Source organism: Arachis stenosperma, chromosome 10 (assembly GCF_014773155.1).
Source record: "Arachis stenosperma cultivar V10309 chromosome 10, arast.V10309.gnm1.PFL2, whole genome shotgun sequence".
NCBI classification, from domain to species: domain Eukaryota; kingdom Viridiplantae; phylum Streptophyta; class Magnoliopsida; order Fabales; family Fabaceae; genus Arachis; species Arachis stenosperma.
In genome coordinates this window covers 131,267,329-131,337,884 of record NC_080386.1, presented here as the reverse complement: position 1 = coordinate 131,337,884, position 70,556 = coordinate 131,267,329, and the positions used below count along the sequence as shown (strand labels likewise).

The 70,556-nt window shown below is 35.6% G+C and overlaps 8 protein-coding genes across 9 annotated transcripts; 4 read left to right on the top strand and 4 right to left on the bottom strand.

Moving 5' to 3' along the window:
• Positions 1-20,523: 20,523 nt before the first annotated feature.
• Positions 20,524-22,871, bottom strand: LOC130956071 (protein VAPYRIN-like). Its single transcript, XM_057883095.1, has one exon. It carries the CDS (start codon positions 22,806-22,808, stop codon positions 21,189-21,191), a length of 1,620 nt encoding a protein of 539 aa, XP_057739078.1. The 5' UTR covers positions 22,809-22,871; the 3' UTR covers positions 20,524-21,188.
• A 7,094-nt stretch (positions 22,872-29,965) lies between these two features.
• Positions 29,966-30,495, bottom strand: LOC130957764 (protein SRC1-like). The gene has a single exon (XM_057884610.1). It carries the CDS (start codon positions 30,305-30,307, stop codon positions 29,966-29,968), a length of 342 nt encoding a protein of 113 aa, XP_057740593.1. The 5' UTR covers positions 30,308-30,495.
• Positions 30,496-31,904: 1,409 nt separating this feature from the next.
• On the top strand, positions 31,905-38,304 carry LOC130956553 (FH protein interacting protein FIP2). The gene is made up of 11 exons (XM_057883601.1): positions 31,905-32,124; positions 32,307-32,416; positions 32,513-32,647; positions 33,225-33,380; positions 33,817-33,900; positions 34,275-34,321; positions 34,403-34,476; positions 35,392-35,450; positions 36,136-36,195; positions 36,988-37,068; positions 37,823-38,304. Exons 1-11 carry the CDS (start codon positions 32,076-32,078, stop codon positions 37,874-37,876), a joined length of 909 nt encoding a protein of 302 aa, XP_057739584.1. The 5' UTR covers positions 31,905-32,075; the 3' UTR covers positions 37,877-38,304.
• A 1,277-nt stretch (positions 38,305-39,581) lies between these two features.
• Positions 39,582-42,788, top strand: LOC130956329 (zinc finger CCCH domain-containing protein 48-like). Of its 2 annotated transcripts, none has more exons than XM_057883367.1 (7): positions 39,582-40,653; positions 40,814-40,999; positions 41,108-41,209; positions 41,339-41,488; positions 41,825-42,004; positions 42,131-42,228; positions 42,330-42,788. In XM_057883367.1, the coding sequence occupies exons 1-7, from the start codon at positions 40,240-40,242 to the stop codon at positions 42,472-42,474; spliced, it is 1,275 nt and encodes a 424-aa protein (XP_057739350.1). In that variant the 5' UTR covers positions 39,582-40,239; the 3' UTR covers positions 42,475-42,788. The 2 variants fall into 2 exon arrangements, with proteins under 2 accessions (XP_057739350.1, XP_057739349.1); XM_057883366.1 differs by having other exon boundaries at positions 41,078-41,209.
• A 1,976-nt stretch (positions 42,789-44,764) lies between these two features.
• Positions 44,765-46,321, bottom strand: LOC130955916 (uncharacterized). Its single transcript, XM_057882917.1, has one exon. It carries the CDS (start codon positions 46,191-46,193, stop codon positions 45,042-45,044), a length of 1,152 nt encoding a protein of 383 aa, XP_057738900.1. The 5' UTR covers positions 46,194-46,321; the 3' UTR covers positions 44,765-45,041.
• A 4,932-nt stretch (positions 46,322-51,253) lies between these two features.
• Positions 51,254-52,552, top strand: LOC130958137 (uncharacterized). The gene has a single exon (XM_057885066.1). The coding sequence runs from the start codon at positions 51,330-51,332 to the stop codon at positions 52,419-52,421; it is 1,092 nt and encodes a 363-aa protein (XP_057741049.1). The 5' UTR covers positions 51,254-51,329; the 3' UTR covers positions 52,422-52,552.
• A 1,858-nt stretch (positions 52,553-54,410) lies between these two features.
• LOC130955080 (protein RRP6-like 2) lies at positions 54,411-62,817 on the top strand. Its single transcript, XM_057881856.1, has 15 exons — positions 54,411-55,258; positions 56,195-56,350; positions 56,991-57,149; positions 57,230-57,313; positions 57,650-57,729; positions 58,071-58,121; positions 58,773-58,881; positions 59,531-59,613; positions 59,800-59,845; positions 60,479-60,566; positions 60,669-60,835; positions 61,390-61,455; positions 61,537-61,674; positions 61,766-61,864; positions 62,051-62,817. The coding sequence occupies exons 1-15, from the start codon at positions 54,542-54,544 to the stop codon at positions 62,711-62,713; spliced, it is 2,706 nt and encodes a 901-aa protein (XP_057737839.1). The 5' UTR covers positions 54,411-54,541; the 3' UTR covers positions 62,714-62,817.
• Positions 62,818-64,471: 1,654 nt separating this feature from the next.
• Positions 64,472-67,755, bottom strand: LOC130956440 (uncharacterized). The gene is made up of 6 exons (XM_057883484.1): positions 67,295-67,755; positions 66,871-67,195; positions 66,535-66,602; positions 66,370-66,431; positions 66,175-66,278; positions 64,472-65,206 (listed from the first exon to the last, which is right to left on the bottom strand). Exons 1-6 carry the CDS (start codon positions 67,551-67,553, stop codon positions 65,161-65,163), a joined length of 864 nt encoding a protein of 287 aa, XP_057739467.1. The 5' UTR covers positions 67,554-67,755; the 3' UTR covers positions 64,472-65,160.
• Between the last annotated feature and the right edge of the window lie 2,801 nt (positions 67,756-70,556).

Sequence of the window (70,556 nt, the reverse complement as noted above, 5' to 3'; positions counted from 1 at the left end):
AAACCTTGTCTGTGGTAGTCTGAGTAGGATTCAATGATGGAATGACTGTGACGTGCTTCAAACCTGTAACCTACTGGGCGTCAGTGACAGACGCAAAAGAGTGATTCTATTCCGGTAGGGGAGGGAACCAAACCGGTGATTGGCAGCACTGTGACAGAGTGTGTGCATTAGCTTTCATTGCGCGGATGGGAGGTAGCTGCTGACAACAGTGAGACCCTACACGAGCTTGCCATGGAAGGAGACTTGCGTGTTTGATGAAGAAGACAGTAGGAAAGCAGAGATTCAGAAGATGGAGCATCTCCAAACCTCAACCTATTCTCCATTACTGCAAAACAAGTAACCAGTTCATGTTCTTTTGCTTTTCACAATCAATCCTGATAATTTCTGATCTCCTGACTAAGATTTACAAGATAACCATAGCTTGATTCAAGCCGACAATCTCTGTGGGATCGACCCTTGCTCACGCAAGGTATTACTTGGACGACCCAGTGCACTTGCTGGTTAGTTGTGCGGGATTGCAAAAGTGTTATTGCAATTTCGTGCACCAAGTTTTTGGCGCCGTTGCCGGGGATTGTTCGAGTTTGGACAACTAACGGTTTATTTTGTTGCTTAGATTAGGACTGTTTTCTTTTTGTTGGTTTAGAGTCTTTTAGTTGAGTCTAGTTTCATATTCTAAGTTTGGTGTCAATTGCATGCTTTTTGTTTTTCTTCTTTTAATTTTCGAATTTTTCTTGTTCTTAGTCCCTTTTTGATTCATAAAAGTTCTAAGTTTGGTGTTCTCTTTGTGTTTTCCCTTTAAAATTTTCGAAAAAAAAATAGTGTTTGATTTTCTAAAATTTTAAGTTTGGTGTCTTTTTGTGTTTTTCTCTTTCCTCTTTTTAGGAATCAAATCTTTTTCATAAAAATTTTTCAATCATATCTTCTTAATTGCTGTTTTCAAAATCTTTTTTTTTCACTAATTGATTCAGTTCTCAATTTGCTTTGATCTTATTTTATTTTTAATTGTCAAATTTTATTTTATTTTTCTTTTATCTTATTTTATTTTATTTTAAATTTCTTTTTTTTCCGGTTATTTCAAAAAAAAAAATAAATAAATAAAAATAAACAAAATTTATCTCTTTGCAATTATTCTCATTTCCCTTTTGTCCATCATGGACTTAAGTGGAATTAATCAGTCCAAGAGGACTCTGGGGTCTTATGCCAACCCCAGTACAGCTGCATATGGGAGTAGCATCTGTGTACCTCCCATCAAAGCAAGCAGCTTTGAGCTAAACCCTCAACTCATTATCATAGTGCAGCAAAATTGCCAGTATTCCGGTCTTCCAGAGGAAGAATCTACTGAGTTTCTGGCACAGTTCTTACAAATTGCTGACACAATACATGATAAAGAGGTAGATCAGGATGTCTACAGACTGTTACTGTTTCCATTTGCTGTAAAAGATCAAGCAAAAAGGTGGTTGAATAACCAACCTACAGCAAGCATAAAGACATGGAAACAGTTATCAGAAAAATTCCTGAATCATTTTTACCCTCCAAAAAGGATGACACAGCTAAGGCTGGACATCCAAGGCTTTAAACAAGAGGATAATGAATCCCTTTATAATGCCTGGGAGAGGTATAGAGGTATGCTAAGAAAATGTCCCTCTGAAATGTTTTCAGAGTGGGTACAGTTAGACATTTTCTACTATGGGCTTACAGAAAAAGCTCAGATGTCTTTAGACCACTCAGCTGGTGGATCTATACACATGAGAAAGACAATTGAAGAAGCTCAAGAGCTCATAGACACTGTTGCTAGAAACCAATACTTGTATTCTAGCAATGAGTTCGTTCCAAAGGAGGAGGTCATGGCAGTAGTCAATGATCCTGATCCTCAAGAACAGATGAATGAGCTTAATCAACAATTGCTCCTGATGACAGAACAGTTAGCAGAATTTAAAGAAATGCTCCATGATACTAAGGTTGCTAACAAGAGCATAGAACTGCAGTTGAATCAAGCAAAACAGCAAATGTCTAAACAAATAACAGAAGAATGTCAAGCAGTTCAACTGAGGAGTGGGAAAACACTGAATGCCACTGCTCAAAAGAGCAAGAAGTCAATTAAGGAACAGTTGACAGAGGATGACCAAGCCACTGTTCAAAATCCCTCTGAGGACAGTAAGAGCCCAGAGAGGAATATTATTGGCGTTCAAACGCCAGAAAGGGAAGGAAAGTTGGCGTTAAACGCCCATTCCTTGCCCAATACTGGCGTTCAAACGCCAGAACAGGGAGGAAAGCTGGCGTTAAACGCCCATTCCCTGCCCAGTTCTGGCGTTCAAACGCCAGAAAAGGGGGAGAAGTTGGCGTTTAACGCCCAAACTTCATCCACTCCTGGCGTTCAAACGCCCAAGGAGAATCAGGCACCTGAGAGTTCTGATAATTATCCCCCTAACAAGGCCTCTTCAACCATTTCTGTAAGAAATAAACCTGCAGCATCTAAGGTTGAAGAATATCAAGCCAAGATGCCTTATCCTCAGAAACTCCGCAAAGCGGAACAGGATAAGCAATTTGCCCGCTTTGCAGACTATCTAAGGACTCTTGAAATAAAGATTCCGTTTGCAGAGGCACTTGAGCAAATACCCTCTTATGCTAAGTTCATGAAAGAGATCTTAAGCCATAAGAAGAATTGGAGAGAAACTGAAAAAGTGTTTCTCACTGAAGAATGCAGTGCAGTCATTTTGAAAAGCTTACCAGAAAAGCTTCAAGATCCTGGAAGCTTTATGATACCCTGCACATTAGAAGGCGCCTGCACCAAGATAGCCCTATGTGATCTTGGAGCAAGCATCAATCTAATACCTGCATCCACTATCAGAAAGCTTGGGTTGACTGGAGAAGTCAAACCAACCAGGATATGCCTCCAACTTGCTGATGGTTCCATTAAACACCCATCAGGCATAATAGAGGACATGATTGTCAAGGTTGGGCCATTTGCCTTTCCAACTGACTTTGTGGTGCTGGAAATGGAGGAGCACAAAAGTGCAACTCTCATTCTAGGAAGACCTTTCCTAGCAACTGGACGAACTCTCATTGATGTACATAAAGGGGAAGTAACCCTGAGAGTCAATGAGGATGAGTTCAAGTTGAATGCTGTGAAAGCTATGCAGCATCCAGACACTCCAGAAGACTGCATGGACGTTGACATTATTGATTCTCTGGTAGAAGAGATCAATATGGCTGAAAGCCTAGAATTAGAGCTTGAGGACATCTTCAAAGATGCTCAACCTGATCAAGAAGAACTAGAGGAAGTAAAGGAATTTTCGAAAATTCCTCAGGAGGAGGATAAGCCTCCCAAGCCTGAACTCAAACCATTACCATCATCCTTGAAATACGCATTTCTGGGAGAGGGTGACACTTTTCCAGTGATTATAAGCTCTGCTTTAAATTCACAGGAAGAGGAAGCACTGATTCAAGTGCTAAGGACACACAAGACAGCTCTTGGGTGGTCCATAAGTGATCTTAAGGGCATTAGCCCAGCTAGATGCATGCACAAGATCCTGTTGGAGGATAATGCCAAACCAGTGGTTCAACCACAGAGGAGGCTAAATCCAGCCATGAAGGAGGTGGTGCAGAAAGAGGTCACTAAATTACTAGAGGCTGGGATCATTTATCCTATTTCTGATAGCCCCTGGGTGAGCCCTGTCCATGTTGTTCCCAAAAAGGGAGGCATGACAGTGGTTCATAATGAAAAAAATGAACTGGTTCCCACAAGGACAGTCACAGGGTGGCGCATGTGTATTGACTACAGAAGGCTCAATACAGCCACCAGAAAGGATCATTTTCCTTTACCATTCATAGACCAAATGCTAGAAAGACTAGCTGGCCATGATTATTACTGCTTTTTGGATGGCTATTCAGGCTACAACCAAATTGCAGTAGACCCTCAGGACCAAGAGAAAACAGCATTCACCTGCCCTTCAGGCGTGTTTGCCTATAGGAGAATGCCTTTTGGTCTGTGCAATGCACCTGCAACCTTTCAGAGGTGCATGCTCTCTATCTTTTCAGATATGGTAGAGAAATTTCTGGAAGTCTTCATGGATGACTTTTCAGTATATGGAGACTCATTCAGCTCCTGTCTTAACCACCTATCACTTGTCCTGAAAAGATGCCAAGAGACTAACCTGGTTTTAAACTGGGAGAAATGTCACTTTATGGTGACTGAAGGAATTGTCCTTGGGCACAAAATTTCAAGCAAGGGAATAGAGGTGGATAAGGCAAAGGTAGAGGTAATTGAAAAATTACCACCACCTGCCAATGTAAAGGCAATCAGAAGCTTTCTGGGACATGCAGGATTTTACAAAAGGTTTATCAAGGATTTTTCGAAAATTGCCAAACCTCTGAGTAATCTGCTAGCTGCTGACACTCCATTTATCTTTGATAATGAGTGTCTGCAGGCATTTGAGACCCTGAAAGCTAAGCTGGTCACAGCACCAGTCATCTCTGCACCAGATTGGGCATTACCATTTGAATTAATGTGTGATGCCAGTGATCATGCCATTGGTGCAGTGTTGGGACAGAGGCATAATAAACTTCTGCATGTCATTTACTATGCCAGCCGTGTTCTAAATGATGCACAGAAGAATTACACAACCACAGAAAAAGAATTACTTGCAGTGGTTTATGCCATTGACAAGTTTAGATCCTACCTAGTAGGATCCAAAGTGATTGTGTACACTGACCATGCTGCTCTTAAATACTTGCTCACAAAGCAGGATTCAAAACCCAGGCTTATCAGATGGGTGTTGCTTCTGCAAGAGTTTGATATAGAAATAAGAGACAGAAAAGGGACAGAGAATCAGGTAGCTGATCATCTGTCCAGAATAGAGCCAGTAGTTGGGGCGTCCCTCCCTTCTACTGAGATTTCTGAGACTTTCCCAGATGAGCAACTCTTTGCCATTCAGGAAGCTCCATGGTTTGCAGACATTGCAAACTATAAAGCTGTGAGGTTCATACCCAAAGAGTACAGTTACATGCAGAAAAAGAAATTAATTTCAGATGCCAAGTACTACCTTTGGGATGAACCATATCTCTTTAAGAGATGTGCTGACGGAGTGATCCGCAGGTGTGTACCCAGAGAAGAAGCACAGAGGATCCTATGGCACTGCCATGGATCACAGTATGGAGGACATTTTGGAAGTGAGCGAACAGCCACTAAAGTCCTCCAATGTGGCTTCTACTGGCCTACTCTCTATAAAGATTCCCGAGAGTTTGTGCGTAACTGTGACAGTTGCCAAAGAGCTGGCAACCTGCCTCATGGATATGCCATGCCTCAACAAGGGATATTAGAGATAGAGCTGTTTGATGTATGGGGAATTGACTTCATGGGGCCATTCCCACCATCATACTCAAACACTTACATTCTGGTGGCAGTGGACTATGTATCTAAGTGGGTAGAAGCAATTGCTACACCCACTAATGATACTAAGACCGTACTGAAATTCCTCCAAAAGAACATTTTCAGCAGATTTGGCGTTCCCAGAGTGCTAATCAGTGATGGGGGCACTCATTTCTGCAATAAACAACTATACTCTGCTATGGTCAGATATGGAATTAGCCACAAAGTGGCAACTCCGTATCATCCACAGACAAATGGGCAAGCAGAGGTCTCTAACAGAGAACTAAAAAGAATCCTAGAACGGACTGTAATGGCCCGAAGAAAGGATTGGGCAAAGAGCTTGGATGATGCTCTGTGGGCATACAGAACAGCATTCAAGACTCCTATAGGTACCTCCCCATACCAATTGGTGTATGGGAAGGCCTGTCATTTGCCTGTGGAACTGGAACATAAAGCCTATTGGGCAACCAGATTCCTAAACATGGATGCACAGTTAGCTGGTGAGAAAAGACTGCTCCAGCTAAATGAGCTAGAGGAGTTCAGACTCAATGCCTTTGAAAATGCAAAAATCTATAAGGAGAAGGCAAAGAAGTGGCATGACAAGAGATTGTCAACCAGAGTCTTTGAGCCAGGACAAAAAGTTCTGCTCTTCAACTCCAGGCTCAAACTGTTTCCAGGAAAACTCAAATCCCGGTGGAGGGGTCCGTATGTGATTACAGGAGTATCACCATATGGATATGTTGAGCTTCAGGATACTGATTCTGACAGAAAGTTCATTGTAAATGGACAGAGAATCAAGCACTATCTTGAAGGAAATTTTGAGCAGGAATGCTCAAAACTGAGGCTTGAGTGATTCTCAGTGAAAGTCCAGCTAAAGACAGTAAAGAAGCGCTTGCTGGGAGGCAACCCAGTCATTAGAAAGTTGTATGAATTGTTCTTACAGAGGCAAGTATCAAAAATGAAGGAATTCACAGAGTTACAGAAGGATTCAGCTCAAAAAGCAGAGAAAATGAGCTTACTGGCGAAAAAACGCCAGTAAGGTGCATTTTGGGCGTTAAACGCCAGAATGGGTACCATTCTGGGCGTTTAACGCCAGGCGTTCAGAAAAACGCCCAGTGAGGAAGGTTTTCTGGCGTTTAACGCCAGCCAGGGTACCTGGCTGGGCGTTAAACGCCCAAAAAGGGTGCCAAGTGGGCGTTAAACGCCAGAATGGGTGCCATTCTGGGCGTTTAACGCCAGAAAGGTGGGGGGACCACATTTTTGTTTTTAACTCAAATTTTTTCAAACTTTCCTCTTTTTACCCATAATCTTCTGCATAAATGCACTTCAACCTTTCATCATTTACTTTCAAATCTTCACAAATCAAAACCATTCTTCAAATCTATTTCAAAATAATCTCAAATCTTCTTCAAAAACTCACCCTTTTCTCAAATTTTTTCAAAATCTTTTCAAATTTCCTTTCAAATCTCTCTTTTGTTTTCGAAATTCTCCTTCCCCCACTCTATAAATGAACGTTCCTCACCCCTCCTTCCTCACACCATTCGAATTTCCTCTCTCTCTCTCTCTCTCTCTTCTCTTCTTTCTTTTCTTTTTGCTTGAGGACAAGCAAAACCTCTAAGTTTGGTGTGCTTTTCCGTGATCACTAAGCTAAGATCTATCAAGATCATGGCTCCCAAGGGAAAACAAACCAACTCAAGAGGAAAGAAAGAGACTAATCCAAAGAATCTTTAGAATGAAGAGAAGTTCTTAACCAAAGAACATGAAGACCATTATCACAAAATAATGGGTCTGAGGTCAGTGATCCCGGAAGTTAAATTTGATCTGAAAGAAGATGAATATCCGGAGATCCAAGAGCAAATTCGAAACAGAGGTTGGGAAGTTCTGACCAATCCTGAGACAAAGGTTGGAAGGAACATGGTTCAGGAATTCTACTCAAATCTGTGGCTAACAGATAAGCAAAGAATGACTGGAACCGCTTACCATACCCACAGAACCATGGTCAGAGGGAAAGTTATGTACTTCCATCTGGACAAAATAAGAGAAATCTTCAAACTACCTCAACTACAAGATGATCCTGATTCCTTCAATAGGAGGATGGTGAGAGTAGATAAAGGTTTGGATCAAGTTCTAGAGGACATCTGCCTCCCTGGGACTAAGTGGATAACCAATTCAAAGGGTGTCCCAAACCAACTCAAGAGGGGAGACCTCAAGCCAATTGCAAGAGGTTGGCTAGACTTTATTGGGCGTTCCATATTGCCCACTAGCAACCGTTCTGAGGTCACCATCAAGAGAGCAGTGATGATTCACTGCATTATGCTTGGAAAAGAAGTGGAGGTTCATCATGTGATTGCTTGTGAGATCTACACCATTGCAAATAAGAATTCCACTGAGGCCAAACTGGCTTACCCAAGCTTGATTTCCTTGCTCTGTAAAGAGGCTGAGGTGAAGATGGGAGTAGATGAGTTCATACCCATTGAACACCCAATCACCAAGAAGTCAATGGAAGGACAAGTGCAAGACAACTCCATCAAGAGGAGGGCGCAGGAATTCCTCCCTGAATTCCCAAGAATTGATTACTGGTCCAGCCTAGAAGCATCTATTAACAAGCTGCAAGAGACTATGAAGCAACTGAAGGAAGAACAGCAGAATCAGAATTGCATGCTCTGCAAATTGCTGAAGGAACAAGAGAAGCAGGGGCGTGAAATACAAGAGATGAAACGCCAAAAGCTCTCCTCTCAAGCTGAGGGAGCATCCACTTCTCAAAATCAAGGTTGTTGAGTCCTAATCCTGTGAAAACCTCTATCATTAGGAGCCTCTGTTTTTCGTTTTTTTTTTTTATTTTCCTTTAATTTTCGTTTTTCTAGTCTCATTCTATATCTATATTTGAGTCTTGTTCTTAGTTCATAACTAATAAAATTTAAGTTTATGCCTTAAAGCTATGAATGTCCTATGAATCCATCACCTCTCTTAAAAGAAAAATGCTTTAATCACAAAAGAACAAGAAGTACAGGATTTCGAAATTTATCTCTGAAACTAGTTGAATTAGCTTGATGTGGTGACAATACTTTTTGTTTTCTGAATGAATGCTTGAACAGTGCATATGTCTTTTGAATTTGTTGTTTTAAGAATGTTAAAATTGTTGGCTCTTGAAAGAATGATGAGAAAGAGAACTGTTATTGAGGATCTGAAAAATCATCAAATTGATTCTTGAAGCAAGAAAAAAAACAGTGAAAAAAAAAAAGAATTTTCGAAAAAAAAAAAAGAGAAAAAGAAAGAAAAAGAAGGAAATAAAGTTGTTCCAAGGCAACAAGAGTGTGCTTAAGAACCCTGGACACCTCTAATTGGGGACTTTAGCAAAGCTGAGTCACAATCTAAAAAGGTTCACCCAATTATGTGTCTGTGGCATGTATGTATCCGGTGGTAATACTGGAAGACAGAGTGCTTTGGGCCACAGCCAAGACTCATACACTGGCTATGTTCAAGAATCAATATACTTAACTAGGAGAATCAATAACACTATCTGAGCTCTGAGTTCTCATAGATGCCAATCATTCTGAACTTCAAAGGATAGGGTGAGATGCCAAAACTGTTCGGAGGCAAAAAGCTACTAGTCCCGCTCATCTAATTGGAGCTATGTTTCTTTGATATTTTGGAGTCTATAGTATATTCTCTTCTTTTTATCCTATTTTGATTTTCAGTTGCTTGGGGACAAGCAACAATTTAAGTTTGGTGTTGTGATGAGCGGATAATTTGTATGCTTTTTGGCATTGTTTTTAGTATGTTTTTAGTATCTTTTAGTTAGTTTTTAGTATATTTTTATTAGTTTTTAATTAAAATTCACTTTTCTGGACTCTACTATGAGTTTGTGTGTTTTTTTGTGATTTCAGGTATTTTCTGACTGAAATTGAGGGTCCTGAGCAAAAATCTGATCCAAAGACCAAAATGGACTGCAGATGCTGTTGGATTCTGACCTCCCTGCACTCGAAGCGAATTTTCTGGAGCTACAGAAGCCCAATTGGCGCGCTCTCAACGGCATTGGAAAGTAGACATCCTGGGATTTCCAGCAATATATAATAGTCCATACTTTGCCCAAGATTTGATGGCCCAAACCGGCGCTCAAAGTCACCTACAGAAATTCCAGCGTTAAACGCCGGAACTGGCATAAAATTTGGAGTTAAACGCCCAAACTGGCATGAAAGCTGGCGTTTAACTCCAGAAAAGGTCTCTACACGAAATTCCTTCATTGCTCAGCCCAAGCACACACCAAGTGGGCCCGGAAGTGGATTTTTCTGTCATTTACTCATTTCTGTAAACCTTAGGACACTAGTTTACTACATATAGGACCTTTTGACTTTGTAATCAGTACCTTATGCAACCTTATGACCCCATAACATTTTGTACACGTTTCTTTCCACAGTATGAGCCTCTAAACCCCATGGTTGGGGGTGAGGAGCTCTGCTGTGTCTTGATGGATTAATGCAATTACTACTGTTTCTTATTCAATCATGCTTGCTTCCATTCTAAGATAACACTTGTTCTTAATCCGGATGAATGAGATGATCCGTGACAATCATCATCATTCTCAACCATGAACACGTGCCTGACAACCACCTCTGTTCTATCTTAGATTGAGTAGTTATCTCTTGGGTTCTTTAATCGGAATCTTCGTGGTATAGGCAGGACCTGATGGCAGCATTCAAGAGAATCCGGAAGGTCTAAACCTTGTCTGTGGTAGTCTGAGTAGGATTCAATGATGGAATGACTGTGACGTGCTTCAAACCTGTAACCTACTGGGCGTCAGTGACAGACGCAAAAGAGTGATTCTATTCCGGTAGGGGAGGGAACCAAACCGGTGATTGGCAGCACTGTGACAGAGTGTGTGCATTAGCTTTCATTGCGCGGATGGGAGGTAGCTGCTGACAACAGTGAGACCCTACACGAGCTTGCCATGGAAGGAGACTTGCGTGTTTGATGAAGAAGACAGTAGGAAAGCAGAGATTCAGAAGATGGAGCATCTCCAAACCTCAACCTATTCTCCATTACTGCAAAACAAGTAACCAGTTCATGTTCTTTTGCTTTTCACAATCAATCCTGATAATTTCTGATCTCCTGACTAAGATTTACAAGATAACCATAGCTTGATTCAAGCCGACAATCTCCGTGGGATCGACCCTTGCTCACGCAAGGTATTACTTGGACGACCCAGTGCACTTGCTGGTTAGTTGTGCGGGATTGCAAAAGTGTTATTGCAATTTCGTGCACCACTCACCAAATCCTCTCGCAAAAGACATCTCAAAAGAGTCTACCAGGTCGGGGAAGAGTCACCCGACCTTCCTACAATTTCATTCACAAAAGAAGATGGGCAAGGAATAATCCCTGGACACGATGATCCAGTGGTAATAACTATGATCCTATCAAATGCCCATCTCCACAGAACCCTAGTAAACCAAGGAAGCTCGGCGGACATTCTCTTCAAACCTGCTTTCGACAAGCTAGGGTTAGATGAGAAAGAATTAAGGGCTTACCCCGACACCCTGTATGGATTAGGGGACACGCCAATAAAACCACTGGGATTTTTGCCCCTCCACACCACTTTTGGAAAAGGGGAAAAATCAAAGACTCTGAGTATAGACTTCATAGTCATCGATGTGGGGTCAGCTTATAATGCTCTAATCGGCAGAGCCACCCTCAATCGACTCGGAGCAGTGGTATCTACCCCTCACCTCTGCATGAAATTTCCGACCTCAGCAGGAATAGCAACGGTAAGGGGAGATCAAAAGCTAGCAAGAAAGTGTTACAATGAAAGCCTAAACCTAAGAGGAAAGGGCAGAGAAGTTAACACAATAGAACTCGGCGGTGCAGAGGCCAAAGAAGAGCTGCGACCACAACCGGGAGGAAAAACCGAGGAGATACAGGTTGGTGAAGAAGAAGGGAAAAACACTCACATAGGAGCCAACCTAGGGGAAACTCTAAAACAAGGGTTGACTAAGCTCCTAAGAGATAATTCCGATCTCTTCGCCTGGAAGGCCTCCGACATGCCTGGGATTGACCCCGAGCTCATGTCCCACAAGCTCTCGGTTTACCCAGGATCCCGACCTGTACAACAAAGAAGACGCAAGCTCGGCCCAGAACGAGCCCTAATAGTAGAAGAGCAAGTACAGGCGCTCCTGGAAGCCGGCTTTATTAGAGAGGTCAAGTACCCAACATGGCTAGCCAATGTAGTGCTAGTCAAAAAACAGAATGGTAAATGGAGAATGTGCGTCGACTATACCGACCTAAATAAGGCATGTCCTAAGGACCCTTATCCCCTACCAAGTATTGATACCCTAGTGGACTCCAGCTCGGGGTACCAATACTTATCATTTATGGACGCCTACTCGGGATATAATCAAATCCCGATGTATGAGCCCGACCAGGAGAAAACGTCATTCATCACACCCCGAGCTAACTATTGCTATGTGGTCATGCCATTCGGATTAAAGAATGCAGGAGCCACATATCAAAGGTTGATGAATAAAGTGTTTTCCCCCCACCTGGGGACCCTGATGGAGGTATACGTCGACGACATGCTAGTAAAAACCAAGAAAGAGGTCGACCTCTTATCCGACCTCTCACAAGTCTTTGACACCATAAGGCTGCATGGGATGAGACTAAATCCGGCAAAATGCGCCTTCGCGGTGGAGGCAGGAAAATTTCTAGGATTTATGCTAACACAAAGAGGGATTGAGACCAATCCCGACAAATGTAGAGCCATCCTAGAAATGGAAAGCCCGACCTGTTTGAGAGAAGTCCAACAGCTCAATGGCCGACTTGCGGCCCTCTCCAGATTCTTAGCAGGATCGGCACTAAAATCCCTTCCACTATTCTCCTTATTAAGAAAGGGATGCCAATTCGAATGGACTCCGAAATGCGAGGAGGCGTTCCAAGAGTTCAAAAAGTTTCTAAGCCAACCTCCTATCTTAACCCGACCAGTACCAGGGAAAGACCTCGTTTTGTACTTATCCGTAGCAAACAGGGCTGTCTCGTCAGCCCTGATAGAAGAAGACGAGGTCGGACAGCACCCGGTCTATTTCGTCAGTAAGGTACTACAAGGCCCTGAACTAAGGTACCACAAACTTGAAAAGTTTGCCTACTCCTTAGTGATAGCCTCACGAAGGCTACGACCTTACTTTCAGGCTCACACAATAAGAGTCCGCACAAACCAACCCATGAAGCAAATCCTCCAAAAGACGGATGTTGCAGGGAGAATGGTTCAATGGGCAATAGAGCTCTCCGAATTCGATCTGAAATATGAAACTCGGACAGCAATTAAAGCTCAATGTCTCGCCGACTTCGTAGCAGAATACGCAGGGGACCAAGAGGAAAAGCCGACTACATGGGAACTCTATGTAGACGGATCCTCCAACAAAACGGGAAGCGGCGCAGGCATAATATTGGTAGATGAAAGAGGAACCCAGATTGAGGTTTCTCTAAAATTTGAATTCCCAGCCTCAAATAATCAGGCAGAATATGAAGCCTTGATTGCTGGGCTAAAATTAGCAGCAGAAGTCGGTGCTACAAAGGTGATGATATACAGCGACTCGCAAGTGGTGACCTCCCAAATAAGTGGAGAGTATCAGGCAAAGGACCCAAACATGAAGAGGTACTTGGAAAAAACTTTGGAGCACCTTGGGCGCTTTGTAGAAACCGAGGTAAAACACATAACTCGGGATCTGAACAGCAGAGCAGATGCCCTATCCAAGTTAGCAAGCACCAAACCAGGAGGGAACAATAGAAGCCTGATTCAAGAAACCCTCCAAGAACCCTCGGTAGCAAAAACGGAAGATAAGCAAGAGGTACTTGAAGTAGTCGGTTTAGACCTCGGATGGATGAATCCCTTAGTCGAATACTTGAAATTCGACATCCTCCCTAAGGAGGAAAAGGAAGCCAAAAGAATCCGAAGGGAAGCACAGCATTACACTTTGGTGAAAAATGTCCTTTACAGAAGAGGGATATCGACACCATTGTTAAAATGCGTACCGACCTCAAGAACCACTGAGGTGTTGGAGGAAGTACATAGCGGGATCTGCGGAAATCATCTCAGAGCAAGGTCTCTAGCCAGAAAAGTCATCCGAGCCGGATTCTACTGGCCGACCTTGCAGAAAGATGCCACAGAATTTGTGAAAAAATGTCAACCGTGTCAGATGCATGCAAATTTCCACGTGGCTCCACCAGAAGAGCTCATTAGTATCACTTCTCTATGGCCTTTTGCAAAATGGGGAATGGACTTGTTAGGTCCTTTTCCCCAAGCACCAGGACAAGTCAAATACTTAATCGTGGGAATAGATTACTTCACAAAGTGGATAGAAGCAGAACCGTTGGCCACCATCACCGCTCAAAGAAGTCGGAGATTCCTCTACAAAAATATCATCACAAGATACGGGATACCTTACTCCATCACTACGGATAATGGAACCCAATTCACCGATGCTACCTTCAGAAGCTTAGTAGCCAGTATGAAAATCAAGCATCAGTTTACCTCGGTAGAGCACCCACAAGCCAATGGGCAAGCTGAGGCAGCTAACAAAGTCATACTGGCATGACTAAAGAAGAGATTGCAAGAAGCAAAGGGAGCTTGGGCTGAAGAGCTCCCTCAAGTACTATGGGCCTACAGAACAACACCCCAATCCGCCACGGAAGAAACACCTTTCCGACTAGTCTACGGTGTAGAAGCCATGATTCCGATAGAAATCAATGAGCAAAGCCCAAGGGTAATTCTCCACGACGAGGTCGGAAATGTACGGGGACACAAAGAGGACCTCGACTTGCTCCCCGAAGTCCAAGAAAATGCCCAGATAAGAGAAGCTGCGTTGAAGCAAAGGATGACTACAAGGTACAACAAAAAAGTCATCCGAAGAACATTTGCTCCAGATGATTTGGTCTTAATCAGAAACGACATTGGAGTCAACAAATCGGGAGAAGGAAAACTCGCCGCAAATTGGAAGGGACCATACAAAGTCAATGAAGTCTTAGGAAAAGGTTATTATAAAGTAACCGACCTGAGTGGCACTGAGCTACCAAGGTCGTGGCATGCTTGTAATATGAAAAGGTACTACAGTTAAAAGCGAACTCTACTCCCTGATGTACTCTTTTCCCAACTTCATAATTTTTTCCCAAAAAGGGTTTTTTCTGGAGAAGGGTTTTTAACGAGGCATCATAGTAGAGACTAAGGAAAAATAGGCTATCAAGACCCTTAGTAGCAAAAGAAGGTACCTCCCCAATTAATAAAAATCTTTTTCATTCATAATATCTCTTATAATATCCTTCTTTATTTTTCTAAGTCTTTCTACGAAACGCGCCGACTTAAGCTCGACAAAACATGAACCGACCTAGATGGTCGTCAGGATAAAACGACGAGGCACAAGTCGGTGTAAAGAGGTTATAGGAGTCGATCGTAAAAACTCGAAAACAAATCCGACTCATAAGTCGGAACAATATTCCGAGTAGGAAAGCTCGGAAACACTTCGATCCCTAAATCGGAGCGTAGAACCGAATAGAAGAAAAAACGCATCGCAAAAATAACATAAGTTATAGGAACTCGCTAAAACAAAAGTTGAGTATGAGAAATAGCAAAAAGAGATATGAAAACCTAGGAAGAAGTTTAAAGGATGCCCCAAAAAATCCTTAAACGAAAAACTCCGAAAGACAAACAAGTCAAAAGGTTTTCAAGAAAAAGTCAAAGGGAATTCAGAAAATTAGAAAAGCATACACGCACAAGGTAACTTAAACCCTTATCCAAAAAAGGGTATTTATTTTGTTAATCTAAAGCCCTTATTCAAAAAGGGCACTCGCCAAAATATTTTGTTAACGGCCTTAAAAGGCCAAAAGAAATTGTTCAGACTACACAACCAAGAACAAACATAAATAAAGAGTTTAAAAAATGGGGGGCCCACAGGCCGGACCTCCAAAATAGCCAAAGATCATTTTTTCAAGGCAGACGGGTCACCACTACCAGAATCGGGAGGAGCACCAGAAGCATCCATGGGAGATGAAGGGATCGGAAGAACATCTGAAGAACTCGGAGCGTCTTTAGATCGTGGAGGGGACTCAATAATCCTCTGCCCACGAGTCTTCAATTCCGACTCGGAAATAACTACAGGGGCAGGAGGATCAACGATGGCACCATCAATAACGACCTTGTCAGGATGTAAGGGAGAAAGATCCAAGTCGGGAGCAATGACCCTGACTTGCTCCAAGAAAATCCTCCAAGACTCCTCGGCGCCATCAGCAATTGAGTCCTCCAACTCATCGTATGCCTTCCGAGAGTTCAACAGATCGTTCTTCACAGACACAAGGTCCTTGAATAAGCTTTGATAACTGGCCTGCGCCGTTTTTCTCAGCTCCACCTCCATGTTGTACTGGGCCTGCAAAGCCTTCCCCTTCTCCCGAAAGGTATCTCTCTCCTCCCTCAGCTTGGCAATTTCTTTCTTCAATTCTCCCTCATGCTCCTGATATGAGCGAAGCCTCCCCTCCAGCTCCTCGACCTTCGAGGTCGTCCCTAAAGAGCTGAGGGGAGCCTTCTCAAAAATATCCAAGAGCTTACCACATACCCCCGCCGCCTTGAGACTTTCCTCGACCATAGTGGTAAGGTGACCCCGAACAGACATATCATCCATGCCTATACGAACATGGGGATAGATATTCTTCCGGACAAACTCAAGGGCATCCGCCCTAGCCTCAGAAGCACCAGACTCTAAAGTCTTGCGCTTCTTCGGATCGGGGGAAGGTCGGACGACGGGGAGCGGCTGAGGGGGAGCTGAAGAAGAAATTACAATAGGCTTGGAAGAAGTCCCAATGTTGCGAGGGGGAGGAGGAGGAGAGATAACCCTGGCGCCACCAGACCGAGCGCAAGATTTAGCTTTAGCCTCCTGGACCCTCTGAAAAGATTCTTGAACGTTTGTCTTTGCCATTTCTGGAAAAAGAAAAACAACAGTTAAAGAATCTTACAAGTCGGAATGATCAGTTAACAAGTCGGAAACTTAGCAGATCAGAAAAAACTACCTAGCTGTGATTGAACAAAGGTCGGAGACCCTTGGAGAAATTTTTTAGTATCCAAATAGGGGGCCCTCCCCCAGACTTCTCGGAGGAACCCCACGACAGCAGCCTCTACCTCATCCAGGTCATCCAGACCATATTTCTCACAAGGGGAGGCCTCCAGCCAGTATAAAGGAAAGCGAGGAAAAGAATTATCATCCAGAAAAAAGGGGTGATGACCCTCTACAGCTTGCACTTTGAAAAAGAAATTTTTAAAGTCATGAAATGATTCATCAAAAAGGGTAAAAATCCTCCGACCTTGTATGGCTCGAAAGGAAACCCATTGTTGTTTATTATTCAACCCACTAAAAGGCTTGGTCATATGAAAAAGATGGAAAAAGATTTTCAGAGAAGTCGGGAAATCCAGAGCATGGCTAATAAATTGGTAAATTTTCAAGAAACCCCAGGAGTTGGGGTGAAGTTGGGTAGGTGCAACCCGACAATGCTGCAAAACCGACATCTCAAAATCTGAATAGGGCAGAAAGACGCCCAGACGGGTGATCATGCACTCATACATAAAGAAGAAAGGGGGAACCGTTTCGTTGGCTCTCCCATGACAGACTCGGTCCTCTGAACCAGGAATAAGTAACTCATATTTAGGCTCATCCTCATCCGAAGTACAGAGCCGATGGTGGGTGCGAAGGTGAGTAATAAACTCCGCATCTACCAACGGCTCCTCCCCCAGAACAGTAACGTCAACCCAATATACGGAGGCCATTTTCTTTCTCTAAGAAAAACGAAGAAACCTACAAAGGAAAAAAAAAGAAAAGGGAAAGAAAAAATCAAAAAACGAAGGTCCCTAAAAGAGGAGGAAAAAGAACCAGTCGCAAGTCTACAAGCCTATTTCTCTACAAAGCGAAGTCATATGAAAAGTGCAAAAAAGGAGAAAGAAACTAACCTCTCTTTGAATGAAGATAGGAAGAAGCAAAAGTCTCCGGAGCACAAGAATGTAGTACGAGTAAACACGACACGTACAAAGAAAGAAGAAGTTTGAAAGATTGCAGAAACGGAAAATGGAAAGAGAGGGAAAGTATTTATAAACATGCTAAGGGGCATAATGGTAAAAGCGGAGCAGTCATTAATGAGGTTGCACCGTTACCAAAGCCCTCAATCCCTAAATGCTTCCCCAACGGACATGACGCTTGAATTGACGTAACTGTCAGAAACAAAAGGTCGCGAAAATCACGTCGGTTTCAAAACCCGTGAAAGTCGGCTACGAACCCGAGTTAAATACTTGAACCCAAGCCTTAAAAAGATCTTGGGCTCAAGTAGGGACACTGTTCATACCCCGGCCCAATGTTAAGGGCCCAGGTCCAACTAAAAGGCCTAATCCAATAAATTAAGCCAACCTAAGCACCGACCTTCCCGCGAGAAGTCGGTGTTTACTACGACTTGCTCTAAAGAAGTCGAACAAGAGATTAGCTGGCAGATAGGCACTCATTCAAATGAGTAACCGCCCCTAAAATTCCTCTAACCGCTTCATAAAGCCATATCTTAACCTCCCTAAGATAATGGGACGGTTAATATCCTAAAGATACGGCACTACTCCAACGGTGGTTATTGGCTCACCACTATAAGTACACTGACACTCCTCAGGTATCTCTAAGCCCAATACTCTCTAGACCTGCTCACACCCTTGCTAACTTAGGCATCGGAGTGTCTTTGCAGGTACCACCCCCCATTCACTCACGCACACACGTCGGAAGGAGGCTCCAGCGTGCAAACCAGCTCGGAGGCTACCATCCTTAGGCGATTGGGCTAACTAGCGCTATCCATTCAATCCATCTCCGGTTACCCACCGTAACATAATCTACTATATAGTATCGTATTAAGACGCATATTGGAATCAAATTCTTGTAACTATCATCTCTATTTTACATTTCTTTAAAAACAATGTCTCTGTTTTTATAATTATTATTTGCAGAACAAAATAAATTAATTCAAGGTCTTCAGATATATAAGTGATGTCTCAAGGTCAACCATCTTTTTTTTACTGATGAATCCATCTTATTCTATAAGATTAATCCTGAAACATGTTTAAATATCCTGTATTTATTGATCTCTTATAAAAATATCAATAGCCAGAGAATAAATCTTAATAAATCTACTGTATTCTTTAGTTATAACACTCCCTCCACTACTCGCACACTACTGGCTAACTCTATGAATATTAATCATATTGGGACTCAAGATAAATATCTTGGTTTGCGTTCTACAGTCTCTAAATAGAAAAAGATTTCTTTTAGTATGATCAAAGAAAAGGTTCATAAAAGAATCCAAGGGTGGAAGCGCAATCTTCTATCGTCAAGTGGTAGATACATATTGCTTAAAGCAGTGGGAAAAGTTATTCCTATTTATACATTGTCTTGCTTCAAGTTGCCTGATGGTTTAATTTTGGAAATTCACTCTCTACTTTCTCAGTTCTGGTGGGGACAAAAAGGTTCTGAAAGGTGAGTGGCATGGATTAACTGGGACACTATGACTCGCCCACGAAGAGAAGGAGGCCTTGGATTTAAAGATCTCAAAATCTAAAATCTGGCGCTTTTAGGCAAACAGTTTTGGCGACTCGTAACACAGCCTACTCCCCTATTATCCAAAATCCTAAGAGGTAAATACTTTAGCAATGGTAATTCTATAACGGCAGAAATTGGAGTCTTACCTTTTTGGGGATGGAGGAGCATACTGGAAGATCCGAAAGATTGTTGAAAAATGTCTTAATTGAACTGTGGGTACTGGAGAGAATATCCAAACCTTTGAGGATCCTTAACTGCCTCCTCCGTATTTTAATAATTTATAACATGCCAAATAGACAGGCTATTTCTGAGTTGGTTCCAAGAGTTAAAGATCTAATTAATGAAGATAGGAATTAGAATCAGAATCTCATTCAAGAATTATTTTTTCAAGACATTGCAAACAGGATTTTGTCAGTTAAAATTCAACAGAGTATGGACAAATTGCAATAGAATTTAAACAAATCCAAGCAATATGATACAGTTTCAGATTAAAGAATTGGCTATTTATTTTACCATCCACCTCTGGAGTTTTGCCATAATTATATGCAGCAGAAAAAGCCGTGGATTGATCTATGGAAGTTGAACTTGCTTTACAAAATTAAGCTATTTATCTGAAAAGCTCTCCATGGCCGGCTTCCGGTGCTTACTCAGATTCGTCACCGCATTCCATCTATATCACCAATATGCTTCTGCTGTCATGAATCAACAGAAACAGTTACTCATTGTTTGATCAATTGCTCTATAATTAAAGATGTATAGTCCTAAAGTTATTTTCGTGACTGTCTTCCCCCCTCAGAGTCCTAACGACTTTTGGACATGGTGGACTGTATCAATAGAGATGCTTAACCCGTTGAAGAATGCTGACAGTAATTCTCAATTGCTTGTCATCATTTACTGGAACTGCTGGAAAGCTCACAACCAGTTGATTTTTTAAGGTTTTACTTCAATGACGTCTGCTATTCTAGCAAGCTCTGTCAAGTTGCTATGTGAAATCCAAAGAACTCCTAGTTTAGGTCATCATCTCCACGAGGCAAACTCTTAGTTGCATTCAATTTGATTTATCATTCTTTTTTCTTTAAGATTTTTCTTCGTTTTTCGATCACATACCGTTGGATGAATACATTTAGTGTAGTGTTTTTGGAAAATTTCCACCTTTTATTATGTTGTCCTGCTTTTAGACATTTTTGTATTTAATTTTTTAATAATTAATGAAATATAACCTACTAATTTTAGAGAAAAACAAAACAAAACAACCACCATACACGTAGTAAACTAAAAGCAGCCAAAAAAAATAATCATCAATATAAAATATAAAATAAAATATAAAATATATTTTAAAATAAGTTAAATTACACATGTATAAATATATAAACTAATTTTAATAACTGATTTTGATTTTAAAGTATAAATAATATTTTTGTTTACTTGATAGTAAGTAAATAACAAACTAACTATTTCTTATAATTATTAACAAGTTCTTAACAGAATAAGAGAATGCAACATACGATATCACTATCCAGAGCTCCAGATAGCTTCTTGATTTTTTGCAATATTAACATCAATGTTTGATACCTATGCCATTGTAGACGAATAATGGATCGTGCAAGCTCCGAATGCAAAAATCTTCTCAAAAGTATTGTACCTCACCGATATCCTCGGCTAACAATCTCACACCTGAAAACAAGTCAACCTCATCATGCGCACCAAGAATCTCGCACTTAACTGACGTTGATCCTCGATAACAAACCCAAAAAGTCGGAACGTTAATCAAACATCCACTGCTACTCAATCTATTTAAACAGACGAGATAACCTCGTCTAGGGTAAGCTACACCACGCACATAATTGCTAAGAAAGCAATACACCACGACAAAATCCTGCTTATCTCTCACTTTATTCTCTCTTGTTAGTATTTGCGTTATTGAGTGCTAACTTGGGCGTCGGAGTCCTTTTTGCAGGTTCCACGCCGAGGTTTCCAAGTCCCAAAGAGAATACTTCCGAATCACGAGTGGAGCTGGTAGCCGACCTCACCTCGAAAAGCTTCTTCTCACAAGGAACAAGTATGAAAAACAATTAACATCAGAAACAACATTCTTAACAAATCTACAGTTCCCATTCAACAACTTAAGAATTACACCAGCCAAAAGCCTCAAATCATCTCCAATAATAATTCTTCTCGTTATAATCAATTTCAAAACGAGCTTATAGCTATAGCTAGCTAGCTTTAGAGTTTAATTAGAGCACAGCCAAAGGCGTTGAAGAACGATCAAAGTTATTATTATTACCCCGTACCACTCTGCTCCTAGAGATCTTTTTCTTCTTCATCATCAAACTTCCATCTTCCATGTTTTTCCCAAAAGGAATTACAGCAGGCGCTGCTATCTGATTCAAATTGTTATCTCTCGTAGCGCCTCCATTAACAAGAATCCTTGTGATCCCTACATAGTGTAACGACTCCGCTATTTGCAGAGCAGTTACACCTTTGCTGGTTCTTCCTTCCACGTCAGCACCTTTCTTCACCAGAAACTCCGTGACGTCAGCATGACCCGACTCAGCAGCGCAATGCAACGCAGTGTAACCGTCTTCGTCCTTCGCATCAACATCGATCCCTTTTTCCACCAAAACACGAACCGCATCCATTCTCCCTTTAAACGATGCTCTGTGAAGTGCTGTCCATCCGTGTTGATCTCTTCCATTGATCGATGCGCCACTTTCTAGAAGCTTCTGGATTGTTCTAACCTCGCCTTTTCTCGCGGCAACGCACAAGTTATCACCCAACCGAAGCGCGTCGAAGAGACGCGCGTGTCCGTTCTCGGCTGCCACGTCATACGCGGTCTTGCCCTGTAGATTTCTCACGTCTTTGTTCGCGCCTTTTTGCAGCAAGAGCTTCACCATGTGATCGTCACCGGTTGATGCTGCCATGTGCAAAGGAGTGTCACCTTCCCGCGTGTTTCTAACGTCCGTTCTTGCGCCGTTTGCCAGAAGGAGCCTAGCGCAATCCCTTCTTCGCTCTTCCACGGCGAGATGTAACGCCGTGTTGCCATCTCTTGTGAGTGCGTCCACCTTCGCACCTTTGAGAAGGAGGAGCCTTAGAACCTCCACGTGTCCCGCTCTAGCTGCGTAATGAATCGGTCCGAACACAGATGATTCGGATCGTTCTGGGTTGGCCTTGTGGGCCAGTAGAAGCTCTACAATCAAGGCCTCGCCCGAAGAGGACGCCGCCTCGAGTGGGGTCGACCCAGAACGATTCGAAGCTTCTATGTCGGGCTCGAATTCAAGAAGCAGCTGAACAAGATCAGCTCGCCTTTGCGAAATCGTGAGGTGAAGCAACGATTGTCCTTGTGAATCAACGGAATCCACAGGCTTCCATGAGGGGTCACTTTTTTCTAGTACCTCTCTGATTTCGTCCATTGAACCATCGGAAACAAGCTGAGCCAGGATCTGAGACCCAACGAACATGATATTGATTCCACTGTCTACAAAGACTTGCTTCTTCTTGGTGGTGAACCAGTCAGTGGGAACAGCGTCGTACATGGAGGAAGGTTCTTTGATGGTTGCGCCGGGGACGACGACGCTGTGGAGAAGGAAGGAATCATCTGTGTGAGGGAAAGAATGTGGAAGATTGGAACCCGGAGGAAGGTAGTAGAAAATGTCAACAGTTACGGTGCCTAACGGTGATATGACACCGGTTTGTGGCTTGACGGCGTAACGAGTCCTAATGAGTGGCTGAAGCCTGAAAGCCACTGGCATAGTGTACATGACGTTTCTCAAGGTGATCCTGCCTTGACATTTTTGACCTGGTTCAACTCTTATTGGGACTATGTTTGAGGGGTCTAATCTTATTAATCTATCCATCTCTACTTACTTGGAAGAGTGTTGAGAAAAATGAAAGGAAGTGAAGAAGGTGAAGTTTGAAGGGGGTATTATTAGAGATTGGGGGATGCAGAAGGGGCCGGCTATGTTTTAAGAATGTGCCAAGTGGTGGGTGAAAAGATCAATGATGACTTGTTCTATTCGGCGTCTTAACTGTCAATAACTCAATGCAGTTATATACTTCCTTGGCTTCTCTCTAAACAATATTATATGGAAATGCTAAGTAAACAATTACTATCTTGAACAACAACATGAATCATTATTAATTACATTATACTATAATTTAATGTTATTAATTAAATTTAAGATCAATTTATTCTTTTAATTCTATTAATTCACATTATTCAAATATTATTCAAAAATATTATTAATTATCTATAATTTTTCATACTATATAAGCTTTGGGGTACCTTTAAGCAGTCAACATTGGAGCCAATATTTAAGTATGAAAAAACCTTTCAAACTTTTATTTGAAATTTAATTAAAATAAATATTCTAAATCTAAATTCAACAAAATTTTATTTTATATTAGATTTATTTTACAATTTATTATAATATTAACTGAAATTAATTATTATAATATTATTTTTTTAAAATTACTCTTATAAAATATTTTTTATTTCTACTACTTAATTGAGAGACTTAACAAATTAAAGTAACAGCTAGATTGCACATATTTTTTTTATATATCAACAACATAGTAGACATAACAAAACCTATATATCAATTATTCTAGAATCCGTCTTATATCAACAAGAAAAAAATAAAGAAATATGATTAGATAAAGAGTTAAAGACATAATAATAATTGAATGATAAAAAAGGTCAAATTTAGCTAAATTATTAATATACATATTTGTATTACTAAATTTTTAAATAGAATTTTGATCCATAATAAGTTAGTTTTTAGTTTGATAGGCTAAAAAATACCATAGACAATTAAAAAAAAACTCTCGTTCAAACATCTTAATACTTTAAAATTCTCATCTTTGATTATGTATATAGATTAAAAAATCATTAATTAATATTTTGTGTTTATTTTCTTTGTCATTTCTTATGTTCGCTAATCGAATTAATTATTGTTGCTTATATTTTATAAAAACAATTATTTGTTACTAAAAAAATTTAAATATAGAATAATTACCGTATTTAACTATTTGGAATGGAGAAGTGTACAAGTCGAAGGATTATTGTAATTCAATATGTCTATTTCCTTCTGCTGCGCGTCACTTTCAGTGTTTTGGTTTATGACTATTTTACAAAGAAAGAGCCAAATTTTGTTGTTGAATTAGACATAATTTATGAGGAGCCGTTAATTTTGGTGATAATAATAACATTATTAAAAATGGGACTATGATGAAGTGTGAAAATTCAGATTCTTTTGAGATGCTTGCCTTTTCTCTCATTGTTTTCTATGAATCATTCATTCCTTAACTAGTACGAATAGGTACATCAGGTGGATATAATCATATAATATTTGGTTTGGCAATGTGGAAAAACATTCCACTGCGACCAACAAGAAGCATTAACGTTTTGTGTTGCCAAGTCTGAGTACGCAAGAAACATGATTCGTTTACTTGGCCAAACCATAGTGTGGACATAAACAAATGGATACTCTTATTTCCTTTTTGCCTAGCACTGTTAGTTTTTTTATTTTGTGTTTGATTTGATGCGCCAAGTACACTGAAATGTGAAATTTGTTAGTTATAATTATTGGCACAACCAACTTGGGATAGTCGAATAGTCAGCTCACTCATTCGTTTAAATAAGTGTCGAGAGTTTGAATATCGTCTTGTGCATGCAACAATCTATTAGTGAGTGATAAATCTTTAGATGAAACTTAGATCCACAACGGATTAGTCTTTATTCTGTCGGATTGAGAGATATTTAGAATATATATAAAGAGATAATTTTAAAATTTAAAATTTTCTATTTATTTTAATGTTCTTAATGAGATTATTTCTTTGCTTAATGATAATTCAAAAGATATTTTTTTTAGGATGAAAATAATAAATATAGAAAGTCTAGAGGCAAGCATTTTTATTGAAATCTGGTCAACACTTAATCATTAAAAGAAAAATGAGTAATCATACACATTAGATATCATCTCACACCATTAAAAATATTGATAATGATTAATTGATGACTATACATCACAAAATTCTGTTGAGACTAGCACTTGTCAAATAAATATACTAAAAAAAACTAATTCAAACATGCAAAAATATTAGGCAGAACACGCATAGCCATTTGCCTCAAGTGCAAGATGAGGATCAGTTCTTACTTTGGTCTTTGGCATTAGTAGTAGAAGACAAGTAGAATGAAGAACATTTAAATAACTAATACGGTTTAAATAATAATAATAATTGTGTATGAAACGTTCAAGACTACATGTGGAATCACCTGAATTCAGCTATTATGCATTAGTGCATAGTTGAAATTAAGAGTCCCCTTTATGGCATTTGAGCTTACTTTAGGAGAATAGCATGTGGCAGAATATAACAAATAATCATTTATATTTCTTCTTTTATTAGCTAAGTTTATAGAACAAATCAAATAGTTCAATAGTATATACTATGAGATTTTATGACTTAGAGATTTAGATTACGATTCTTGTTGAACAAAAAACATATTTTAGCATAAGGTAAATAATATATATATATATATATATATATATATATATATATATATATATATATATATATATATATATTGAGTTAAAAAATTAACTAAATTAATTAGTGATGACAAATATTATTTAATTGGACAAAATAAATAATTAAATGTTGATCGTTTATAATTATATGAAGCTAATTATTTATTGTTGCAATATAGCAGCCCAAACGAAATGGAAAATGAAACAAGGCTGATGGGTTGACAACTAAAACGAAGCCCAAAAGAAAACAAATAAAGGATCCAACGGGTCAAGCAAATCAAACCCGATCCAAGTCAGTATCCATAGATCCAAGTTGATCCCACAAAACTTCTCATACAAGATTGAAGTCTTCATTCCCTCTCACTTACTTTTACCAAAGCAACGTTATTCTCTTCTCTGTCCCAGTCAAATTACTGAACTTAGAAAAAGTAAAAAAAAGAGCTTAGTCCCTAAGCTAGTCATGAAAGAAGAAAGAAAGAGAAGGTTAAACAAAGAAGGGTGAGGTCTAATCAACCATATCAAGAAAAGATCAGAAAGCTCAAGGTAATCCATTTCCACTTACATGCAACACACTTTATTCTCTTCATCTTCAACCCTTTGTATCTTCGTTTTGAGCTATATGGAAAAGATGATTTCTGTTCTTCTTTGCTGTATATCCACGGTCTCAAACATGTCTTGGGGATCAAGTTGATTTTCAAGGGCTCAGATCAAGTTGACCATTAGAAGACTCGTGTGGTTGCTGCTTTATGACTTTCGGTCAAAGTGAAGAAATCAGAAGCAAAGTTTTTAATCTAAGGTTTAAGGAGAAAAAGTTAATCTATGGGTTGGTGAAGCTCAAGGATCAAGGTGTTGACCTTGGAAGAAGAACCCAGTAACATGCAAGTAGTTAAAAGAAGACTTTCTGCTCATTCAGAAGCAAGGAGAGAAAACCAGAGTTTGTGAGATGTGTTCTGAAGAGAAGTTCCTCTACTTGGATAATGCTTTCTTTTAAAGAAGCATTCGGCCAATACTGAAGAACTCAATTTGAGGTTTGCGAATTTGGTTATGCACATAGCTAAGAGGCTGTTGATGAAGTCAATCTCCTTCATGTTTTACAGATTGTGATGTACTTTTCTATGTTTATCTTTCTGTAATTTCTTGTGAGAAAAAGCATTGTGAAAAAGTTCAAGTAAAAGCCATGAGTGAAAAAAGGTTGAGTGATACACTTGAGATAAAAGCTTAGAGTTATTTTTCTGATTTCTTCAGGTTGGTTAAGTGTCTTGTATCTTGTACCTGTAAGGTATCCCTTTCTTGGTTGGGTTAGCACTAAGAGTAAATAGTTAGGTGTTAGCATAGCCAATGTCAAGTTAGGTTAGAAGTTGAGTGTGAAATTTGTGTATGTAATACTTTTAACTATAGTGAAAATTTTTCCATTGTTGTGGAAGAGACTGGACGTAAGTTGCATAGCACAAGGCAATCGAATCAGGATATATGCTGGTGTTAGCTTTTCTCTTCTCTGCTGTGTTCTGTTTTTTGATATTCATGAGACAAAAATAAATTGTCTCATAAATTTTTGCTGCTGAATACAAACAGAATTAGAATTAAAAGTTTGATTTAAAAGGTCATAACAGCAACTTAAAAGAAAGGCATAGATTCAACCCCTCTTCTCTAAACTTACCACAACTTTCAATATATATAAAAGAATTTACGTAAGCCTAACAAAATTATACAAATTCTAACAAAGAAACTCGAATACTTGAATTAATAATAATAATAATAATAATAATAATAATAATAAGAGAGAGCATAATCGTCCCTTAAATATAAATAAAAATTCTTTGTGTATATTAAAGTTAGCTACTATATATTTATGTATAAATAATTAAATATATATATAATTTAATTTATTTTTAATACATATTTTATATTTTAATATATATATATATATATATATATATATATATATATTTTGATATCTGATTTTAATGATAGTTTACACCTAATATGATTAAAATATAAAATAAGAGTTTTAGTGATCGCCCCTTAAATACAAAATAGGACTAAAACTTTAATGAATAAATTCTATATAAAATTTTACATGTTAAGTTTATTTAAAATTTCTTTTATCTTACTTTAATCTCGAACCAAATTTGCTATAAATTTTCAACAACAAACGGATGCTCATCTAGCTCTAGGCTTATATAACCTTTTAATTTATGAGAGTAGACAACAATAACATAACTAAAATGAAACAAATTATAACTCCAAATTAGTAATTAATTTGAGGTTATCAATATTTTATAGTGTTTTAACAATTTTGCCAAATGTCAACAAAATTAAAATAAAATCATCGTTAGGTTACCTTTTAAATTTTGCAAAAATTTTAAAGAAAACAAATATAGAATAATATTATATATATATATATATATATATATATATATATATATACTTTTAATATTTCTTAATTTGACGGATCAAATACTAATTTGTTACTAGATGTTAGCGAATAAATTGTTGTGGCTATAAGGAAAAATTTGAATTTCAATATTTGTTTAAATTCGCACGAGTTAACTAGTTAAATAATACGTATTTTAAATGTTTATAATATGAAGAGTTTAAATATTATTTAGAAGTTATTAGTTTATATTATTTAGAATCTTTTGATACTAAATGATAAAAAAAAAGAGACAAAAATTGAAAAAAAATAGAAAAAATAAATTGTAATTGAAATAGAAAAAAAAAATGTTAGAATTGAATAACCACTCTACTTTTTATCTAATTTCTTGGTGCAACAAGAATAGACTCTTCAACCTAACTTGTTAATACTATAGTTTGGTAATTGAATCGAGAGGACTTGTCATCAACTTAAATGTTTTAACACTTCTAATCACTCAATACTATTATTACAATAGTTATGAGGTATTTATAATTTCTCATTAGATTAAAAGTTAAAATAAAAAAAAACTTATACCTATAAATAAAAAGTTCAATCTAATAATTAAATAAACAAAATCAAATATATCAAATTAAATTAAATATTATAAAAATATAAATAAATAACTTCTAAATAATATTTGAATTATTCATATAACGAACATTTGAAATATTATCACCAATCAAACTAACTCTAAATTCTTTAAATTAATTTCAATAATATTAAGTTATTAACATATTCACGAGCCTAATGGCGTTGAGTTTGTGACCTCACGTTCGAATATTTTTTTAAAAAAATGTAATTATACCCTGTTTAAAACTGGGGAAAAAAAAAGGTTCTAGGTTCCTTCCCCCTTTCCAACGATGCCAAAGGGTAAGATGCCATTTTCTTTGCTTATTAGTGCAAGCATGTAAATCATTCAATTCGATAAGCAATCATACCACTGCCAGAATATCTCGTGGGTAATCTTTTTATGAACGCAAGATCTCACTAACAATTAAAAATCTTCATTTATTTCTTAAAGCTAATGTACAGCCAACCGAAACAAAGTAGCTAGTGAGGTTATACATTTACGATATATAAATTTAAAACACAGAACTACTAAACCAATTTCAGAAGAAAAAAGAAAAAAAAAAGCAGAAAGAAACATAATCATCCCTTTCCTAGTAATTATTTTAGGCTCCTCGCTGCCATGGTCCCATACACCTACTACATGCATGACAAAAACAAGAAACAAAGTTTAGTCCATATTCTCTCTATAATCAAGATATGCACAACAACAATAATACTTAGATTCAATCTATAATTTTGAATTCACTGTATAATTACTACATGGGAGGGTTTAGATTGGAGTTAAATTGGAGTTTGACTGTTTGAAAAAAATTATCTGCACTAAGGATTGGTGTCAACGTCAAATGCGGATCCAATTGTGTCCTTGACTCTTTTTAAGTTTTTTACTTTTTCTACATCATACAAAATTTTTCACACTATTTTCCCTTAAATTTCCATCTTTAAACTCTTCTAGTTATTTAGCTTATCTTATATTACATATACTTAATCTCATTAAGATGGCAAATTGTATTATCCTAAAAAAATGTGTTAGTTCAACAATATATATAATTTAATTTTCATACTCATTGTAAAAGAATTTTTTAAAGACAATTAATAATATATTATTGCCATATTAGAAAAATAACATTTTGAAAATTAATCTCATATAATCTCATATATATTCTTTAAAAGTTAGATTCAGAAAAAAAGTTTTGTCCTATTATTTTTGTTGCTCAAAACTCAAAAAGTCAAAAGTCAAAAAATAAATAACAAACTCAATTTGATTTGAGTTCGTGGAGTAATTAATTCATTTATCGAATTTTACCTTTAACAACAACCACTCATCAAATAAAAAAAAACAAATAGCAAAAATTTAGCATTTAAAGGTCAATAATAATGGCTATGGTGATAATCTGATAATAATCACACATAATCTCAGATTCTCGATTTAATTATCAACAAATTAAAATATAGTTACACTACCTTAAAGATGATTAGCATTAAGCTGTAGAACGAAGATCTAATCACTGTCGCTGCCGCTGCCGCTACCGCTGTCGCTTTCATGGTCACGGTCATCATGGCCATCCTCATGCTTCTTCTTGTCCTTCTTCTTTTTCTTCTTCTTCTTCTCTTCGCCCTTGTGCTCGTCCTTGTCATCATGATCTCCATGGATCTTGTCCTTGATCTTGTCCACAATGCTATCTCCATCATCATCCTTCTTTTCCTTCTTTTTCTTCTCATCATCATGATGATCCTTGTGTTCTTCCTTATGATATCCTTTGTGGTCATCATCTTTGTGATCACCATCCTTGTTCCCTCCAATATGGAGGACCTCTTCAATTTTTTCGATGATTCCTGACATTTTTTTTCTCTAATTTGTTTTCGGCTTTAATTTTCTGGTGTGAGGCACAAAGGTTGTGGTTTAGTGCTATTTATAAGCCCGGAAAGGAAATGAATTAATGAAGGATAATGTGAAGGGATTATCACAAAGGGTTGTAATTCAATGCTATTACACGGCGTTGTTAATTACCGGATATTTTTTTACTTTTTCTTTTTTGGAATACTTAAATTGCCATTGTTTATAAGATAAGCCTCCATATATATATGCCAACCTAATCTTGGGAGATTTCGGAAAAAGAATTTATTTTTTTATGCCAATGTGTAAATAAAAAATAAACATTAAATCAATCTATACATAAAATATATATTATAATTATATAACCATGTTTAGTGGATATAAAAAATTAGTAACTAAATTAAATTATTTGTATAAAATATTGTTTTGTCAATTTTTAACAAATTGATAGTGGTTCGATTTTAATGGTTTTGGAGCGAAACCAACTCCTCTTTTGCAGATATCAATTTTCTATAAATGTATCAAAGGTTCTCGAATTAGACGAGTATTAAGATAGGAAATTAATTCAAAAAGTACAAAAGACTAAAAGAAATACAAAATAAAATATTCGAAAAGTAATGAGATCAAAATAGTTTGTATTGATATTTAAAGAAAGTGATTAAAATGCCTTTGATTGGATCAAAGAGCTTTTGGCAGAAAAAAAAATACTAAAAAGTAAGTTGAACAAATAAGTAAAGAAGACTTTGAATGTAAATCTGACAATGAAATTCAAATATGCTTTGAAGATAAATCGGACAGAAAAAAGTAAAGTTTACGAAAATTGTAAATGGAAAATTAAAGATATGGAAGGAACCCTACAGAAATTAAACTCAAATGCAGATTCAAAAATTCTTTGGGATGTGAGTGTGTTTGAGTGTATTTCTAAAGAAAAATTCCAACTCTCATCTCAAAAAAACTTACTAATATTTATAATTCTATTTCATAACGGACCATTAATTGCATGATGCTGCCTTGTATGCGAATTCCTAGATAACTGTTTCCGCTCTTTTGTCCATGAGCGTTACCAACAACTTCTTAACTCAGAGAAAGCTTTCGACTTTCCTATTCGTGTAACTGCTCGATTCTTCGTTCGAACATCTATTCTATTCTTCATTGAGTAATTGTTCGATTTGTCAAGGTATTGAAATCGAGTCCGTGTCAAATAATTTTCACTTAGTGCTTGTACGTGCATCTTTTTTACTTCTACTTCCTTCCTGACCCTTCACCAGCATTTCGAATCAGCTTAGCCTTTCGAAAGTAACTATTTCAACTAACAAATATATATTAAAATAATTAAATAATATATATTTATACATAAATATATAATAATTGATTTGATAACTAATTTAAATTAATATTAACAAATAATCCTTAATTAATGAATAAAAAATATAATAACTTGTAATACTTTATTTATTGATGATATAGTAATTGATAATTGAATGATAAATTTTCTACAATAAAGAAAAACATTGTACAAAATTAAAATTAAGCTAAAAAATAAAAATAAATAATAAATAAAAAAGGAGGAAGTAGTTAGTAGCAATTTCTTTTTTCGGCAATCTCTATCCTCAACTCAGCTGAAGAGAACGTTTTGTAAATTCCTGATTCCTTTGTTCCAAATCGCAAAACCGAAAAATAGTGTCAGTGTTGTGCCATGGAAGCTTGAGCTCGTAGTTTTGGTGCGAGTCCTGCGACTGCAACACTCTTCCTTCTCTTTCTTTCTCTGCCTACAATGAAGGACGCCGAATCCCATTCGCCTTCTGTCGTTCGCCTCAACATCGGTATGCTTCTGTTCTCTCTCATTCATTCCGATCTCTTTTTCCCCAATTCTCTAGAATTAGGGATTTTATGTAATTGCGAATTTATTATTTTGGAGTTTGGACCGTTCAATGCTTGGTTGAGGAAAAATGAATATCTGTCATAATTATGTGTTTTGGTCCTTGTTCGTGAAAAATTTTCGCAGGGGGCAAGAAATTCTGCACCACCACTGATACGTTGACTCAGCGGGAGCCTGATTCAATGCTGGCTGCTATGTTCAGTGGTCGCCATACTCTCTGCCTAGATTCTGATAAGGCAATGTCAAATTCTGTCTTTCTTTGTTTATACTTGTATATGGTTTCCTCAATTATGCACTTTTGGCTTTGTTTATTGATTTGGTGAAAATTGCAGGGATATGTCTTTGTTGATAGGGATGGTAAACACTTCCGTCACATTCTTAATTGGTTGAGAGATGGTGTGGTGCCCACTCTGGAGGACTCTGAATATAATGAACTATTGCGGGAGGCTGAGTACTATCAGTTACTTGTAAGTATTGCTCTTTTTCAATGGATTGTGGTTCGATGATTTGAAAGCTGAAATTTACATTCTTAGACTGCTTCTTGTTTGCTTTGTGTAGTTCTAAGATTGTCATCATTGTACTTTCTAGTTTTCAGCTTTGACTAAAACATGTGTAAATGAGTTCCTTCATCGATTTGTCATAAGAATATCATCATCGTGGGAATGCCATGCACCATCATTATATTGATAATGTGTTTTTAAATTTTAATCAAAGAAAGGTTTTGATGTTTTAAATTTTAGTACACAGTTCACATTTGTTTTGACATCTGTATTGAGAAGAGCAACCTGTGATGGAATTACCCCCTTCTTAAATGTAAAGAATGTCCTTCATTGTATCGTAAACAAATAGAATGCATACTTGCACCTGCTATTATTGCTTTGATAGCTCCATATGCCTTAATGTTGAACTTTAATTTCCTCATATACCTTCCTATAGCTTTGCTCCAGTTGCTTGATCATTTTGAAAAGAAAGTAAGAAAATTAAACTTCAGGCCTTCATGGAATCCCTGATTGGCTGATCCTGTGAGTACTTTTGAAATATCAGGGGCTAATAGATGGAATTAATACTGTCCTTAATAAGAGGAAGGAAGATGATGACCTCCATACAGAGTTAACACGGACTGATATTATCAAGTGCATACAATCTGATAAAGTTAGGTTTCGAGGGGTTAATCTTTCTGGCCTTGACCTCTCTAAACTGGTAAATTTCGAGATCATTATTATACTTTTTAACATTATTTTAGACTCATAGATCACTTGTGAAAGCAGTTATTTAATTAATGTAATGTATTTTGGCAGAGTGGTGCATTGACCTTCAAATGTCAAATACATACCTTGTGTTTAATTTAGCTTTATCTAGTGTCATTAACACAAGTTTTGTCAGTTATACTAAGTTTTCACTACTCATTAGTTACTCTTATATCCGTATGTTCTTTCAATATTATACTAATGTAGCACTTTAAGAATGTTCGTGACATGTGACTTGTTACCTTATGTGGAGAGAAACTGAAGTAACAAGATGATGAACCAATGTAATATGTTAAGGGGATCTAAGTCATATTCGTAGGAAATCTTAAGTGATCAATGTATGAAGAATAATACTCTGACATTGTCTGTCTTTTGATTTGGATTTTCAGGATTTATCCTTTGTAGATTTCAGCTATGCTTGTCTAAAAAATGTATTCTTTTCAAGAGCAAACCTTCAGTGTGCAAAGTTTCGGGTAAGTATGATTCTGACTAGACTTATAATACTTGCGTGTCAATTCAACAAGTCTGGCAAAATTACTTAAGATTGGGCTGAATTTAGTATGGGCTGTTTCTCCAATTGGTGTACAATTTAAAATCCAATTTTATGATCATCTAAAAAATATACATCATTTTAGTGTAATTTATTTGCAAATGATCAATGTTACTTATTAATGAAGACTTGCTAATATGAAAAAGAACACATTTTCCAAGATTATGTTTCAAAATTTGTCAAGTTTTATGCTTGTGAGCTTGTCTTGTATTAGTTAGGTGCGGGATTGTAAAATTGGCTGGTACTAACCACATTGTGCATGTTATCTTGATACCTACCTATAATTCAATTTAATAGGATGTTGATGCTGAGGCTTCCATCTTTCACAATGCAACTTTGCGGGAGTAAGTCACTGAGGAATTTTGTTTGTTTATTTATTGTATGCATTTTTCGGCCTCTTAGTTATTTAATCTTGCCTAGGGAAGATGTGAATTTACTGGGGCAAATCTTCGCGGTGCTTTATTGGCTGGTGCATGCCTTCAGAGTGCAAATTTACAAGGTCTGTTATTATCTTTATGTGCTTTTTGTCTGTTTTGATACAGCAGATCGATATTTTTTACAGCTAAATGCTGGTTTATCACTTGATAGTTCCACCATGTATGTATTTTTGCCTCGCAATACCTTGTCATTGTTGCTGTTTCATACCAATAAAGAACAACTAAGCCTTGTCTCGCCATATGGGGTTGGCTACATGGATTAGTTGTCCTATGGGATTATATGAAAACCAAATTTTCAGTAAAACCATCTTATGTTTCACGGGGCTTCTATTTCCCTTAGTCTTCTTATATGACTAAAATACCTTGATAAAGTGTCCTATCTTCAGTTTGATAGATGCCACACCAAATTTCCCTTGGCTATATCCTCTGTCTGTACATCCACTGCCCCATAACACATTCATCTTAGTTATATATATTTCTTCTATTAGCTGTATATTGTACAATATTCTCTACTGCACAATCTGACTTGCCTAAGAGTTGTCCACTGAATTTTCCTTTGACTTTTATAAGCGTTTCTCTATTTTCTTCCTAACTTGAATGAGATCACTTTGTAAGGTGAATCAAGGTTCCTAAATTTCTCAATTACTCAGCCTGCGCTGTGAATTAATTCGTAAGCAATATGCTTGCTGTTTCTGGAAAATGCCATTTTAGATAATGATGAACTTGAAGACAGAAAATATTTATAAGCACAAAGGAAGCGGATATAGTGTAAATCAAGCCCTAGCTTTTGTGCTCTCCTTTAATTTATTCTCCTAGCTTCCAGGTTAATATTTTAATTTGGTCTCCATCCTTGTTGGTGGTATATTTGTTATGGAAACCAAGTGAAATTGGAAGGTGCAATTTTCTCCTTTTTTTATGAGTATGTCAAAACACTATACTTGAAAATGACGTCATTTGTTTGAAACCTTATTCTGCAGATGCGTGCCTAGTAGATTGTAGCTTCTGTGGAGCTGATCTGCGTTCTGCACACCTACAGGTTCAACAATCTGAATCATTAACTTGCACGCATATGTTTGTGTTTTTGCTTTTGCTCTCTTGGTTACTAAAAGCATTTGATATGAAGTATCTTCCAGTATATTCTTCCATTTGTCTATTTGTTATTCCCCTGGCAGAGGAACGATATCAACATCAGTACAGCATATTGAATTTTTTTTGTAACTCCTAATAAAATAAAGCCGTGATCGAGAGACATAGACGAAGAGAGGGAGAGTGAGTTAGAGAGTAGAGACTAACAGAGGGTTCACAAGTTTGTGGGTTTTGGATGGCCACCGTATTACTGAATTGGCTGAAATGATCTTTGGTTGGTTGGGGATTTGAGATCATTAGACAATATTGTTTCCTTGATGGTTGGGCAGAGTGTCGTGGACAGTGACAGTGCAGTTAGGCTGCTAGTCTTTTGTTTTGTCCCTCCCCCTATCATCCTTTCCACATCAACATCAACAACAAAGCCGGGGAAAAAAATCCCCAAACAACATAAGAATGTTGTATGTTTAAAGTGTTAATATTTAATACATAACTGGAGTAAGAAAATAACATTTACTTGTATATGTTGCTTGATGGATGATTTTGATACCCATGAGATGGATAGTTTGATACAAGCAGCACCATGTCTTGGTTGAAAGATTCTGATGACTAATAATTAGCACATTTAATTTTCTCAGAATGCAGATCTTACTAATGCCAATTTAGAGGGGGCTGTCCTAGAAGGAGCTAACTTAAAGGTAATTTATTCTGGACCTGTATGGGATTTATATAAAAGGGTTGTTTTTTCCAGGGAAAATGTTGCAAATGATTGCAGAATAATCAGTTTACCATATTTGGAATATTTTTCATCTCTTGCTCCTTTTGGTTGATAAATTGTACAGATTTCCTCCAAAAACATTTTATCCATGATGTGGTTCTCTAGCTTTGCAAGATATTTGATAACATGTGTATCTATACCGGTTCTGGAAATTAATTCCACTTATTGGAGGTTGCAAACTTTGCTGATTTATAATAATAATAATATTAATGAATCATACATGTATTATTGCTGGGCAACCATGAACCCCAACTTTATAAAATTGTTTGTAAATCATTAACATATCTTGGTGCAAAATGGGATTTCTTATAACATGGTTTCATGCATTCTGGAAACAATCTCTTCATTCAGAGGTTAGGCTACATATGCCTAACATTCCCCCGTTGATAGAAGGATGATGTGGGGTATCTAACAAAATTATGAAAAAACTTTGTATGTTATAAGTTTGAAATTTCTTTGACCTTTTTCTAACAAAAAAAATTAAGGGAGGCCTAAGTTATTTCGGAAAAAATAAAGGAAGAGGCTTATGTAGAATGCAAAATAAGGGAGGCATGTGTTATATTAAGAAAAAGATGGTACTGTAATTTCGTATTAAATCTATCATAATTATATATGCTTTACTAATAATTAAGTTCAGGCATCTTCCATCAAATTGTCTTTATGGTTAGTGTGAAGTGTTTCCTTATTATGAAATCATTTATGTTCTTCTCAGGGTGCAAAATTGAACAATGCTAACTTGAAGGGTGCTAACCTTCAACGAGCTTATCTACGTCATGTCAATCTTCGAGAGACAGTACGTAATTTAGCTAACTCTTTTTTATTAATTTGAAATTTCTTGCTATTTATGAAGACCTTAGGAAGGGGAATCTTGGAGCAATAGTTGAGTTGTCTCCATGTGATGTTCATAAGTGTGAGGTAATCCACACATCTAGAACTAACTCTTGGGGTTGAGTTAGGTCCAGAGCCCACTCAATTCTACTTATTGCTTCATAAAAAACTGCTAGTTGTAACCAAAACCAAGTACTTCATTTTAAGCAATTTAAACAATCAGTAGTAATTTTTATGTAGGAAGAGATATGGAGTTTCTGATTTCCTTTTGATTGGATTCTGGCTTTGCTCCCAACTGCAAATATAGCAATATATGCAAATGCAACATATGCATAGATGGCTGGTTTTATTGTCCTCTTTATCATATAGGTGAGTAGCATGAGTGCATGAGTGCATGACTAAGCCAAAGTGAAAGCAAGAAAAGAGAGGAGTGATGTATGTGTGTTTTCTATTACCACTGTTACTAGTAAAAGACTGAGAATGTAAGTAGAAATGTGCATTGAATTGGGGAAACTCCTAGCAATGTGCCAAGAACCCAAAAATTTGGTAAGATACACGTTTCAGAAAGTTGAAGACTTTTAGGCTCGTAGCTCCACAATCTCTCTAAGAATTACTCTCATCATGATCAACCACACTAACTAATGAGAATAACTATTTGCTGTTCGAAGTATGATAGTCTAGCATATATTCACTACTTTTTCCTTTTATTATTTACTCAGCACTTGGAAGGTGCAAAGCTTGATGGTGCCAATTTGCTTGGAGCAATCAGATAAGAGTTTAGTTGCAGCTGTGTATATTGGGAAGTTGGCATATGGTTATGGAATGTTAATAGTAGATAAGTGAAACCTGTGAAGCTGAATATTATGTTTGAAGGGTGCATGCTACACTAGTGCTGCTCACGAAGCGATACTTACTGGCCATTATTGTTAGTGTTTGTGCTGGCAGATGATCACCTCCGGTATGCCGTTGTTGTGCGGAGGAACGCAGTTTGTGTCATCTTTTCTGTTTCTTGTGGTTTGGTGTTTTCCTAATATATCCTCCTAAAGAAAGTTCTGTGATATCACTATTTATATGTGAACCATCTTGTGTTTATCGCTTTACTCGAGTGACAATAAGGCATGTACTTGTTGTTGAAACCACATAATTATGATTACGAAGTGTATATAGCATGGTTAAATATGATTGAGTGTATGATTCCGTATTGTGGGGTTTATTTGATTCATAAATCATAGAGGATATTCTCCTAGGAAAAAGGAGAGGAATGATTTCTGTTGGAGAAGGGACAATATCTAGGGTTATGCTAGACTTTAATTAGTTGTTTAGGCTGAAAATTTTTGGCTCTTATATTAGGCAAAACACATAAAAAGAGTGGCAGAATTCTAGTTCACAGGAAGCATTCCAATTGAGAGTCCCTCGACAATCAATATACATACAAGAGAAGACCATTGTAAACTATTTTAATTTCTCAGCTAATTAAATTTAACTATTCAAATGATCGTTCATGCAGTGCATAAGAAATTGAATATACTAGTTAATCAGGGCGTATGATTAGATTATAGTGAATATTTTGTACTCTCTAAAATATAAGAGGTTATTTGGTTTGATAATCCATAATTACATACTCTATTTTCATTTTCGTCCAACTTTATTTCTTCATAAAATTTTGAACACAAAAGGTATTAAAAATGAAAACATGGACCAAACATACAATTAACTGATTAAGCTCTTATTGGTTTATGTTTTTACCTTTTGTTAAGGAATAATGGAAAAGTCAAAGGTTAGTTTTAGGAAATTCTAAAAACAAAAAAGTACCAAAAATAGAAATAAATGCAAAAATCGAAGAATCAATAATGACTCAATAGTGTCAATTGGATATGTGATCTCATTGACCGACTAGTTTCTTAATCTTTTGACCTCCTCAAAAGTAAAGAAATCAATTGCACAAAGGGTCCAACATATTCCTGAAACTCAACATCATCCTTTCAATTGAAGACTTTTAAGTTCACTTCTTTTAACTACCTTCACAAAGGTTCGCTACCCAAAAATAATGGATTTAACTTAAAAAGATTTTGTTAATTAGTAATGAATTTAGTTAATATGTGTCCTAACTTATGTTAAGATTATTTTAGTAAATTTTTTTAATCTTTTTATTTTAATAAATATATAATAAATATAAAAAAATTAAATTTTTTTAATAAGTAATTTTAACATGTATCTTTAGATCATATTTTGCTAAACTCTAATAATTTAAAGACATTCTTTAAACTAAAAATAAAAAGCTTTGAGCCTTTGATGTATGTGTATTCAATAAATGGAAAAGGCCCAAAAAAAGGGTAAAAAAAAAGCGCGAGAGAAAAAGAGAAAGAAAATAATAAAATATGAATAATAATAATAAAAAAAGACTGTGTGTTCCCTCGTAATAACCTATAAATAGGTGGATACCCACACTCCCACAAGACACATTTCTGTTCTCTGCGCTTCTTTTGCAAGTCAAAATCTTCTTTTGAGAATTTGGATCTCTCGTCTCTCTGCTGTGCGATTTCCGATCCAATACTCTTCTCAGGTTTGCCTCTTCTCGCACACGAAAACATTAGCAGATTCTCCTTTTAGGGTTCTTCCTCGTATGATGGATGATCCACAAGAATGTTTGTTCTCTCCGATTATATTGACCTCAGTGAAGGGTTACGCACTCCCCTGGTGGAAAATTAGGGTTTCAATTTTATGGTTCCTTTTGATTTCTTTATTAGGGTTTTCTGAAGGGTTGGCGATACGGTATATAGGGGAAAGGGGTAGGATGATAGCGTAGTCATGATTAAAGTTGATTTGCATTATTTGGATTTCCACTCATTCCTCCGGTTTTGATGGACGTGAAGTTCCGCAATCTGGAAGCACCGTAATCGTTTTTGTTTTCTTGTTCGTCTTTTACGTTGTAACTAAGTGTACTAGGGTTTGGTTAAAGGAATATTTGGTGAGCATGTAGTTTGGGGTTTTGAATTTTGATTGTTGAATTGATTCTGGAAGGTAAGTTATTGTTGAGTTTTGGATGACAGCATGAGTAGTGGAGGATGTTATTGATGGACTGTAGAATATGCCTGATATGGGATCTTATTGGAATGTGTCATTTTTTTAGAGCAATATGGATATAAAGGCTGCAAGAAGGACTGAACGTTTTGGTGCAAGAGCGATAACGTGTGTCTACTGGCAAGCTGGGAAATGCAACAGAAACCCGTGCAGTTTTTTGCACAGAGAAACACCAATACCACCAAATACTGGATATTGTAATGGCAATAGTACTTATTCTCATAAGTGCATGAAGAAGCGCCATTCCTCTTCTAATAATAAGTCTTCCCCCAAGCATAACTCGAAGAATGTATTCATAAGAAAGATGGGAGGAGGTAGTCTTGCTAGGGATTATCAGAAGCCATCACAAAGTATTTGTAGATACTGGGTGAATGGCAATTGTGTACGCGGTGAGCACTGTCGCGATTTGCATTCATGGTTTTATGGTGATGGCTTTTCAACATTAGCAAAGCTTCGAGAACACAAGAAGGTACTTGGGGTCTAATGCCACCTTATAGAATGATACATTAAACTCACGGATATTCAACTTTTTGTCTTTGTAAATATCTTCTTTTAATAGCTTTCCGTTTAGGGTTGGATAGGTGTCTAAATATTGTTTGTAATCATAATTTGTGGACATTTGTCAACAGGTTATCACTGGGATTGCACTTCCAGCTGGATCAGATAAATTATATTCTGGAAGCACTGATGGGACAATCCGGACATGGGACTGCCATACTGGAAAATGTGTCAATGTGGTAAATCTTGGAGCAGAGGTTATTTCTATGATCAGCGAGGGTCCATGGATTTTTATTGGTCTGAGGAATGCTGTCAAAGTAAGATCTCCTTCAGTCCTGTTTATATCATTGTCATTATTATATCTTATAGAGAGGTGATTTGCATCTAATCTAAAGTCTGATTATGTGGTTGTGGCTATTGTGAAGGCTTGGAATGTTCAGGCTTCACTAGAGTTTACTTTAGATGGACCAAAGGGGCGAGCTCTTTCCATCATTGTTGGCAGCGAAACCCTTTTTGCTGGGGATGAGGTAATTTACCTGCGGCAGTTGCCACGTTTTCTAATACAGGAACCGTATGAAATGTAGCTAGCAATTTGATGATTGTGTTTTTACAGCTGAACTGTACTAATTTTTATATCATCTGATGATAAATTGCAGGATGGAGTAATTTCTGCATGGAGAGGCGGTTCTGAATCTATATCTCCTTTTAAACTGGTTGCATCACTAAATGGCCACACCAGCGACGTAGTTTGCCTAGCAGTTGGAGGCAAGATGCTATACTCAGGGTCCATGGACCACAGCATTAAGGTGTGTCTATTGTCTGTTCTTTGTATGTTCCCTCAAAATTGGATATATTGGTCTATGAAGAGCTAGTTAGAATATGTGAATTTTTTTAAACACGAGATTGGAGAAATTTGATATATAATCTTCTGAAGATCAGTTTCTTCATTCTGATTTCGCACTTTGGTAACATGTATGAGTTCTTTCTTTTGTTCTTTCTTTTTCTTCATAATGTTTACTTTTGGTCACAATGATCTTGGATCGGTTGCTGTCTTCCTTTATTAGCTACACAATTGCTTGCTGCTTCTTCCTGCACAGTACACAGTAACCTTGTTAAAGCAATGTCTATCTTGTTTTATTCAGGTTTGGGACATGGATACATTAGATTGTAAAATGACCCTTAGCGGACATGCTGACACAGTAACATCCCTTATTTGTTGGGACTCTTATTTGTTATCAAGTTCGTTTGACTGCACAGTCAAGGTCTGGGTTGCCACTGAAGAGGGATCTTTGAAAGTGACATACACACACAGAGAGGAGAATGTAAGTTACATAATTATAAAGAAGCTATATTATAAGTATATGGTGTTTTCTCAAGCTAATGTTTCTTATTATGGTAATCAAGAAGTTAGTTTATTCACCCAATCAACATCTTTTATTTTGTTATAGGGTGTTCTTGCACTTTGTGGGATGACTGATGCAGATGCCAAGCCAATATTGTTTTGCTCTTGCCTTGACAATTCAGTTCGCCTTTATGAATTGCCATCGTGAGTGAACTTAACACTTGTATTGTTTCACAACTTTCATTATGTCTGTTATGCATACTCTTCTATGCTGTTGACCCTCCTAACTGCTCCTCCTTTTACAGATTTTCAGAGAGGGGTCGGTTATTTGCAAGACGAGAAGTGCGATCACTTGAGATAGGTCCTGGTGGTCTCTTCTTTACCGGAGATGGAACTGGTTCAGTGACAGTGTGGAAATGGTTGGATGAGCCCAAGGTGGCATCATCTTGAGTTTCTTCACCAGCTGCCTAGATTTTAGATTGTCCGTGATATTATGCATCTGCTTGCTTCTTTCAGTGGGCAGATGATTATTTTTTTGCTTCATGAGAAGCGATACTAGTTGTAAATAAAATAAAAACTATATATTCAAGTAAGAATCCTGGTTCAATTTTACTACCTTCAGCTTCATTTCTACTGTTTTAATTCCAAGAACAAGTTTTCTTTTCCCGTCTTTGGAAGAGACTCGTTTTCATCCGCTTCCCATTGTAAACATCAACATTGGTTTGACATACCATGTTATTGCAAGTGTTTTTATAAAAATAATTTAGAAGGTTATGTAATTTTGTAGAGGTTTGTAATTAAATTCTTCCTGTTCATAAAAATTAAACGAAACTGCATATTATAGATATATACCTGAGGGGGACTTGATTAAAAATAATAATTAAAATGAACAATAAAAATTTAACTACAAAATAAAAAACAAGTTATAAAGATTATATTGAACCACAAGTTTTTGGCCTAGTTTTTGGGGAAAGAACCCCAAACACAAGAAAAAACCAGAAAAGAAAAATGCGAAAAGAAAAAGGAACAGATCAAGACCCTCTTAAATGGAGGGTCCGTAACAATCACAAAGGAGTGCATAACAAATATCAGATGGTATTCTATTGAACAGATGTAAACCAAGAGGCATGTCCTGCCCTTTTTTGGTTAGGCGTCTGCTACTGAGTTAGCTTCACGAAGGGAATGTAACCAAATAGTGCTCTGCAAGCGAGCAGCCATGATACAGATGTCTTGGATGATGGGGGCACAGAAATGGGTTGAGGAGCAACCATGATTGATGAACTTGATAACCGCAGCTGAATCAAATTCTAGGACAATGGAATGGTATCCGCTAACTACCGCAATTTGCAGGCCATGAACGATTGCCCATAATTCAACATGCATAATAAAGCAGTCACCTAAATTGCATGAGAAACCTTTCAAAAATCTACCATCTGCATCTCTAAACACTCCACCACACGCCACATTGTTTTTATGGGTATAAAGGGAGCCGTCAACATTAAGTTTCACAAAATCTGTAGGAAGTCGAGACCAAGCAATGTAGCAATCCCCGGTAGCCTGGGGTTCCTAGGTAGAATGTTACTTTTCGTGACTTTTAGAAACTCCTACGACCAAGCTTTAATTCTACTCACTGCAGTAACCATTGGAATAGACTGCCGTTAAAAATGAGCTTGTTCTTGAAGTGCCATAAAGAGGAGGCAGCTACACCAAAGAGACATGGCAGTCATTCTTGCTAGTGAGGTTCTACATCAGCCAATCGTTCATATGCATATTGAAGAAAGAATTCACAATATTGGGAGGGAGAAGATATTTCCAAATGCTTCCAAATGCATTGCGCGTAGGAAATGGAGATTATTTAGAGCCTGTTTGGGCTGTTTTAAAAATAAATTTTTTTTTTATTTTTTACTTATAAAAAATAATAGTATTAATATTTGGTGTAATTTTTAAAATTAAATTATAACAAAAAATAAAAAAAATAACTTCTCTGATAATATTATTATTTTTTATTACATTTCTATAAAATAAAAATTTTTAAAACTAAAAATTTAAATACTATAAATTATTTTTAATATAATTATTTATTATTTAAGTTATTTTTTTTAAAAAATTAATTAAATTGTTTATCCAAAATAAACCTTAATCTATTTCAAAGTATCTTCCACCTTTATTGGGGTCTTCAGTTCATGTCAAAAATGACCCCGAAATAATGGAACAACCGAACAACCATAGTAACGAAAAGAGAAGTAAAATATTTCTCTTTCTCTTAGGCTTTGTTTGGATAGAAGAAAGAAAATGAGAGGAAAGAAAATGAGTGAAAAGAAAATAGAAAGAAAAGTAGAGTTATTTGTATGTTGTTTGGTTTAAGAGAAAATGGATGGAAAGAAAATAGAGAGAAAATTTTCTTTTGTTTGGATGGAAAGAAAAGTGAGAAGAAAGAAAATCATAAAGTATAAAATTACATTAATACCCTTATAACAAAATAAAGTATAAATATTTTTATTTATTTATATTTTATCGCATTTTATAAATATTTAAAATATTATAATTTTATATATTTAATTTAAATTATTTATTTAATACACATATAATATTTAAATATAAATTTTTATTATAATAATATATTAAAACTATTAAAACTAAATTTATATTGATAATTATTAATAATAATATAACTATGGGCAATATTGTAAATATACAAAAATAATCTTTCTCTTCTAGTTTTCTTGCTTGTTATGGATGGAAAATTTTTTTGGTGGGACCCACAAAAATTTTTTCCTTCCTTTCCATTTTCTTTAGCATCCAAACAATGAAAAATAACATTTTCCATTCATTTTCTTTCCATCCTTTTTCTTTCCTCTTATTTTCCTTTGAAACAAACATAGTGTTATTGTAAAATGTGCAATCTTTTCTAATAATAACTGAAAAAAAAAAAACTTTTCTTAAGCGGAGAAAAAAAACATAATTTAAGTACAAGAAGTTGGGTTTACAAGAGGAGAGACTAAAGAGAGTGAAGTGATTCAATTGATCTTCTTATCCATGTTGTTGACAAGCTGCCTCATTTGAAACCTCCAACCCCAGAAAAAAACCAACCCCACTCCCACCATCACATACAACCAAACATTCTCACCCTTGCTTTCTTTAGGCGACCTCACTTCCTCAATGGCAAAACTCTCCCTCTCCGAATTCCCCAAAACACCCTCCTTCATACGCCCGTACAACACATACGCCCTATCCCCCTCTCCAACTACCACCGAAGTTGGGTACCCTTCCAAGTCAAGGTCAATTTGGTCAAACACCACAGCCTCACCCCACCCATCGTTGCTCTTCAGAAACCACAGCTTCCCAGCCACAGGTGACACAACCAAAACGACACCGTCGCTCCTCAAAGCGACAGCGTCAGCGCCAATCAGATCGTCGTTCAGCAGCACGAGCCTTGCGGTGCCGTCTTCAGCATCCACCTTGAACATCTTCCCCGTATTCGATTGCACCACCAATAAGTAACCGTTGCTGACGTAAGCGATGCCATTGAGGCCGCAGAAACTATACCATGCTTCGCGGTCCACGGGGTGTTCCGTGAACCTGCGGGAGTTAGATAAGATCGAAGCTTCCCCTTTGTCGTTGACTTTCCAGATGAAGTTTCCTGCGGAGTTAGTGACGTATGCGTTTCCCTTGAAGTCCACCGTGACGTCGTTTGCGATGGCGTCGTCGGAGCCATCGGATTCGCCGTTGTCGACGGAGGAGAGGAGGGAAAGGAATAGGCGTTGGCCGGAGCGGAGGTCGTAGGCAGCGAGGGCGTTGAAGGGAGGGAGGGGTTTGAGCGCGTGGAGTACGGCGAGGACGCGGTTGTTGCGTGAATCGACGGCGAGCCCCAAAACAGTGACGTTTTCTGGGAGAGAAGGATCGGAGATTAGAGTTTCCACTACGCCGGCGTCGGAGACGGCGGAGATGGTGCGATGGCGTAGGGAGCCGACGAGAAAGTGCTGTCCCTTGGAATCCCAGGCGAGGCCTTCGGGAAAGAGGTTGGGTGACCGGAATGTGATTACATGGCTGTTTCCGGCAAGTGAAGTTGAGATCCCGACAGAGGAGAGAATGAATAAGAGGATTGTTGTAGTGGTGGCCGCCGAGATGAAGGAGTGAAGATGATTGGATGAGAGGATTGGGAGAGTCATGATTGCGTTTTTGAAACTGGGTTTTTGGGATACGTCTTTGAAGGTTCTGGTGGGGAAGGGTTTCGTCGTAACAAGATTGAAAGAGTATATAAAGAGTACCTAAACTTCAAAGAATACATGAACACTATGTAAAGATAAAGAATATTTTGTTATATATTTTTTAATTGATTGAATTATAAAATAAAATTAAATATATATAAAGTATTGTTTACAAAAGATAAAAATAAAGATAGGATAAGAAAGTAATATAAAAATAAGATAAGATAATAAAAACTAAAATTAAAAGGATTAAATACTATTTTCGTTCTTAAAGTCTGCGTGAAAATCAAAATTGTCATTTTTTTTGTTATTAAAATCATCCTCAAAACATTATAAAATCGTCCTTTTTTATTTTAATTTTATTCTTTTATCATATTACCCTTCATTATTAGTAAAAATAATTAATAAAAATATTAAAAAATTAAAACAAAACTCACCCCCTTTTCCCACCCCTCCCCTCACGTAACTCTCTCACCCGTTCATCCCACTCCCTCACTCACTCTCCCGTAACCTCTCATCCCCTCACCCCTACTCCCTCGCACCACCCCCCCTTCTTTCTTCCCCTTCCTCTTCTTACTTTTTCTCAATCTCCTTCCTCTTCTCATTACTCACAACAAAACAGCGAAGTCTCCCTCCTAATGACCAAACGACGGCGGTGGCAATCCCTAAAAACGAATAAGTAGGGTGGCAGCGACAGTAAAAAAAAAAATTGAAGTTAAAATTGAGGTTGGAATTTTTAAAAGAGGGGGCATAAGGAAAGAAATGGGGTTACGGGAGTGGAGCGACGGAAATGGAGTGAGGGGTGAGGGGTGAGGGGATGAGGGAGGTACGGGAGGTACGGGAGTCAGGAGTTGGGAGTGGGGTGAGGGGTGGGGGTGAGAGAGTTACGGGAGGAAGGGGCGTTTGTTTTAATTTTTTAATATTATTTTTATTAATAATAAAGAGTAATATGGTAAAAAAATAAATTTAAAGTAGAAAAAAACGATTTTATAACGTTTTGTAACGTTGAAGATGATTTTAATAACAAAAAAAGGTTGGGAATGATTTTAATTTTCACCCCAGACTTTAAAAACAAAACAGTACTTAATTCAAATTAAAATTAAATTTATGTATTTTGTTGAAATAAATTTATAGATCATGAAGTTTTTTATTGTTATTATTGACTAAAGTAAAAAAAATGGTTTAATACCTCACTAGGACTCCATTCAAGAGAGTGCCATCCTTTAAACCACCCTCTAATTATCTTTTTGGTTCTTAGATTATTAGATATAGATATAGGCATATAGCTAATGAATTTAATTTTAATAAGTTATCCGGTCAGTTTAGATTAATTTTTTAAAAAATATTTATTTATTTATTTATTTTAAAAATATTATTTTTATTAGATAAATTTTTAAAAAAAATAAATATTAAAAATATCTTTTATTTTTATTTTTTTAAAATAAGATATTATTAAATTAAAAAAACATAAATAATTTATTTTTTTAATAAAAATATTTAAAAGATATATTTAAATAAATTTAAAATTAAATAAAAATATTTTATTTTAAAAAAATATTTATTTTTTTTACTTAAAATAGCCCATTTAAATCAATACTATATTATAAACAAAAATCACTACATGCTCTTAGTATATACTTTGTGATATGCTGATCGCTCATACAAAGTTAATAGATTTGATTCATACTCTTTATCATAAGTTTGTAACACACGAATATCGTTTAGAATTTTTTATTTAAATTAAATAAATATAAAAATTATAAAAATATATAAAATATAAAATAATTATCTAAAGGTACAAAGTATCATATTTGGAATATTGAGGGATGAATTAAAAAATAATCATACTATATATCCTTCTAATTTTGTATTTAACTCCATTCAAATTGACTCAGCACAAAAAAAATTCAAAATCATTAAATGTGTGTATAACATGCGCTCCAAATCCCCCAAAACGTTAACATTCATTTGCGCTTCATTATGAAACTTCTTTTCAATACGCACAAAACCGCTACTCTTCGAATCTCTCTCAAAATTACTCAAACCTCACTCACGTTCTTTGCGGAAATCGTTCGTTATTGGAGAAGAATCGAGAGAAGATTTCGCAAAGAAGAAGCAAAAACGAACAAAAATAGCAACAAAAAGTGTAAAAGGTATGAGAAAAACTACTGTTCATTCGGACAAATTGTTCATGTTGGGAATAAGGAGTATGACCACAATCCAATCAATCATGTATCAAATAATTTGTTATTGTTATTATATTAAAATGTTAATATAATAACGTCCTTGATTAAATTTAGAGATCTATCATTGTGATAGTGATCATAATATTGAGAGATAAATCTTTTATAATTTAATTTAAATTGTTTTTTGTCATAGGACTATTAAAAAAGACATTAATAACCCAAAAAGATAATATATATATATATATATATATATATATATTATATATATATATATATATATATATATATATATATATATAATATGGTCTTCATTGGATAAAGATTAATAGATCTCGTTTATTAAATTATATATATAGATGGTGCATATAGAAATATGACCATTGAACTGACTCACTATGAGAATTTCTAATGGTTATAATTACTGCATATTTGTCAATATGATATTCTTAAGATGAATATAGTAATAGAGTTTTCTTTGACCTGCGACTATTATAGTAATTAACAATGTATTTATTATACTTTGATTCCGGACACCTAATATCATGGGGTGCTAGTTGAATGGATATTGAGTATGATTTAAATACTTGTAGAATTAATTATTAGTCAATAAGAAATCCGTTAACTCTCGGTAAAGAGTTTGAGTTCTATGATTATAATGACTGAGATGAATAAAATCTTGGCCAAGGAGATTGAATGAATGAAGAAATTAGTTTCTTAAGTCATTCACAGTTCATTATAATAATGGTAACAAGTTAGAGTTTGACAATTAAACCATACTCTATGGGTTAACCAAGAGTTGGCAAAATAGAAGGAATTATACTTTATTCTTCTGAGGTTCTTAGTAAAAATATATTACTTCATACTATCGGGTTATTGAGGAGTGTTGCTAGACGTTAACCTTGATTAGTAAATTTAGTATGACTAATTTACTATCCGCTTAGTATTGAACCTATGGGGTCACACACTAACGAGTGTTTTAATCTTTGTTGTAGAATTATTTAATTGTTATTTTGATTTGATCAAATATATCATTGTATTAATTTAAAATAGAATATTATTATATTCTTTGCTAGCACCAAGATTATAATAATAGTATGATAATTGAGAGTATTAAATGAGATTTGAGAATAATTAATTATTTTATTTCTAAATTTGGATAAGATCCTAACTGATTCTGTTTCAAATTGAGTTATGATATGATTCATAAATTTGAAGGATTCAGATTTAGAATTTTAAGATATGATTTAAATTTGAATTGAGATTCAAATTTAAAATCAGTAACAAATCTCATACTATATATATGTATACCAATAGTACAGGAAATAAAAGAGAATAACAAGAGTTTTATTCATTTACCTATACATACATGAGTGTATGTGAGCCTAATTCTTGGAGAAGAATTTTATGGTGTGCAAAAAGTTGTAAGAGGTTTCTCAATCTAGATCAGATGTCCATTGGTCAAAGAGTTGACAGCAAAGATTAGTCTCGCCGGTATGGATACGCATAGAGTATTCGTACAATCGGAGAATAAAGTTTTTACTAAAGCGTCTAAAGGTATTTAGATCTGATCTATATATTATTTCAATAAAGTTTAAGTACAAAATAGATCTTTAAGGATTACTTTCTTTCTTCCGCTGCGTGTTATGAACACATGGTAATCCTTCAATTCATCCACAACACACCTGGTCTGCATAATGAACCCAACATGTTATTATGGTGAAACAATAGTATAGAACTAGATGAATGGAACATTATCTATTATATAAATTCAAATTCAAATTCAAACAGCAGAATGAACCGAACACATACTCGTGGTGAAACAATTGTATAGTATTGAGTGAACGAAATATAATATATTATATAAAATCAAATTCGAAAAACCTCTGTCTACAATTTACAGATTATCAATTCAATTCAATTCAGATTTACATTCATTCAATTCAAATTACCAATTATATTCTATTCAATTCGATTCAAAATTGAATAATCTAAACCTCATCAGCTTGATTCATTTCAAAAAAATAATCCAAATCGCTCTCTAATTTGCGGTTAAGTCATTAATTGTTTCGATTCAAAAGTGCAGATCGAATAAGAAAATGAAGAAGAATAGGAAGAAGATAAATGCAACGTAATCAAATCGAAAAAAGAAAAAGAGAAGATAAGCGCGATCAAGGGAGAATGACGAAGGCAATGCATATCAAAGAAGAACGCGAGAAGAAAAAAAGAAGAAAATGTAAGTTACAGCACGTTATATGTAGTGCATGTATGGCAAACGAGTGAAGAAAAGAGAGCGTCTGACCAATATTGCTAGAATAATTTTGATGCATTTTTTACATGGATGAAGAACATTATTAATTAAAAAATAGATGTGCTATATGCATATCAAACCATTATTTTTAACCATTACATATACAAATACAAAATTTTAAAATTAAAAATTGAAGTCTCACTCTCGTTTAAGTCAACACACAAATTAATTAATTTTTAAACTCAATATATGAACGCTACATTAGCATAAAAATTTCTTATTATCATATGTAGTTAAGTTTAATATAAACATAAATATTATCAAATTAAATGTGAAAACTCATATGTAGCTAAGTTTAATAAAATTAATAATTAAAAATTATTAAATAATTTAATAAATTTAGTTAAATTATCATCTATAGACCAAACATAAAATTAACGTAATTCCACCTAACAAATACTAATAGATATTGAAATTTTAAAACTTGCTTGAAAAGAAATCCTGAAACCCATTTGACAAGAAACCTTGGCAGCCACTTATTTGGAAATTCTAAACCAAGGGTTAGGTTATTAAATAGACTATTATCAACTCCATGGTAGTGTTATATCAATCACTAAATTATCAAAGTTGAACAGATAAAACATAAGCTTTATAGAAATAACAATGCTACCATGGATACTCTTCTTCCTCTTGGCTACCGTCGAGATCTCAACTGCACTCGTCGCCGGAAACAGCCAAGTTATCACTTTCCGATCACCCAAACTCTTCCCTGAAGGCCTTGCATGGGACCCAACGGGGCAGAACTTCCTCGTCGGATCTCTCCACCACCGCACCATCTCCAACGTCTCTGATGCTGGAGTGATTGAAACACTAATCTCCGATCCTACCCTCCCTGAAAACGTCACCATCTTGGGCCTCGCCGTCGATGCCCATAACCACCGTGTCCTCGCCGCTCTCCACGCTTTTAAACCCCTCCCTCCCTTCAACGCCCTCGCCGCCTACGACCTCCACTCCGGCAACCGCCTTTTCCTCACCGTTCTACCCACCAACGACAATTCCGACGAAGCCACCACCGCGAACGACGTTGCCGTGGACTTCAAGGGAAATGCTTACGTCACGAACTCCGGAGGAAACTACATCTGGAAGGTGAACGAGAAAGGGGAAGCTTCGATACTTTCGAACTCCCGCAGGTTCACGGAACAACCCGTGGACCGCGAAGCATGGTATAGTTCCTGCGGCCTGAACGGCATCGCTTACGTCAGCAGCGGGTATCTCCTGGTGGTGCAAAGCAATACTGGTAAGATGTTCAAGGTGGATCCCGAAGATGGCACCGCGAAGCTCGTGGCGCTGAACGAGGACCTAATTGGTGCGGACGGCGTCGTTTCAAGGAGTGACGGCGTCGTTTTGGTGGTGTCCCCGGTGACTGGAAAGCTGTGGTTCCTGAAGAGCAAAGATGAGTGGGGTGAGGGTGTGGTGTTTGACAAAATTGACCTTGACTTGGAAGGATTTCCTACTTCAGTTGCTGTTGGCGAGAGGGACAGGGCTTATGTATTATACGGGCATGTGAAGGAGGGCATTTGGGGAAATGCGGAGAGGGAGAGCTTTGAGATTGAGGAGGTGAGGTCGCTCAGTGAGGTGGAGGGTGTGAACGTGTATTGGATGTATGTGATTGTTGGAGTGGGTTTGGCCTATTTCTTGTATTGGAGACTCCAAATGGGACACTTTGTGAACACCATGGATAAGAAGACCAATTGATGATTCTTTATAGTTCCTATACATGTACCAGACAAAAATAAAAATTTGCTTGCTCAGATACTGTAATTAATAATTTGCATGTAAAATATGAAAGATTAATAAGATGATATTTGTCACTAGAGTTGTTGGCATACCCATGATATTTGAGTATTCTGCATTTCTTGTTGTTAAGGCAGAATGTCCTTTGAAAATAGAAAATGTTCTTAGCAAAAAGATTGTGCATGTCCTTTGAGAAGAGAAAACTTGTTCTTCTTAGTAAAATGATTGTGCACTGCTACTCCAAATTAGTTTTTGAAATTCTTTAATCAGGTTCATCATTTAAAAATTTTAAAATGGTCATATTAGCTTTTTTTATTACTTTCGTTATTAATGATATCAGAATTTGCTTTTAACATGATATTTGTATAAAATTATATCTAATTAATTTTTGGAATTGAATTAATCTAATTTTATAAATTTATTATTTTAATAATCAATTAAGATTATCATATACATACTCTGGAGTGTAACTTAACAAAAGAATTAATATAAATAATTTAAAATTTTTAAGAGCCGAATTTAATAAAAAAAATCTTTCGATGACTAATTTAAAATCGAACGATCATTCCAAAATAAATATGACAATTTACTTGTACATTTTTTGAGAGAAATTTCTATTGATTTTATGCTTATGAACATAGAACCGAAGGAAAATCTTTTTTCATCGACTTGCGACTTTTCTCATACGTATATTATGATGATGTAGGTATGCTATTTACTCATGTAATGGACATTATCTTTTTTATTTTCATTTTAATAAGGTAATTTTTAAACACTTTTTTATATAAGTAAGGAATGATTCATTCTTTCTTAATTTTTTATTATATTTTATATTAATAATGTAAATATAAAAGAATAACTCATTAATTAGGTTAATTGATTTTTTATAAGATTATAGGGGAAAAAATAAAAAAATTGTTCATTTATTTGTCACTAATAGTAAGTATTTTTAAAGGAAACACTTTCTACTTGCTCTCCAAGTAATAACTATACTGTTTCTTAAAAAATATAATTATATAAAGAGTCAAAATATTATTTTCTTTTTTAGAAATGTCATTTTATCAAATTTGTAGAATCAAAATAATAATTTACTGATTAATAATTTATTATCTATTATCTATTAAGCACATAACAAGAATATAAAATTATTTAGAGTACAAATTTTAATTCATAACATGTTACCCAATTTAAATTAAAAGATATCTATATTATTGACTAATTTTATCATTTTCATTAGGTAAAATTTATATATAATTTTGTATGTAAAATTATTAAATAAAATTTTTAGATAATTTAATATATTTGACTAAATTATTATCTAATTATTTTTAACTATTATTTTTATCTAAAAATAACTCTACATGAGTGTTTATTTTTTTACAAAAATATTTGGTAGACAAAGAAAATTCGCAAAAAAAAAACAGTCATAACTTATCTTATTTAGCATTTATTAATTGTTGCGACAATTAATTAATGCTAGATAAGGTAAATTTGGGCTTTTTTTTTGTCTCCCTAGCATTACTGATCTTTTTTATTATTATGTATATTTAGTGCTTGTTTGGGCCCTACTAAATCGATAAATTTTTTTTCAATGAAAAAAGATTTTTTTTAGTGTATTTGACAAATTTCTAATAATAAAAGTAAAAACTAGAAAAATAAAAAACATCTTTTCAAAAAGCTACAATTTATATTTAAAAAAAATATTTTCACATAATAAATAAACAAAAAAAATAATTTTATCTTATTTTATCAAAACATAATTGATAAATAAAAATATCTTTTAAAATGAGATATCTAAACATAAAATCACTTTTATTTTTATTAAAAATTAAAAAAAATATTTTAAAAAAAGATATTATCTAAAATTGGCATCCAAGCCTCTAATAAATAAAAAGTAGATTAATAGATGCGAAAGAAATAAATAAGATATATATGCAGTAGCAGCTCTCCCTCTCACACTTCTTAAGTAATAAAGCAAAACGGAGTAGTTTTGGGCATGGCGACGACGCTGCTAAACTCCTAAAACCCTAACCCTAAAACCCCAATCTACGCCCACCGATCTTTCGTGATCCCACAACGCCATGAACGTCGATCGCGACCAATCTCACCTCACTACGAAGGTCCAGACCCTTCAAACCCTAACCGCTGGCCCTCTTTCCTCCTCGATCGCCAAGCTCTCCGCTTCCTCACGCTGTATTCCTTCCGACAAGGACTTTCACTTCTACCGCAACTTCGACGAATTCAAGGTCCCGATCGCCGATATCGCCAGGGAATCGCGGTCGATTCTTGAAGCCATCGGTGCCTCCGGGAGCATTTGGGGCAGGGAGGCGGCAACAGCGACGGCAGGGGCGTTCCCCGCCGACATGGACGACGCGTACGACTGGCTGGTGAGCGTTAACGACGACATTTTGGAACGGTTTGACGTGTTGGCGGACGAGTGCAGGAGGGTTCGTCAGCAGCAGGAGGAGGCTGGGCGTCCGGCGAGTTCTGCAGCGGTGATGGAGGGTTCTGACGACGGCTTTCAGTTGGTTTGTGGGAAGAAAAAGAGAGGGGGAAGTCGTTTGGGGTCTCTGGGGAATGTGACCATGGATTCAGAGACGAGTTTGGCGGCGTCGGCCGTTAAGGTAGCAACGAAGGACAAGAAGACAGCGGGGCCGAAGCCAAAGGTTCCGTTTCACATACCAACAATTCGGAGGCCTCAGGAAGAGTTTAACATACTGGTTAACAATTCAAACATGCCTTTTGAGCATGTTTGGTTGGAGAGGAGTGATGATGGTCTGAAGTTTATTCATCCACTGGTTAGTTGATTGCTTAACTATTGTGCATTGATGTAATAGTAATAGATAGTTTCAAATCCTTTTGTTTCGAGCTTTTTACTATTTGTGTGAATATATTTTTGCTTGATCGAGAGCTGAAGAGTATTAGTATGATTACAATTGGACTAGTTGTCATTGTTTAATATGCTTATTGTTCGCTGCTTATGATAAAAGAGGTACTGAGCTAGTTTTCAGATTCGGGTTGATTTGGGTTCTTTACTTTTAATTTCTTTTGGTAAACAATTTTCAATTGTTCGTCAAGTAAATGCTCAGAGTTTCATTATATTTCAAGGTAATCAAGCAATTAATTTGGTTGCAAGGTTCTTTGTGTTGTTATTGATGTTTCTATATTTGCCGCTAATTAGTTGTCTGTTATGACATTTATGTAGCTTTTTCCTGGATTACTTTGATATTCACTGCAAGCACACATATGTATGACTACATATTTGCACACTTTGAGAGTGTTGGAACCTTAAAACTAGGGTCTGAAAGATATGAAATGATTTTAACATGTTAGTGGTAATCACTCTGACTTGCATTTTGGTGTGATTATAGCCTTACATGGTTTGCCAACAATGAACTGAATATACACCCTTGGACCATTGTTCTCGTCTGTCAGGAATATTAGTTTCCATACAACAACAACAACAACAACTACTACTACTACTACTACCAAGCCTTATCCCATTAGGAATATTTGTTTCCATAATTTTTGAAAATTGTGTTTCTTATAATAGCGATTATATTTAAGGGGATGCAAATAATTATGTTGTCGTTCTCATCCGTGAATTATACATTCTTGAATATACTTGTCAAAATTAGGGCGCGCTGCTTGTCCATTGTTCTGTGGTCATGCTTTTCTGGTTTATTTGGTTCTTTATGGGTTTTTGTTAATTAATTACTAATTTTTTATTCCAGGAAAAGCTCAATGTTTTGGACTTTGTTGACAAAGATCTTGGTAATCTTGTGCCAGTGAAACCTTCCTCCCTAGATAGCACCCCCTTCAATCTAGTGGATGACGTCAAAGGTTTGAAGGAGTTGGCTGCTAAGCTGCGTTCTGTTGATGAATTTGCGGTAAAACATGATTGCTATTCATGAATTTTCAATAGTTTTCTTCATGACCAGTTATAGAACTAGATTATTCTTTCTGATATGAGCAACTTCAATGTTACATGATAATTAATCAGGCGTTTTAAACTCCTAATCTTAAGTAGTATAAATCCAGATGAATTTCTCTGCAGTCTGGTATATATTCTACCCTTTTATTATTCCCTTCTCAGATCAGAGAGAAAATTCTGTTACTAGAATTTCAGCTCTTTTTTATATTATATTTAACAGTCATTGACCAAAAACCCCCAGATTCAACTTAGAAACTGAATGTTTTGGATGAGACCAAGCGTGAATTGTATCATGTATTGTACTCTACCATGTATCTTTTTATTGTTTTGATATAAGAAGAATGTCATTAAGATGGAGGGAAGAATAAGTCAAGGAGATGGTGGATAAGAGTTCCTCCATACAATAGCTAAAAGAGCTATCTTGAAAGCATCCCTTTCCAATCTCTCAAAATGTCCAAGAGGGAAATTCCTCTAAAAAAATATGAGCTTTACACCAAATACATGCCAAACTTACCCTATCCCAATATTCTGATTGTTATGTTTCCATTGCTTATTTTTATTAAAATTCTGACTTCTGTTGTTGTCTGGATATTCAGGTTGATTTGGAGCACAATCAATATCGATCATTCCAAGGGTTGACCTGTCTGATGCAAATCTCAACAAGATCTGAAGATTTTGTTATAGACACTTTGAAACTCCGTATTCATGTTGGACCCTATCTAAGGGAAATCTTCAAGGATCCTTCGAAGAGGAAGGTAGTTGCATGTGATTGGTGTTTCTTTCAATTCAACATTTATATTGGCAACATTCTGTTGACCCTTTTCTTTTTAATTAGGTCATGCATGGTGCTGATCGAGATATTGTGTGGCTCCAACGAGATTTTGGCATTTACATTTGTAATTTATTTGACACTGGCCAGGTTTGTTACAAATGTCTCTATTCAATGTTGGTATTACTATTACTATTACTTTTCATTTTGATTATCTGGGATACAGAACTGTATAGGCAGTTCTATGGTCAAAATACTTTACATATCAAATGATGCTGGATCTAAATCTAGATTCTCATTGTTTGGGTATTGATGTATTCATACTGTATTGAATTGTTCTGCAAAACGAAAAATGGAGAGTCAAATATCTGCGAAACTCTTTTGCTCGTTATATGATGTTTCAATAGTCCATGTTCCTTTACTGCTTAGTAGTATTTCTTGCTTGTAAAAGGAAAATTACTTATCCATTTCTATTGCATTTCTTAGGCTTCAAAGGTGTTAAAATTGGAGAGAAATAGTTTGGAGTATCTTCTGCATCACTTCTGTGAGGTTACTGCAAACAAAGAGTATGCTATATTCATACTTAACTTTAGTTACTCATTGGAATGCATTTAGTTTGGATATAATGTCAGTTTAATTTTTTTTCACGTGGTTATCCAATAATGTTTAGAAGGATTATTATACAAGTTATTTGTATCACTTTTAAGATTTTTTCCCTAAGGTTTTCATAAATGGTTGGTTCAAGTGGCTATTTTTTCTCTCGCCAACTGATATTTAAGAGGCACCTTGGGCTGTCATTTCAAAGTCATCTAAAAAGTGATTCAAATAACATTATGCTAGCATTATTTTTAATCATTGTTAAATATAATCTATGTATTGGAAGGCTCACCAAGTAAACTTCTTTCAGATATCAGAATGCAGATTGGAGGTTACGCCCTCTTCCTAATGAGATGCAAAGGTACTATTGTGTTTAGAACTAATCATTTGATCCTCCCATGGTCCTTCCTGTTATTTCATTTTATATTCTGCTGGCTCCATTCTCGCTGTGGTACTAGATTTTAAAAATGTTTTAGTAAGTTGATCAATGACTAATTTGCAAGACAATAATCCAAGGTATCTAGAAGCCCTAGGTTAGATTTCCCATGTGTTCAGGTGGTGTTTATATTTGATTGACCTGAGACTGGAATTCGCTCCTTTGGCACTCAGGATGAGCCAATCAATGTTGACAAATCCGCGTATTGACCTAAACTTGTGGAGCTTAAGGAGAAAGCCAACCCACAAATAGTGTATTATCTTCAAAATAATGTTTAAAAAGTAAAAAAACACAATATCCAACACAATATAAATCTCTGTTGTGAATACTTGTCTTCGTTTATCAAGGGGAAAAAAAAGCATTATGATAGATGAGTCATGCAAATAGTGAAAGCATTATGAGAACTCTGGTTGTCTTCTGTTCTCTCTTTTCCACTTCCAAGAAAATAAATGTATGAATCACGTAAAATAGATGGTCCAGTTTTTAATGGTTTCGATTTCTTACTGCTGTTTATGGGTTGATGGTCCTACTACTCTAGTTACTATAATATAATAAACTGTTTTTTTCATGTTGCAGATATGCAAGAGAAGATACACACTATCTGCTGTATATCTATGATTTGATGAGGATTAAGCTATTTTCGATGCCTAAGGAGTCTGAAAGTTCTGATACACCTCTGGTAGAGGTATCTACTTAGTCCCAAAGAAATATCTCATGTTGGAATAAGTTCATTAACAATGTCAATTGAGTTGGGAGTTAGCCTTGTTAACTTCTCAATAGATTTCAAGAAGTATTTTCTCACTGGTTTATGTTTGTCGGTATGCCAGTTCTACGATTTTGAATTTGTGGTTTCCTCTATGGTCCAATAATTTATAATTTTGATTTCCAACACTAATGCATTTACTGACAGCAAAATAAAAGTTCACATTTCAGTTTATTTGGTCAGCTACTTTCTCTTTTTCCATTTCTTCATTGTGGCACAGTTGCAGCTTTCCAATCTCTTTAATATTTTCGTACTTCTTTAATTCAGACTTCAGAGTTGATATCAAACTAGCTTTTATCCATCAATCCTTTCCTTAAAGGCATTGTAGTGTTCCTTTTTTCCACTAGAATACCATCTCACTTATTTGAACTACTTCTGTGTATTCTGTAATTTTGCAATGGTTGGTTTGACCTACTTGACCTTTCCATCCTGTACATGTTTTTCTGCTGTATTCGAAATCATTAAGAAATTAGCAAAAACATCATAGTTGACTGATGCCTCAGTGAATCTTTTGTTTTCCTCCTTGTCCTCCTTTGAGTTCCTTTTAAATGGAATTTTATTTTGCTCACAGGTGTACAAGCGCAGTTATGATGTCTGCATGCAGCTATATGAGAAAGAACTTTTGACAGAGAACTCCTACCTCCACATATATGGGTTTGTTACCGTTAAATTTTCCAAAATTTATTTTTTACTTTTTCCCCCATGCTATACAAGTAGCAAGCATTCTATGGCTTACATATGTTTGACTACTTTCAATTAGAAGATATTGTTTGAATTTTCTGCTTTCTATGTAATGTCTGTCTAAGAGGCAAAGGGGAACCTGCTGCTGTTTCTCTACAGGTTGCAAGGCGCTGATTTTAATGCTCAACAGCTTGCCATTGTTTCAGTAAGTTGCTTGTTTACTCTCTGTAGCACCAATCATAGAGCATTTTATAGGGATTAGAATCTTGCCTGATTTTCCTGTTGTACATAGGTTTTGCAGTGCCTTTGGAAAATGGTTTCCCTTTGCTAATTTATTTAGATAAATTTTTGTACATTAAATTTGAAGCATTTTGCATGATCGAACATCTGTATTTATTTCTTGAATTCAAGTAACATCTAGAAATGTGTGATTTCTTCAAAATCATTTTCACACGAATGTGATAAACTGCTTTCCACTCTTGAACTTATGAAATTTTGTAAATTAATCACTTCCAATTTTTTTTAATTACATTAGTCTGTTCGCCCTTTTTTTTTTTTTTTTGGAGGGGGGGGGGGGGTCACCGCCACCTTTGCTTCTACTCTATAGTTTTTCAGTTTCATTTGTGTAATGAAACTAGTTGCATGGCCAATTAAGAAAAAAAGGGCGCAATATCAGGATTCAGGTCTCAGGATGTTGTAATGAGAAATAAAAATAATAAAATCTTCAAGTTGTAAAGCCAATTGTTAACCTAAAGGCATCCTGGATGCTTATGTCAAGTCGGATGTCCTTACTGTCACATCTCTTCTTGCTCTTATACTCTATCTGCATGGCATGCAGGGCCTTTGTGAATGGCGGGACCTTGTTGCCCGGGCAGAGGATGAGAGTACTGGATATGTATTGCCAAATAAATCTCTTCTTGAAATTGGTAAATGAAACTCTGGAGACCTTGCTATCTTTTTTTCTTTAGATGTTAGCAGTTAACTCGTATCTCACATGTCAGCTTAATTTATCTTTACTTGTTTTAAAGCTAAACAGATGCCTCTCACTACAAGCAAGCTGCGGCGATTGGTAAAGTCAAAGCATCCATACATTGAACACAATCTTGATACTGTTGTTAGCATAATTAGGAATTCCCTTCAAAATGCTGCTGCCTTCGAAGAAGCTGCCCAACAATTGAAACAACTTGCTGCTTCTGTGAGTAATATGTTTACCATTTTTCTTAAGCTGGAGTGGCACTATGGTACACATTGATGTTTTATTACTGTGGGAAACACAATTGTTTTAAAGTTGCAATTTTAAAGCGGTAAAATATTATCTCGCTTTTATATGACGTAATGTTAAGAGAATTTTTGCGAGAACATTTGTGTGAAACCTTAACACGTGTAACACTGGACATTCAAAGTGCGATGTTTCTTGGGCAAAGGCATTTGTGAGTGATCCAAACCCAACCATATTAAGAATTAAATGGGTTTAAGTTCAGGGTTTCCAAGATACACCTTCACGCTCATGACTCGACGGATTAGAATATGATGTTTGCAATGCTGGACATTTACAAGTGGCTAATTAACAACTGCAGTATACTCTCTGTTGCCATATTTAGAATTGATGGAGTTAACTTGAGATGCTATCTAATGTGTCTTTCCTGCTTTTTGAGTGCTCAATCAGCGTACTAGATTGATGTTATACATTTTATTTACTATTAATTTCTGATTTCATATTTGGTTACATATTTGGATGTTACTATATAGGCATCAGAAGTTGTAAATGTCAAAGGTGGAAGTGAAGATGCCCAGCAACACACACAAAACTCAAAGGTTGGAAATGCTATTGAAATTGAAAACGCTAGTTGTGTTAATATCCAAGGGAATTCACTTACTTTCCTAGACCTTAAACAGGAAACTATCCAGCAACAGGGTACAAACGTTCTTGTAAAAGTCAAGCCCGCAAGCCACCCTTCAGAGCCCCCAAGGGACAGTCTTACTATTGCAGAGCAGCATAAGGATGGAAATGGTAGCAGATTCGCAATCACAAAGGTTGCAAAAGTTTTACATTTTTAAATGTTATTTCAATATGTTTGTCTCCAACTGAGGAGCGTTGATCTAATTGTTGCTGTTTCACTGATAGGGAAATGGTGCCACTGTTCAAGTGCTAAAAAAGCCTACTGGCGCTTTTGGAGCACTGCTGGGAAATTTAGCTTCAAAGAGGAAGCTTGATCCTGATAAGGTAAGCTTGTCATAGAGATTTCAGTATTTCACTGTGCCTGTTATTGGCACGATTAGACCTATAAATTGTGACTTAGAAAATCTAGTTGGTTCTAATTGCTTGTGACTGAGATAATCTAATAAGTTCTAATTGCTATTGCTGTCGCAACTTATTATCCACACTGCATCTCTTGTGATGTCTTTTTAGGGCAAGGAAGATACCAAGCTGGAGCAGATTAAATCTTCAGTTAATCTTCCTTTCCATTCATTTTCGGGCAGAAATGAGAAGCCAAATCCTGTGGTAGAACCTCCTACTGTAGCATCTGAAACATCTGACTTACAGAAACCTATTTTAGAACCAGTTTCCACCTCCAGTCTAGAAGAGATCATAATGCTAGAGTCCGGTGCGGGTGAAGAAAATACAGAGCAGAATGACCAAGAAAATTCTAACGAACACAGGGAGAAAAACTCCAGCGCGTCCACTTCAGGAGAAGAGGACGACAACAATGAGCCATCTTCTCTCTCAGAATTGTCATCAAGCTTTCAAAAGTGCTTTCAGTCAAACAATAAACAGAGTAAAACCAAACAACCCAAGAAACTAGATCAACCCGGTGGCTTGTTGAAGCTGAAGCCGTTTGACTATGAAGAGGCTAGAAAACATATCAAGTTTGGGGAAAAGACAAATCATTCATCTCCGGAGAATGATGATAGCCATAGAGAGCAAGATGACTCAGGTAGCAAGAAGAAACGTTCAACGGGACAGGGACAGGGGCAAACAAGTGATTCGGCAAAACAATTGCCGCAAGGTAGAAGACGCCAGGCATTTCCAGCTTCTGGGAATCGTAGTGCAACTTTCCGCTATGATTCATGAATGCTATGTACAAAGTAAATTGGAAACCAAAATGTTGCATTTAAGAATCACGTCTTGTCCCTTAATTTTACGTGTTTCATTTACAAGAATGAGAATTTTTTGAAGCTGAGCAGCACGTAATTGGGTATAGGAATTATTAGAAGTTATGAGACAATACAATATACGACATATAACATAGTTGCTCTACATACAAGTTTATTTTGCGTTTAAAGAGAAGCAGCTTTTGACACGATATTTAATAATAGGGTAAAAATAAATATCCTCACTCCCTTTGAAGTTTGAAGCCTGTTCATAAAACCTTCAAAATGGAACCAAAAAATTTTGTAGGTGATGCGACGTTCTCTCACCACTTTTTCTAACTCTTCGTTTCGTGATTTGTCCTACAAACAGAATTCAAAACCAAATATATATTAAATATATATATTTTAATTTCCACTATTTATTTTTTGTAATTTTTGCGTTACACAATTTTGACTTATCGACATAATATAGATTTTTGTACATAGCACACAAATTTTTGCTATGAATATATTTTTAGTTTCGATGAGTTAATATTCTAAGTATATAGTCCTCCAAAAATTTTTATGTTGTATATCAAAATTTTTAATGATTTTATATACTAAAATTTTGTACTGTATAATAAATTTATGTGTTGTGCATATTTTATTGGTATAGTATATCGATTTTTGTATATATTACATAAATATTTACGTATAATTTTTGCTACGAATGTATTTTATTTGTTAGGTAAATCAATATTCTGTGTATGTAATCCTCAAAAAATTTTTAAATTGTATAACAATTTATATATTATACACCAAAATTTTTTTATTATACACTAAAATTTTATGTTATACGTATTTTATTAGTATAATATATAATTTGTTGTATATAACACAAATTTTTTCTGTATATATTTTATTATTTGGGTGCTATGTGCATTTCATTAGTTAGGAGGAAAAAAAAACTACAACGAAGACTATGATAACGATACTAAGAAGATAAGAAGAAAAATAAAAATAAACAACAACAACATCAACAAGCAGAAAAAGTGTGCCTATCCGAATCCGAAAAAAAAAAAGTGCGAGCAAAGACTTAATTAAAAATTTAATTCCACTGATGCCTAGCATTTTTAAATTAAAAATTATTTTATATTCTCCTCTTAGTCATTTAATCCGATATCTTCTTCCTTTTAAAGTATATTTCCACTATAATAAATTCTACGTACCCCCATAATTGATGATCTATTTAATGTTGATCCAATGAACTTTGCTCTAGCAGTATGGCGGTTGCAATGAACTCCCATTCATTCCTCATTTTTATTACTCCTTTGAACTTTAGTAACCATTTCATGGACCTTGTTGTGAATCCTTTTTCTTTTTAATGGCCCGTTAAAATAGGCCAAATCTATCGAATCAGTTTGTTTGCCTATAAAATTAAATCTATTTAAATTTTGGACTAAATGTGTTGAGATTGATTAATCCGAAATAAATGACTAGTTAAACAGATTAATTCGTAGGCTAAACAGGTGGTCCGTTTATTTTTTTTTGTAATTTTTTTAAATAATAGCATTTTTAACCAATATTTCTCTCGATCCGATTCATCAACTAAAAAATGTTTTTTTAAAGATTTTTGAATTAAAAGTGATATTTTTTGTCAAAATATTTTTCAAAAAATAAAATAAAAGAATAAATAGACTAGCCCATTTAACCCATCGAACTGACCATAAATGATCCAGACTGAAAAATTATGATCTGCAAATAAAGCATACTTAAACGGTTCAACCTATTTAACCCACAAATTTAACGGACTGAGCCTAAATAGACCAGACTAACCCCGTGTAACAGCCCTCCTCTTTTAACATTTTGTTTCTTCCCTACTTTATTACATCAGCAAAAAGGTTCTCTGTACACCACCTACTCCAAGAAATTCAATGAATGACATGTTTGCGTCAGCACGCACGTTTTCAGCTTCCTTGCCGGCGGCTGACCCGTATACCAAAGGGTTTGCATTAAAATTAGAAACAATGGGCTCTTCAATGGGTCAAGGCCTAGGCCCATTAGCGTTGTTCCGAGAACAAAAACTCTTTTCCCTACCAAAATCTATTTCCTATGAACAAACCTATACAATCCCACATGTCCAAAGAAAAAAAAAAAAACTATACATCCCGAGCCGAGACTTGGTTAAAATAGCATATTAGCATACTTCTTAATATGCTGCAGTTGAGTAGCATAGGATTATCTACTACGATCAACTCCATCCCAATGTCGTCCCGGCCTTATCCCATAGCGATTTGGTGCAGCATCTAAACCTCTTTTCAACCAGCTGTGATCTGGAATATCTTGCGGAACAACAAAACCTGATTCTTTCATCTTCTCACCTTCTCCCAAATCCGGAAGAACAGGCTCTGGATATTTTTCCTTTACCAAATGTGCCATAGGATCACCTCATCTTAATCTATCCTTGAGCATGTTGTCAAGTTCTGGATCGTCCCTGAAACAAAACAAAACCATATTTAGTTATTTACAGCAACTAAGATGGGAGAAAACAGCAAAAGGATTCATCTTTTCAACAGCAATTTGGTGAAAACAACATTACATATCAAGGATAGCTTATGACCTGTTAAAAACTAGGTAGTTATAGTGTACATAAAGAGCCAAACAATAAAGGTAAAAAGCCATCATGTAGAGCTGACTATTAGCAAACAACGCATAGCAGGTTCAAAGCTATGCTTGTAGGTATTAAGTTTTGTTCATGTCTCGAGGTTGAGTAAGAAGATTTTTTTTTTTCAACAAAAGAGGAAGTATTGATGCCAACAAACATAAAAGAGTATGGATAACTAACTATAAATGTAAACCATGATAGATGCACATAATCTGCTTGACAGGTAAAACTATTAAGGACATAGTAAATTAGCTCATCATGTCTCTTGAGTCAAAGTAAAATGAATTAAGAAAACCCTACTCAAGATACAGGATGCCTGCTGACAAGAGAATCAATTAGCAGTTGCTAGATTCCCTGGTAGTGCTTGGGAGAAAAATATGCATCAAAATTTACTGAGTGAATGATTGCTTGTTCAAATGAAGTTCTATTTGTTTGAGGCTATCTATTTAGATTTTAAGGGACATTATAAACCCAATTACTAAAAATCTATAGAATGTTGTATTATAGCAAAGAGTCTACCCCAAGAGATTAATAAATGATAATCATATTCAAAATAATAGGTCACTATAATAATACAATAACAAAGGTAGAACAATATACAATCAAGTTTCTAAATATCTATTGTAAAGAAATTTTTCATGTACCACTCTTTTTGTGTACATGCTTTTAAGTTATACATGCTTTTCTCTATAATTGATGTTTATTTTTCTATATAAAATGTTACTAGAGGAGTAGAGGTGCATAAAAAGTGTACACAAAATACAGGAATCCATGTTAAACTATTCTTTTTTGTATACCTGCTGCGTGCAAAAGGCTTGTCCTTCTCAGTTTCTAGTTCCTTCATCCTAGCCTCAGCTTCCCTCTTCTGAGCCAAGCCCTTGCCCCATTCTATTTCCTTCTCCTGAAAATCATGATGGTGACTAAGAATCAAACTAAAATTTCACAGCCTAACATCTTTTTGCTTATAAAATACATAAAATCCTGCAGTATACCTTTGGCTTTTCTTCTACTTTCTGTTTTGACTTCACGTTTTCTTCCTTGGAAATGCGTACTCCTGCAGAATTCAGAATTCGAATTAATTCACCAATTCATGTTCATTGAAAACATCAAATAGACTAAACAGAAACATCAACAAAAAATTAATTTCAATTCCTTACCTTTTACTTTATCACGATATACTGGTTCAGCACCACGCCCACTGATTGAAGGATTCATCATTTTAAATCTGCATAAAGGAAGATCACAATTCATAACATGTTTAAACTTACACAGCAGATTCTAAATGCAAAACCACTGCCCCCTAAAATCTGAAGCCTTTTCGGCTTGTAGCATGACTTAAGGTAGATATAACTATCCCAATATTCCAAACATCCAGTAATGTAAAAATGTTTCAAAACTAACAAAGAAAAAGAACCTACAGACATAAGTATGGAAAATAGCAAATAGTTGTACATGTAAAACAGACTGAAAATTATAAATAATTGAAAGATTACCTCATCAAATCATCCTTCTTCTTTTTGTCAATCTCTTCTCTGATATCTTTACCAGAAATCAAACCTGTTTTTCTGTCACTGACAGCCAAACTCCCTCTTGCAACATCCTTCTGCCGTTTCCTTGGGGATGAAAGGTCTGATTCCTCATATCCATGCCAAGTGTCTTTCATTGGAGAATCATGACGACGACCACGGGGTGGAGAAATATCTTGCAAATCAGAAAGTGAAATCCAACCACTTCCATCCTGAGATATAGCCCTCAGCTGCTCAAGCCTCTTCATACGCTTCACTTCAATGTCTTCATCAACAATTGGTTTCTCCTCATCTACATATACATTTAGATTACGGTTAATGTGAAACATAAAAAACAAAAGATTGGAAATAGTATAAATAACAGGAAAAGATATCAATGTTTGTTATTTACCAGACGATTTCTCATCGTTTTCTTCCCCGAGATCTACGGGTTTCTGCCAGGTGGGATCTTCATCCACAACTAACAAGCCACTAGGTTTTGGCTGACTTTTCTGCTTCTGCTCCTTCTTCTTTTTACTTTTCTTCTCATCTTCAGTCTTACTTTGATACCTTTTCAAATAATCCTTCGGTGAGTTGGACTGCATTCTTTCAGCCAACAATGGCCGATGCTTCAATCTGCAATGGAGGAATCCAACCGACCCCGCTTCCATCTGCAAGTCCAAATGCGACGACGTGGAGGAGCGGAGGATGGACGACCAAGAGCTTCGAGCTAACCCTATGTATGTCACTGCCGGCGGCGAGGCACCCTCTGGTAGAGGAGGAGAGTTTGGCGACGGCGGAGGCGATGGCTGCTGTTGCCGCTGGCCGAGGGAGAAAGGGGCTGCTACTTGAGCAATGATAGGACCGGCAACATTTGTGATTGGTAGCCATCAATTAACCATTAATGATAATTTGATAATGTGAAATTTGTGTGATATTTCATCCGATAATTCACATTTTTTATTACATACTAACCAAAATGTAATAAAATTGTTGGCATCCTAGATTTTTTTATATATTTTTTTAATCTATCTATTCTCTCTATCTATTCTATTATTGTATAAAAATTAGGTAATAAAATTGACGTGACATATTTATGAGAGTATTTTTTAATTTATTTCTTTTAACTCGTTAAATACAAGTTATAACGGTGAATTAATTATAGTAACTAATTGATTTGATTATATATTTAAATATCACACAATTTATTATAATTTATATCAAACAATTAATTATTAAAATATTTCTCAATTTATTTTTTTTATTCATTAAATATAATTTAATACAGTAAATTAATTATATTAATTAATTAATTTAATAAATATTTAAATATAATTATATTTAAATATCACACCATTTATTATAATTAATATCAATTATTTTAATTTATTAATTTAGAAGGTACATATTAAAATAGATCATTTATTATTTATTCTAATTCAATATAATAAACATAGATTAATTTAATTAAGAAAAATTATTATCTTTCAAGAGAGTGTTTGTGTATTTTTCTATTTGTCTTTTTAATTCATTAAGTTTAATCAACTATTTCTTAATTTATTTTTTTTGAATTCAATAAGTTAAATCAAATTAATTATACTAATTATTTGTATTAATTAATTAATTTGATTAATTCTTAAAAATATTTTTATTTGATTTATTTTATTTATTTAAATAGATACTCCATATACACTTCCTATTATATATGAACACAGTCTTTTTGACATGTATTACGATTGGTGTAAATTATTTAGCACTTATCCTAGGTCCTCTTCATGTAAATTATCTGTTTTCAAAATTCAAAAAAATGTGTATAATTATTTTATTTCTCATTCATCAAAAGTTCAAAATCAATAGTTTGTCAGATTATATCAACAGACAATAGTTATTTGTGTCATTTTGCTAATATATTTATTGGTCTATTAGGTGTAATTTTCAAGTTGTTGTGGCTGATATTAATAAAGTTCTGAGACCCGAAAGTACGCTTATTGTTCGAGACACTGCTAAGGTAATTAATGAGTTTGAGAGCATGTGAAGTCTATAAACTGGGAAGTTTGCATCACTTACACTAAAGAAAATGAGGGCTTTTTAGGTGTTCGAAAGTCAACGTGGCGACCTATAGAGATTGTGACACTCGATTGATTGACAGAATGGATAGGTGAATTTTGAATTATGACTTAAAAAAATTCTTGTATAATTGTATTTTCACATTTATCTATGTAACATAGTAGTAGACATTTATGTATTTGGCTTTTTTCTTCTTCTTTTTTATTTGGTTATTGATTTCGATCTCAATTTAGAGGTTGGTGTATTTTACTATAACATGGTGATATAGATAAAAAATTTCATCACATTCTTAAAAATGTAGAGGTCATCGCCATAAAAGCCAAATAATTAAAATTTTGGACTGCTGTATAACGAAATAGATAGTATTTATGTAATTGAATATTTCTAAAGAAACAATATATTGGGGACATAGACTAAAAAAGTTAGAAGAATTAATATTATTAGTATATATAAAAATTAAAGAAAAATTATTAAATTATACATTTTAAAATTAAGGCCATTTAAATTTATAATTAATTTTTTTTAATTTATAGTTATAATCCAATCTTATCAATAGTTTATAATATGATTTCACAAGTTATAAAATGTGATATTAATCATTGTTATATATACAAAAAATGTGACTCATTTAGTATTTAAATATTTATTTTTTATTAATATTATTATAATAAGATACGTATAATTTTATGAGAATGATATAAACTGGACTTTGGTTATCTAAGAATCGACTAAGTAGCTGGTATAATTTCACGTCACGAATCGATGAATACTAGCAATTGGAATAATAAAAAAATAGCCAAATAAATATTCGTAAGGATTAATCGTAATTTGAGACTTAATAGAAATATGTCAAATTTTTATGAGTGGGATTGTGGGAACCTATCCACATGAAATGGATAGGAACGGGGACATAGTTACCCCCTCTTTAAGACATGATAAAACAACGCGAATATAAAATTACTTATTTTTCTTAATATATATTTTTGAATTTAGTGACCTTAAATCTTACCTCCAATTCAAACATTATTTTTTTTAGGCAGATCCTTAGTCTTGATTTTGCATCTCTCTCTAACTCACATTCTCTGCCTCTTAAATTTGTCACTACATCGTTCTGTTTCGTTCCAAAAAATTATGTTGTGTAATTTGTTGGAAGATATTTTCATATTTTTTTTAAATGTTATTATGAATTGTGTTGGATTATATTGAATTAATTATTTCATGATTATTATATTATGATTTTTTTATTTAAAAGAAAACTAAAAAAATATCTATAGATAATTGTAAGTATCTGCATTTTTTAAGAGGGGATAATTAAAAAGGGATTTGCGACGAAAATAGAGAGGGGATGTAGGGTATTTTTTTTAAAATAAGAGCAAAGGACAGGAATGAAAGTCTGTCGCGTTCACACAAGCATCCATTACCATCTCTAACTAACAACGGAAATTCAATTTAAGCCGATTTGATATATATATAAAAGTTAGATATGCTTACAAGAGATTTTTTAATCAAATTAAAAAATTTTAATTATATTTTTTCTCTTTTAGTCTAAATATTATTTACTAACGTAATAAAACAAACAAACAAATAATAATAATAATAATAACAAT

What these genes read in the sequence shown, in the direction of transcription:
- LOC130956071 (XM_057883095.1), bottom strand. Translation starts at nt 22,808, where the DNA reads ATGGATAGATTAATAAGATTAGACCCCTCAAACATAGTCCCAATAAGA.
- LOC130957764 (XM_057884610.1), bottom strand. Translation starts at nt 30,307, where the DNA reads ATGTCAGGAATCATCGAAAAAATTGAAGAGGTCCTCCATATTGGAGGG.
- LOC130956553 (XM_057883601.1), top strand. Translation starts at nt 32,076, where the DNA reads ATGAAGGACGCCGAATCCCATTCGCCTTCTGTCGTTCGCCTCAACATC. An exon ending in TGTCGTTCGCCTCAACATCG is followed by an intron (nt 32,125 to 32,306) that starts GTATGCTTCTGT and finishes AAATTTTCGCAG; the next exon opens with GGGGCAAGAAATTCTGCACC. An exon ending in ATGTCAATCTTCGAGAGACA is followed by an intron (nt 37,069 to 37,822) that starts GTACGTAATTTA and finishes TTATTTACTCAG; the next exon opens with CACTTGGAAGGTGCAAAGCT.
- LOC130956329 (XM_057883366.1), top strand. Translation starts at nt 40,240, where the DNA reads ATGGATATAAAGGCTGCAAGAAGGACTGAACGTTTTGGTGCAAGAGCG. An exon ending in AGCTTCGAGAACACAAGAAG is followed by an intron (nt 40,654 to 40,813) that starts GTACTTGGGGTC and finishes ATTTGTCAACAG; the next exon opens with GTTATCACTGGGATTGCACT. An exon ending in CCATGGACCACAGCATTAAG is followed by an intron (nt 41,489 to 41,824) that starts GTGTGTCTATTG and finishes TGTTTTATTCAG; the next exon opens with GTTTGGGACATGGATACATT.
- LOC130955916 (XM_057882917.1), bottom strand. Translation starts at nt 46,193, where the DNA reads ATGACTCTCCCAATCCTCTCATCCAATCATCTTCACTCCTTCATCTCG.
- LOC130958137 (XM_057885066.1), top strand. Translation starts at nt 51,330, where the DNA reads ATGCTACCATGGATACTCTTCTTCCTCTTGGCTACCGTCGAGATCTCA.
- LOC130955080 (XM_057881856.1), top strand. Translation starts at nt 54,542, where the DNA reads ATGAACGTCGATCGCGACCAATCTCACCTCACTACGAAGGTCCAGACC. An exon ending in CTTCCTAATGAGATGCAAAG is followed by an intron (nt 58,122 to 58,772) that starts GTACTATTGTGT and finishes TTCATGTTGCAG; the next exon opens with ATATGCAAGAGAAGATACAC. An exon ending in CTGATACACCTCTGGTAGAG is followed by an intron (nt 58,882 to 59,530) that starts GTATCTACTTAG and finishes TTTTGCTCACAG; the next exon opens with GTGTACAAGCGCAGTTATGA.
- LOC130956440 (XM_057883484.1), bottom strand. Translation starts at nt 67,553, where the DNA reads ATGGAAGCGGGGTCGGTTGGATTCCTCCATTGCAGATTGAAGCATCGG. An exon ending in AAACGATGAGAAATCGTCTG is followed by an intron (nt 67,196 to 67,294) that starts GTAAATAACAAA and finishes ATGTATATGTAG; the next exon opens with ATGAGGAGAAACCAATTGTT. An exon ending in ATATCGTGATAAAGTAAAAG is followed by an intron (nt 66,432 to 66,534) that starts GTAAGGAATTGA and finishes TGAATTCTGCAG; the next exon opens with GAGTACGCATTTCCAAGGAA.